Below are 72089 nucleotides of genomic sequence, written 5' to 3' on the forward strand. Positions count from 1 at the left end.
CTGACCAGGCGCCAGATGTGGAAGTGAAACAAGGCGGCTTGAAAGCCGGCAGTTCTGAGGGAGGAGTCAAAGTGACCCCTTCCCATTTTACAGTTGACAATTCTACATTCTCTCCTGCTCCTTTTAAAGGAGAGGAGGCGGGCCCCTCCGGGAGAGGGGAAGAGTCGTCCTCTTCGGACTCGTCAGAGGACGATTCCGAGTCTAGCTCTTCTGGCCATGCTTCCCTGGACACAGAAGAGAAAAACATTCGCCTACAAGAGGCGAGGCTTTCTCACGCAGTTGAGAAGGGGGACGATTGGGCGGAGCCATCCGCCTCTCACCGAGAGCAAAATACCCCTTACTACTGCACGGTACCTCGGGGCCGGATCACGGCCATGCAAGAGAAAGTGGAGAGCTTTATCGCAAACCACACAATGGGCCCCGGCTTTTTAGTGTTCGTGTCGGATCCAGAAGACACAGTCGTATGGCCGGCTGGTACCAGTTATGATGGCGCCTGCTTTGGCTGCTACGAGGCGGCCATCAAGGCTGGGCTGCGCTTCCCACTACATCCGGTTGTTCAGCGGATCTTGGATGGGTATGAGTTGGGGTTATGGCAGTTAGCCCCGAACTCCTGGGTCAACGTACTCGGCTATGTGGCCGGGTGCGAACTGCACGGGGTGGAGCCGAGCTTCGAGGCTTTCGCCCACATGAACTATCTCAGCCGGACCCCTAAGGCAGGCAGTACCGGCTGGTATCAATTGACGAGCCACAGGGGCTACCTCATGACGAGAGGTAAAGCAAACAAATGGAAGGACTGGCGGAGCACCTTCCTCATCATTGAGAGTTCAGACACAGAGCTGAACAAGCGCTTCAACAGGTGGAACAGGAATCCGCCCCTTCTTGCAGGCGGCCGCAGCATGCCGCCTGTTCCCCCCAAGGCTAAGAAAGAGATCCTAGATAAAGGACTCTTCAAAGTAGAGTCGAAGGTGAACTCTACTTCAGGGGTACGAGAGCAAGTACCCCTGCACTGCGTCCCGAGCTTCAAATGGCTCTACGACGAGTACTTTTTGGCCGCCTGTGGCCTCAGCAGTCGGTGCTCAAGAGGTAGCCGGCCTGTCGAATACTCTGTTGTTCCATGCATTTCTTGTTATGACTTTTATTAACTTTGCTATTTGTTTTTGTAGCGGACGCCATGAGCAAAATTACCGCCTCCAAGACTGCGGCGGCCATGTTGCGGGCCTCCATCATGCAACAGTCTTCAACCGACTCCCCCAACAAGGGGGCACCCTTGGTGGGCTTCGAACCTTTCACCCTCTTTTTGGAGTTGTGTTTATGCATATACTAACTCTTTTCTTCTTTTTTAGACGGGCGCTCCAAGAGCTTTTTCTTCCCAACAGCCGGACCCCAAGGCCCGGAGGACGACTGTTGCGAGCTCTCCTGGTTCTACTAGGAAACATGTGGCGGCTGAGAAACAGCCGGCCACTTCTTCTAAAACTCCAGCTAGGCTACCTAGAAGTATGAAATTGTCCTTGTAAATTTTAGACTTGCTCCCTTCTTTACTAGGTCTAATCCGTTTGTTTATGCTTGATGCAGCCGGCCCTCAGGAGCCTGACTTGGTCGAAGTGGCCAAGTCTATGATCAAGGCCGTTCCTCCAGCTGAAAGGGAGGTGGTCAGGGGTGTCGGCACCCTTGACCTAGACGGGATTGAAGGGGTCCTTGCTGAGGTATACTTAGCATATTTTTGAGTATTTGAATTCCAGGACGTCTATTTTCTTTTTGTTTGGAAACTGACGCCTGTTCCCCCTTTTTACTTAGGCCCTGCTCCGAGTGAACGGCCTTCGCAAGCCGCTTGACCGGAAGAACAAAAAGGTAAAGGCTGCAAAAGCTATGGCCGCCTCTGACTGTGATAAGGCAATGTTTCAAATTGCCCAAAATGAAGTTCTGACCATTGATATTCTTTATTATCAGGTGCAGGCTACCGCCGCTATCCGAGCTCAGTTAGAGGCGGCCTAGAAGAGGAATAGCGAGCTGGAGGCGACCATCAACAACCTCAAGGCCGAGCTGAGACCTCTTCGCCAAAAGATGTCCTCATACGAAACCTTGGAGAAATCCTTGGCGAGCGTAAAGGTACGCCTGGTGACCCAGGAGAAGAGTCTTACTCAGGAGCTCTCGGAAAAGGCCGAGCAAGAAAAGAAAGAGCTGGTCCGGGAGATGATGGAAGACTCTGCTCAAATCCAGCGCATGACTTGGGGCCGCCTCTTCCCCAATGCTGACTTTGCCTCATGGGAAAAAACGTACCGCCAGTGTTCTGATAGATATAATCAGGAGATCCTGGCGGCTGCTGAGGAAGAGGCGTTGGAGGAGGAGGAGCCGGTAGTGGCGCTTGTGCCGCTTGGGGGTAATGCATCAAAGAAGGATGCAGCTGAAGCCGATTCCAGCAAGAAGAGTGCTGACCAGGCGGCAGCTGCTAATATTGAAGATCTGCCCCCTTCTTAAGCTTTATGTCTTCTTTCCACGGCCTGCGTGCCGTTTGTTTGTATTTACCCGGCCAAGGGGCCGGGGCTCTGAATATTTTGCCGGTCTTTAATGACCGGTTCTTTTTAATGAATTTTTTGTTTTGCTTCAAATTTGTTTAAGTATTGAATATTCTGATATCCAATTGTACACTATACCGACTGTTTTACATGGCCGATAGTTGCAGACAGGTACGGATAGTTAGTCACGCCGCCTATGCCCCTGGACGACTGGTCGTCTGTTTCCAGGCTAGACGATCAGTCGGCCATTTATCCAATCGGTATTCGAACCATTTTAAAGACTGTATCCCCTTTAGGCAGGCGGTCCTGTCATTTGTAAATTTAACCAAGTAGGAAAGTTGTTTCCTACTTGTCATGCTTTTAGGCTATAGACTTTAGGCCGTCTAGGCCGACTGTTTCCCGCCATATTTAATCTAGTGTGAACAGGTGCTGTATGAACACCTTTTTAGTTTCATACTAAAATTTTTAAGGAGTGACCAAGTAAACATGATTGTTACCTAGTCACCAAGTAACTGAGTAGTAGAGGTATCAAGCGGTGGATACCGGTTGTTCCCCTTTATTCGCCAATGTTTGTTGGCTTTTAACTCATAAGTTGTTAACCTAGCAGGAGTAGTGGTTGAGAGCCCCTGTTTGCTAAAAATTGGCGGACGACTCATACCTTTTAGGCTCCATACTAAGTTTGAGAGAGTGACTATGAGTTAACTTTGGAGTTACTCAGTCGCCGTCACTCCTACTTGAGTAGTAAAGGTACCAGGCGGCGGAGGCCGGCTGAACCTTTTGATTCGCCAATGTTTGTTGGCTATTAACTCAAGAGGTACCCCCTGCATTTATCCCAAGTAATACAGGCGGTCATCTGACTCAGATGCCAACTGCTACCACTGGTTTGGTTAGTGATAGAGTTATCCTTGTCTCAAAAACGGCTACGTGGTTGCCCTTGGGGGCAGTCGTATAGGTGTCGTGTAAGTAGTTTATAGAGCAATGTTCCACCCAAAAGGGAGCTGCTCTCTGCGACGAATTTCATCCGGAGGGATGCCGCCGGACGCCTGCTATGATGTTGGGACAGGTCGTATTAGTTTTGAAGATTGGATCAGTTGCCTTGGCGCCTGGTCTGATCATTCGGCCTGTGGCCTTGGTTAGTTCTTGGTGAACGTAGGTGCTAAGTAAAAGGAGGGTAGCCGCCTGTTTAGGCACAGGGTCGGCCAGGCCCTGATCATTTTTAGTTAAGTATAAGGGGGGTGGCTGTGTGTTTGGAACCAGTCGGCCCTCTTCTATGGAGAGTAGCCGACTATATGTCCAGACGGCATGCCCCTATGGTGATAGAGTAAAATATTCAATGGAGAGTAGCCGACTGTAAAGGTACAGGCGGCATGCCCCTCTGAAGATAGAGTAAAATACTCAATGGAGAGTAGCCGACTGTAAAGGTACAGACGACATGCCCCTCTGAAGATAGAGTAAAATACTCAATGGAGAGTAGCCGACTGTAAAGGTACAGACGGCATGCCCCTCTTAAGTAAAAAACTGAGTATGGAGAGTAGCCGACTGTTTGTTAGTAGGCGTGCCCCTCTTAGTACAAAATTGAATATTATGCAAACTTTTATTAAGTAGCCCTTGACTATTTACATCATTCAAAAGAAATATTTCTTAACATTATCTACATTCCAAGTTCGAGGCAACGGTTGTCCGTCTGGTGTTCCCAGACGGTAGGTACCGTCCCTGACCTCTTCACAGATTCGGTAGGGTCCTTCCCTGTTGGGAGTTAGTTTGCCAGACTCATTAGCCCTACCAACTGCTTCCATTTTTCTAAGTACAAAGTCCCCCACTTTGAGTGGACGCCTGTGTACTTTTTTGTTGTATGATCTAGTCATTGTCAGGCGGTAAATTTCATGGCGCAAGACAGCATTGCCCCTCCTTTCAGGAAGTGAGTCTAATGCCAGGCGCATGGCTTCCCAGTTTGCCTCTTCGTCATATAACATTACTCGAAGAGTCGGCTCGTAGTGTTCTATTGGAAGAACAGCTTCCGCACCATAAGTTAGGAGGAATGGAGTTTCTCCAGTCGCCCCTTTTTCAGTCGTCCTAATGGCCCAGAGAACATGTGGTAATTCATCCGCCCATAGGCCGCCTGCTCGTTCAATCTTTTTCTTGAGACCGTCTGAGATGATTTTATTAAAGGCTTCTACCTGGCCGTTTGCTTGTGGACGGCCGACAGATGCAAAGTAGTGTGCAATTCCTTGGTCACCCAACCAGCTTTTGAGAACAGGCGTCTCAAATTGGGGACCATTATCAAAAACCATAGACATGGGAACCCCGAACCGAGTGATGACATTTTTCCAAATGAATGAAATTACATCCTTCGTCTTAATTCCCTTTACAGCCTCCGCCTCTACCCATTTAGTGAAGTAGTCGACGGCAACAAGTATGTACCTCCTTCCGCCTGTAGCAGGCGTATATGGACCCAGAATATCCATGCCCCACTTAGCAAACGGTAGTGGGCTATGGATTGTAGTGAGGTCAGTAGCCGGACGGTGAATTAGTTTGCCAAACCTTTGGCACTTGTCACATTTTTTCACCATCACCATCGCATCTGCTTCTAAAGTAGGCCAAAAGTAGCCCTGCCGCCTTGCCCGTTGAGCAAGCGTCCTACCGCCTATATGGGAAGCACAGTAACCAGAGTGAAGATCGTCTAGAATCTCTCGTCCCTTTTCTGGAGTAACACACTTTAAGAAGGGTTGAAGGTACCCCCTTTTGTGAAGTTCTCCCTTTATTATTTCAAAACTGGTTGCTCGTTTTTTCAGTGCTGCCGCCTGTTGATGATCATCCGGCAGGGTACCGTTTGTCAGATATGCCCTGATTGGATCCATCCAGGTTGAGCTTTGGTCTAAGATTCCAATAGGTTCTTCCTCAATGCTTCTCCTCTCCATTACTTCCCAAAAAACAGTTCGAGGAGTATCACAGGAGGCGGATGATGCTAATTTTGAAAGTGCATCCGCCTGGTTGTTTTCTGATCTCGGCACTTGGATCAGATGGAAATCCTCAAGGGAGCCGACTGCTTGTCGGACCGCCTGTAAATACTTGATCATGGCCGGATGGGTTGCTTCGTATTCGCCATTGTACTGACTCACTATCAATTGTGAATCGGAACAGGCGTCTATTTTTCTTGCTCCTGCCGCCTTGCACATGCGGATTCCGGCTAGTAAAGCTTCATATTCTGCCTCATTGTTTGAGGCCTGAAAACTGAAGCGTAGAGCATACTCGTACATGTCGCCCTCTGGCGACTGACATATGACGCCTGCTCCACAACCATTTGAAGTAGAACTTCCGTCCACATATACCTTCCAGACTTGGTCTGTAACTTGAGAGTCAGGAGGACGAGTCATCTCAACAATAAAGTCAACAAAGGCTTGCCCCTTCACTGCTTTTCTAGGCTCGAAAGTAACTTCGAGGCTCTGTATTTCTATGGCCCATTTGATCATTCGTCCTGACGACTCCATGATGGTTAGTGGCCGCTTGATAGGTTGGTCTGTATACACGACGACTGCATGTGCCAAAAAGTAGGGCTTCAATTTTTTAACAGCCATGAAGAGTGCAAGACCAAATTTCTCCACTAAGGGATACCTCAACTTGGCATTTTTCAGTACATGACTGACAAAGTAGACCGGGAGCTGACAGCCGTCTCTTTCAGCAAGGAGAACAGCGCTTAACGCATGATCAGAGACGGCTAGGTACATGTAGAGTACTTCTTTGGGCAAAGGGCTGACCAGCCTCGGCAAGGAATGCAAGTGAACTTTCAATTTCTGGAAGGCCGCCTCAGCATCCGGCCCCCATTCAAACCTTGCCTTTTTCTTAATTGCCTGGAAAAAGTATAGGCATTTGTCGCCTAATCGGCTTAGAAATCTTCCCAAGGCCGCCAGACAACCTGTTAACTTCTTAACCTCTCGGATGGTACGAGGCGACTGCATGTCAATGACCGCCTGCACCTTCTCAGGGTTCGCCTCTATTCCTCTCTGATTGATAAGGAATCCGAGAAATTTCCCAGACTCAACTCCAAAGACACATTTATTGGGATTGAGCATGACATGATGCCGCCTGAGTGTGGCGAAAGTTTCTCGGAGGTCCGACAGATGATCTTTCTGAAGTTTAGACTTGACAATCATATCATCAATATATGCCTCGACATTTCTCCCAATTTGATCAAAGAACATAGTGTTTATCATTCGCTGGAAAGTGGCCGGGGCATTCTTAAGACCAAACGGCATGACCGTGTAACAGTATAACCCCTGATCAGTGACGAAGGCTCTTCTCCTGATCTTTCTTCCATAAAGGAATTTGATGGAAACCAGAGTAGGCGTCTATAAAGCTCATCAAAGCATGGTCGGCTGTTGAGTCGACCAGGTTATCAATTTTAGGCAGAGGGTAACTGTCTTTGGGGCACGCCTTGTTTAAGTCTGTGTAGTCTACACACATTCGCCAGGTGCCATTCGGCTTTTTAACAAGCACCACATTTGCAACCCAGTCTGGGAAGTAACATTGCCGAATGAACCCTGCATCAAGTAATTTTTTAACTTCGGCGGCTGCCGCCTGACTTCTTTCTTCGCCATGGTTCCTCTTTTTCTGCCTTACCGGCTTCTTTTTCGGATCCACAGCCAGTTTATGTACCGCCAGGTCAGGACTAATGCCTGGCATTTCGTGGACTTCGAATGCAAAGATGTCCTTGTATTCTTTCAATAGTTTGTAAAAGTCGTCACCCAGGACTCTCAGAGCAGTCGTCCCAACTTTGACTGTTCGGTCAGGACGCGAGTCGTCTAAGATCAGGTCCGTATGCTCACCAGCCGGCTGAGGGCGGAATTCATCCGACCGCTCCTCTGCCAATGATTGCTATTTTCTGTCTTTTCTTGCGGCCCCTGTCTGGGATGCCTTTCTCTTCTTGCCGCCTGCTTCTTGAACAGGCGCACTCTCCTTGACATTGTCAAGGTCTGTTTTTCCACCACCTGACCCAGTGGCCAAAACAGTGGGCTTGACATCCGAGAGATAGCACTCTCGGGCCATCTTCTGATCTCCCCTTAGGGACCCGACTGTTCCATTATCCCTCTCAAACTTGAGCAACATAAGAGATGGGATTATAACAGCCTTGGAATTATTTAGGGTTGGTCGTCCCAGAATCATGTTGTAGGCCGAGAGTTCTTCTACTACCAGGAACCGGACTACCATGTGTCGTCCTTCCCCTTTTTCGCCCAGGCGGATGGGTAAATCCACTCGTCCCACTGGGTGGACGACTCCTCCTCCAAACCCTACTAAAGGGTGGGATGCCAGATGTATGCAATCAGTCTGATATTTTAGTTTCGACAGACATTTGCTACTGATGAGATCTGAGGAGATTCCGGTATCTATGAGGATTCGGCCAACTCTCTGGTTGGCCACTTTACATTCAATAACGATAGGGTCGTCATGCGGCCCTCTTACCCCTCCTAGATCTTCTTCAGTGATGACAATCTCAGGAAATGAATATTTGGAGGGCCGTTCTTGGTGAACGGAATTTACATCTAACCGTCTGATATTGTCTTTGTTGCCCCTAATAGTGGGGCCGCCTCCTGAGAAGCCGCCTGCAATGGTGTAGACGACTGCATCATCTGTATCGGAGCTGTCGGCCTGTTGATTCTTTTTGGTCAACTGCTTTTTTGAGGAAGTGTTCCCCGTAGATTTCTTGACATAAGTGTCAAGATCACCTTGCTCAGCCAGGCGGTCCAGATACCGCATGAGACTGATGCAGTCATTGGTGTGATGACCAACATCTTCATGATAATCACATAATTTTTCTTGGTTCCGATTGTTTGCAGAACCCTTCATGGGGACCGGCTTCTCAATTGAGATCCGTCCCTTGATTTCCTTTAGGATAAATTGGCTATCCTTGTTAAACACATACTTTGGGGAGTATGGTTTGAATTCTTTTTTCTTTTTCTGGGCCGGCTGTTAAGAGGAATCAGCCGCCCAGACCTCTTTTCTCTTCTCGTCTTTGTTTGACGATTGTTTCTGTCGTCCTTCTCTTTTGTCGGACCTTCTCCCGTCTGACTGTTTTACCGTACTACAAAGATCAGTCGCCTGTATATAGGCTTCCGCTTCAATCAAGGCCTCTTGAAGAGTCGCCACCCTCTTTCGGACCAAATCAAATTTGAAGGTCGACCCGTCTTTGAGACCTCTGAAAAAGTCAGTATAGGCTACTTCATCCGGTAACCCTTGAATCTGTATTCTCATCAGGTTAAACCGCCTGATGTAAGAACGAAGCCCCTCCTTCTCGCCCTGCTGAATTGTTCCTAAATCAAGGGTCGTCTTCTTCGCAGGGATGTTCATGGCGAAGTTGGAGGTGAATAAGTAAGCAAGCGTCTTGAAGCTATTTACACAACCAGTCGGCAGGTTGCCGAACCATTGTTGTGCGATTCCTTTGAGAGTCGCTGGGAAACACTTGCACCAAGTGGGATCATCCAACCCTTGAAGGTACATTAGGTTGGTGAATGCCATCAGATGGTCTTCTGGGTTAGTAGTGCCGTCATAGGCGCCTACTAATACATTTTTCACTTTGGCCGGCTGAGCGACTTCAGTAATTTCCTTGGAGAAGGCCGACGGCTGTTCACCAAGTCTAAGCAACCGTAGCTGCCAGTCCATAGGTTGGACATTTTTTGCTGCATGTCCACCAAACGGAGGTGGCTGAAAAAAATACTGTTGTTACGGTACAAACGGTAAGTTTGGTACCGCCTGGTCGCTATGAAAGCCGGACTGACGGGAGGTGCCGCCTGACTGACTCTCATGATACGACTGAGTATGCCTCATCGAGGTATTTCGCAGACTGTCTTGGAGGTTTGAAGTAGAGGCCGACTCTGACAATCGGTCACTCTTCTTCTGCTCTAGCAGTAGCCGAGCGTCTGTGTATGTTTTCCTCGACCCGTCCGCCTGAATATGACGAACATGTTTCCTATTTCCTGGAGTAGGAAAACGGTATTTTGTGAAATCAAGGGCAGGTGGCTCCCGCTTCCTAGATTTAGGATGAGGAGTCGCCTCTCGCCCTTGAACTGGCTTCCTCTTCTGTGAAGTGGAGGGTTTCTTAGCCGACTGCTCCTTGTCCAGAGCAGGCGGCTTCTTGTTGATCAACTCTTGAATTTCTCCCTTGAAGTCCCTCATGAAGGTCATGAGTTCACTCCTTGTGATGGGAGCAGACCCATCAGTCGGCTGTTGCCGAACAGGCGGTGCGCCTGCTGGCTCGCTTCCAGTTTGAAGATGATCCCGTTCCCTCCTTTCGGTATGACGGGTACGTCGGGCCCTTAGGGTCCCGTCTGAAGCTGTGTGAGCTTCAACTTCAAATTCATTCTCAGTATCGTGGTCCGACTGAACTAGAGGGTCGTCCAGGGGACGTCTCTCTTCAGGAGCCGGTACAAACGTGGATGCCATCTCCCCACAGACGGCGCCAAGATGTTTCGGGGTTTTCTGATGTCCTGCGGGAGAGTTACAATTCCGAGACTGGAACCGGACGCCTGTACCTGCAAAACAAACGGATGCTCCGGATGATTGGAGATCCGCCTCCGACGGTCAAGTTAGTACTTGATTAAGGAGTAATTAATGCGGAAATTAAAGTGATTGGGTCTCTCTAGGTGAGAGTGTTTAATGTGTGTAATCTGCGTTTTTAGCGTGTTTTTTCCCTTAATGAGGATTAAGGGAGGTATTTATAACCTCGGGAAACGTGCCAATCTAGGTTTAAGTTAACCTTGGGCTGATTGGGCTTCCCTCGGAAGTTGGGCCTAGGTGACCGGTTATCCCAGGTGTCATGGGAAGGACACGTGTCGTGTCGTAATTGGTCCATAGTGGACGGATCATTGCTTGACACGTGGCAGACTCCTATTGGCCCATGTGACGGACACATGGCGGAACCTGATTGGTCCACTTGCCAGATGGTGATTGGTGGGGAAAAATCCCCTAATCAAGGCCAATCATTAAAAAATCATTAAACATATGACATAAGAAAAAAAAATATATGTACTTAAATTTGGGACAAATTAAAGAATATTAGTAGAAGAATTTGATGTTCTTCATAAATATGATATTGTTGATAGAGAGCTTCGATGTCTTGATGAACTTTTTTTATCATCCACTGGCATAAGAACAGGTATTTGGCCATGATCAACTAAGTCAATCTTGTTTAATCGTAAACAACAAAGCATTTGCTCTGGTAGCTCCTCTGGTTTTTGTGCCTGGTCAAAAGATATATTTGTTAATCAAAATTTGTTATAGATGTAAATTAGCAATTGCATATCTTTAACACAAATTCTTATATGTGGTCATTCATTATAGGGGTTACTTCGTTAGCGTAATAAGGGCTATTTCGTCATTGTTATAGGGGTTACTCGGTAAGTGTTATAGGAGTAGTCAGTTTTATAGGAGTTATTTAATCAATTTGATAGAAGTTACTTTGTTCTTTTTTAAGTGGCCACACACAAGATGGGCTGTATTTTTAATTCTTGTTATATTTTTTTAAACTAAGCTACTTGAAGAATGACTCGGCTAAGAGGTTAAGTTTTTTTTTTTTTTTTTTTTCCGCAAATATGATATGATAAGATTAAATAAAAGGTATAAGCATTATATGAAAGTACCTGAATGGTCAAACCAAGATCAATTATGCCATTTTTCAATCTATCTCGAAAAGCTTCAAGCCCTTTCCTTGATATGTAACTGAAGCGATGAACATCCAAGTCTATCTCAAAGTAATTCTTACCCTGAAAGACAATGGATCAATACTCAATAGAACTGTTATTTTACGATGGTCTACAATCATTAAAAACTTTTATTCACTTTATTTATATGAACTCTTCTTTTAACTTTCGAACTTTTAGCATGATTTTGTCATATGTTTTGACATGCGTATATTAAAAATGCGGAGATACAAATTTTGGCAAATGTTGAACATAAAAATAGAATATTTTTTCACTTTTTTTTATATGTTTGTTTGTGGAAGAGTAACATGATTTATTTTAAAATCTCATAAATAATAATAATAAAAAAATTGTAGCTAGGTTGAGACTTATCCTAATTTAAATCCGTCTTAGAAGATATTTCCTTCATCCCTTAATATAAAGCCTCTTTCGAGTATTTATTACTCATATAATAAAGAGATAGAGATTTATGTAGGGACGAAAGAAGTAATAATTTTACATACCTTGTAAAAATTATGTTGGGGGCGTGAAAGAACAGGCTTTTCATTGTAAGATTGTACAAGCTTCTTTTCAGTAGAGCTCAAATTGAGATCTTCAGGATTAACCAAGCCTGCTATGATTTTGAGCCTTTCTCTATAAGGAAGTAAAGTTTCTTTAGAAAACCCTTTTACTTTCTCCATTTCATCATCAACCATTCTCTGTCAGAAAACAAGTTTAGATATATATATTCAATTACTCACACAACATGTAGTGTTAAGTTTTCATTTCATAGTTTCGTATATAAATTGATCCAATCCATGTATATATATATATATATATATATATATATATATATATATATATATATATATGTATATATATATATATATATATGTATATATATATATATATATATATATATATATATATATATATATTTATATATAGTAGAAAGGAAAGCAATATGTATAACTTATTAAACCTACTAAACCTATCTATGCAATTACTTTTATTCCCCCTAATTTCTATTTGTGTTCATAAATTACAATTACCATTCATCAAAAATGATAATGGACAATAATGATAACAAGTGCAAAAAATTGTTCAACCGGGATGAGCTAGCACTAACTTGGGAGAGGACATTGTTTTTTATTTTTTTTATAAGTAGATTAATAAATTTTAGATGAACTATTTAAAAAAGAAATGGCCGTGAACAATCACTTGTGTAATTAATTAATTATGAGAAATTAATAGTTTTGTGAATCTAAATTTATTTGTTGGTTTATCATTATAAATGGTTTTTCTCTTTAAAGGTAAAAGTAATAAAAATATTATTTGTACCTTGACACAATCTTGGAAGTGAGGGGAGACATTCTTCTCAAAGCTTTCAGATAGTTTGAAATACAAAACAAGGCTCATTCCTTCCCCATCACTATCACCGCCAAACATGGTTGTTGGATAAGTTGGGACCTATTACAAGAAAACACAAGTGCATAAAATTTTTTGCATGAGTATTAAGAATTAGCTATATAAAACTTCCAAATCATATAACTAATATATAATGCTAAACTTTTAGCCAGGCGACGAGACAGCAACACTTGGCGTTTCAACTTTTCGCCAAGTGTGACGCCACGTAGGATAGAGTTATATAAAATTTAATTTGTAGGATAAAAAAATTAGTTTATAATTCTATTTTCAATCAAATTTCGATAGAATTTTAGGATAAAATTGTTAATTTAGAGTTTTATTTTCGATAAAGTACCAATATTTCATATGTACAAATTGAATTATTATTTTATTCAAAAAGTAATTAGATTATAACTCTCATAAATTATCATATAAATTTATTTTTTGTATCATAATATTTTTTTAGAGAGAAGGAATTAGTTCAAAATGCACCGCATCAATTATTTATAATATATTCTAATCAATTTAAATAATATATACTTCATAATTTAATATAATTTTATATTTCAGGTTACGGGTCAAGAAATATTTTTCACCAATATTATTATTATTATTAATCATTACATGTCTACTACATAGTTTAAATTGTCACAAAAACACATCAATTTCTAACTAATTTTGTATCAACGATATATTTTAAAATTTGACATATAGATTAAAAATTTATCTTAAAATTCAATAAACAACCGGGGTATCGCACGGACACAAAACTAGTATATTCTTTAACGAAATTTAAAGTTATATCAAATGGAAACAAGCTAGGCATATGCATACCCTATTAAAATCACTTACCTTCATTTCAAGATGTTAATAGATTTTGAAATGTGTGGATTTTCATAAACTACACTTAGGGCCTATTCTTATACGATTATTTTTAGTTCAGTTCACTTCAGCTCTAATAAGTTCAGTTCAGTTCAACTCCTAATTTCCTTCTCTTATAAAATATTCATTTCAGTTCAGTTCGGTTTAGTTCAGTTCGGTTCAGTTCAATTCAATTCAGTTCCAATAAGTCCAGTCCAGTTCAGTTCAGCTCATTTCAGAACAGTCAATGAGAACATACCCTTAAACCATGCTTTGTGATTTATATGTAAGAGAAAATGTATGCAGTTTTATGTGGGGTATTAGTAGATTTAGTTTATTTCTCTCGATAGGTATTTATATATTGACAACAATTTATAGTTTTTATTTTTAGAGACATTAATGCTTACAGTTCTACATTCTATAGACAAATATTTGGTAAAGCGTTATTATTTTATTTTTTTGATGAGATGGCAAAGCATTATCGAAATGTGAAACAGAGGTAGTAAAATTACCTGAATATTTACAATGAGAATTGGAGGAACCTTCTCATCCATCCCGGTACAGGGAAGTTCAAGGTGTTGAGCAATGTGATTAACCTTTCTTTGACAAATAAACAAATCTACACCAAATGGCTCATAAGGGCAAATATCTGGCGCAGGATACTTCTTCTTGTCTCTACATAATAATAGGAATAAAATTATTAACTTGTAACATTAATTAGCATTGTAATTTTTGATCGACTATCTTTAATTTGCATATTATGTTTGACATGCTTTGACTTACATGTTCAAATAAGTTAAGGTTTTTTTTTGACAAGAAAATAAGTTAAGTTATGATAATATGAGTTTACATTTCGTTCCGTCAAAAAAAAAAAAAAATTTACATTTCGTCAAAAAAAAAAAAAAAAAAAAAGAAAAAAAAGTTTACATAAATTATGATGTAACATACTTATAAGATAGGGAATCTTTAACTATAAGTTCCACCAGAATAAGTTTTCAAAAAATAAACACACATTTAAGATAATTTTAGATTGATTGTGTCATTGTAATACCCTACTTGTTGAAAACATGAATGTATTAAACAATCATGAGATCAGATTGGTTTTTAAAATATGTAAGTGTTTAAAAAAAATAATTTGTAATAAATGAAAATCCATCCGTCGAAAAGTAGATATTTTCCGACGGATTTATATTTTGACGGAAATTCCGTCAAAAATATCCGACAGAATTAAAATCCGTTGAAAATTTCAATTTGATTCTGATTCTAGTAGTGGAAGTAACTAATATGGGATAGAAAGATTACATACTTAAAGAATGTCTTGCCACGCAAATTGAATTTCGAAGGTGAAACTTCCTGCCAACGTCCTGATATTGATTTTTGTCTATCTAAAAATGGAATTAAACGCCCTGCTCTTGGACGATATAAATAGTGCTTCAATCCACCTATATATAAATTTCAAATAGGTGATTAATACTAATAATGAACTGATTATACACGTTGATGCTATATATAAATTTCAGATCGATAGATATATGTTTATGTTTCACTATATATATTAAGAATGAGAATAGTTGTCCTTCCATTAAAAATTTAAGTTATGGATCCATTGAACCTAGGCATAATAAATCAATATAAACACTCAATTTGAATTACAAGGTTTATATATTGCAACATGCATGATTACATGATAATAATCTAGTTAGATATAGGATGCACTAAAGTTGACACAACTCTAACTCAATGTGTTATTATATAAGACGAGTTGGTCGAATATGCCTCAAGATGACTCAATAAGCTATATCAAGTTTAGACTTTGAGTAAAGATATAAAATTTAAAACTTGACACATAATAAAACCGAATTTGAGTTAAATAAAAAAAATATAAAAAAAAAATGCAATTGAAGGTAGCAAGACTTAACTCATGACGGACTCACTATATATATATATATATATATATAGGGGAGGGATCCGGTGAGAATAGGTCCATATGTGAGAATTCATACTTATATGAGAACTGATTTAAAATTTAGAACATGTGAGTAAAAATTTAGAACATGTGAATTAAAATTTAGAACATGCGAGTTAAAATTTAGAACATGTGACTCAAATTAAAATTTTGAACATATGAGTAATAATTTAGAACATTTGTGTGAGTAATATGTTTAGAACATCTGATTTAAGAATTAGAACAAGTGATTAAAAATTTATAAAATTTGCTTTATGAAATTTTAAACATATGAGTAAAATTTAGACATATGATTTAAGATTATGAACATGTGAATAAAAATTTAGAACAAACTGATATAGAATATAGAAAGTGTGAGTAAATAATTTAGAACATACGAGTAAAAAAATAGAACATACAATTTAAAATCTGGAACATATAATTAAAAATCTTAAAACACACGTTTTAAAATTTAGAACATACAAGTTCAAATTTTGGAACAAGTTATTTAAAATTTATGACATCGAACTTAACTAATTTATGGTTTAGAACATGTGAGTACTAAATTAGAACATTTGATTTAATTTAGAATACCTAAGGAAAAGTTTAGAACATCGGATTTAAAATTTAGAAACATGCGAGTAAAAATTTAGAACATAAAGAGTGTTCTCACATAAGAAAAATTCTCACATAACAAAATTTCTCATGAGAGCCTTCCCCTATACATAATATATATATATATATATATATATATATATATATATATATATATATATATATATATATATATATATATATATATATATATATATATATATATAAGTAAAATTAAGCATGTAACAATACTTAAAGATGCATGCATGGATATGAAATTAAAATACTTACTACTCTCTATATTTTCAGAAGATTTTCGTCTGAAGGAAATGCTAAATATTGACGATTTTTTCTGGTGAGACGGACGTCCGGAATTTTGTATGTAGCTCATGTCATTGAAGCTTAATGAAGCAAGCAATTGTGGTAGACCAGCCTTCAATATTGCCCATTTGTCTGGAGTAGTCTTCTCTAAAGAGTCACACTTCTCCTTTATATAAGTGAAATTTTCATTAGATTGATCTAATAGCTTCTTCTTAGTAGCACTAATAAATTGATCAGCTTTTCCTGAACACAAAAAAGTACATAAATTATTATATGTTTTCTCTACTTGTGCATTAGATGTATGTATGTGTAATATTTTATCAGTAACTATAACTACTACCTCTGTTTTATGTTATTTGTAACGATTTGATATAAAGTAGAGAGGAAAAATGTCTAATGGTTACAAATAATATGAAACGGAAGTAGTGTATTAAAAGTTTAAAACCACTTAGGGCCTGTTCCGATTGACTGAACTCATCTGAACTGAACTGAACTAAACTGAACTGAACTGAGCTGAACTGAACTGAACTTATTAATTAGTGATTTCTAACTACGGATTAGTGATCTTTGATTATTTATTACTATACATATGTGTATATACAAATGTACATATTATTATTATTATTATTATTATTATTATTATTATTATTATTAATTTTGATTATTATTATTATTATTATTTATTGATTATTATTATTAATATTATAGTTATTATTATTATTATTATTATTATTTATTGATGATTATTATTATTATTTATTGATTATTATTGTTAGTATTACTATTTCAATTATTATTGTTATTATTATTATTATTATTATTATTTATTGATGATGATTATTATTATTATTTATTACTTATTGATTATTATTATTATTGTTAATATTATTATTATTATTATTGTTGTTGTTGTTGTTGTTGTTGTTGTTGTTGTTGTTGTTGTTGTTGTCGTTGTCGTTGTAATAAGAGCTTAAAAGAATGAAATTTAGATTTATATCATTAGCAATATCATCAGACGTAAATTAAGAGCTGAACTGAACTGAGCTGAACTGAACTGAACTGAACTGAATTTCAACGGAAGAGAACATGCCCTTAATTACAACATCTCCACGTGTTAATTCTTTAAAATAAAAAAATTATGAGTGTTAACTATCTAAGAGCAAATAATTAATTAATGATTTTTCTTTCCTCCTAGACTATGTAAATTGGAGGAATTCCCAATTTATATGTGATAAACAAAAAACGTTTATCTAGTAAAATTTTTGTAAATAAATAAACATAAAATCTCATTTAGCATGATATTTCCGTAAATAAATCAGCTGTAGTGGACCCCACATTTTAAAAAAAAGTTGTTGATTATTTAAAAAAATGCCACTAGATAAAAGTTATTTTCATTTTTGTTTATCATGAAAATAAACTTGTATTTTCTCATGTAAGTTGTACAATTTGTTGTAATATTAGTTAGATAATATAATATGATAGAGAATATCCATATAATATTCTCATCCTAGGTTTAGGTAATAGAGAATATTCTCATCCTAGGTTTAGGATATATTTTGTACTCTATCATAATATTTATTGAAAAATTTTGATATTTTTTTAAATTCTAAATCATATATATTGCATAGGTACTTGATTAAAAAAAAATAGACTTGTTTTGGGTGTTTTTGTCCCTCGGGAGAGTTACAACACGAAGACTGATCCGGCGTGAGCTGTACCTGCAAAACAAACGGAGACACCGGTTGGGAGGTGCTCCGCCTCCGACGCACAAGTTAGTAACTTGTAGGGAGAGAAAAAGATGCGAAAATCTAGGTGGGTATCTGCTCGGATTCCAAGCTCACATGTCTCTGTCATAGGGACTGTTTGTAATAAATGGTAAAAATGTGCCCTCAAAAAGAGGGAAATCTCCCTATTTTTAGGGTCCTTGGGATTTGTGTCCCTGATTAGGTCACTGAACCCTAATCATTGGTGGGCTGCGCCGCTTTGCGGCTTTCTCGGGATTTGGGCCTGAAGGCCACCTTTTTTCCCCCTAATTTTTGGAGTGACACGTGTCAGGCAGGGATTGGTCCACTTTGGGCCAACCTGAGGCTAACATGTGTCATCCTCTGATTGGACCACGTAGCGGGGTAAAATTACCCTAAACATTTGCCCCTCACAGATGTGACGTGGCACGCCACGTGGCATCTGTGACACGTGTCACGCTCCGATTGGTGGTAATTTTACCATCAAGGAGTAACCGTTCGCCTTCCGAGTAAATTACGGGAATGCCCCTGTATTTACCCTCTATATATAGCCGTTCACCCTCGTCATTTTGTACGTTTACAAAAAATTTCAAGAGAGTCAACTTTGAGAGAGCAGAAGTCATTCGTTTGAGTCAGGCGCAAGCAAGAAAGCTCGTTCTTCATCAACCCAGCCGGACCCGTCTATCTTCAGATATCACATCTAAAGGTACCGTCTTTGCCTCTCTCAGCTCTTTTTCTTGTTTCACCGCTTGTACATTTTTCTTGCAATAAATGGATGCATCACCAACACACACGGCACAACCTAGGTTAGAGTCCAGGCGGTCACCAGGGACGGTTGAGTCTAGGACTGGGAGTGCCATCTCGGGGTGTTGGGACCACCCTTTGCCTTGGATTCCGACCATTTATGTGTCTGTGCAGGACACAATGGCTCGGACTATGCAGACGACCACAGATCCAAACTACAGAAGCGAGGGCTCGGGCGGCCAAACGCCTGAGGAAGAAACGTCTGGTCAGAGAAACCAGACGGCTCTGGAGAGATCCCCTCCGCGTGCCCCATCAACTCCCGCAGATTCCTTTTTGGAAGAGTGCGACCAAGGCGGCGATGAGGCCGCCTCAGCTCCTTTGACCCAAAATGAGGAGGAGACGGAGAGCGACAGCTCCGCCTCCACCTCTGAGACAGCGACGACCTGCCCCCGCTTAAGGATAGCGAGGAGGAAGAGAGAAAGAAATGGAGGGAAAAGGACGATCCCTTCAAAATTCACGTCTCCTCCAAGGACAAGATTCAAATGGAGGAGAACCTGAAGAACTTTACACAAATGCACCCATTAGGAGACGGGTACAGAATCAGAGTGTCGCCTGAGGACGGCACCATCGCCTGGGAAGACGATCAACAGAACGCCAACAACTACCTTGGCTGTTATGAGGCGGCGTTCAAGGCCGGTCTTCGCTTTCCCCTTCACTAGGCGGTGAAGGCAATCTTGAGAGGCTAAGGCCTCGGAGTCTGGAAACTTACCCCCAACTCTTGGGCAAACATTTTGGGGTATGTTGCCGCCTGCGAGTTCCAGGGGATTCAACCCGGCTGGGAAGCTTTTGCTAGGATGCATTATCTTAGCCGAAGCCCAGGCGGTTGGAGGGCGTGGTACACTCTAACCACACATCCCCAATACATGATGACCTTGGACAAGGTCTCAAAATTCGACGGAACAGGTTCTACTTGATGTCAGCCCCCAGCAAGCGGGAAAACTATGAAGTCCGCCAGTACAATAAGAAGCCCGACCTGATGGGCATGAAATGCGCTCTTCCTCGGATCCCGGATGAGGATTTTGACAAAATCATAGAGGCAGACTTTTTCGGCCTCACAGGCGCGACCTTGTCAACCGGGGAAACAATAAAAGTTCCCAAGAACTGGATCCCCAAGAGCGCCTGGTTCAGGGACGAGTGCTTCTTAGCCGCCTGCGGGCTAGGACACATGTTTACCAAACGTATGCGCCTGAGTTTACATCCGCCTGTAGTGCTTTTGTGTCAGAATTGATTTATGATATTGACTAATCTCTTTCTTTTTTTACAGAAGAAGCTTTAAACATGTTGCAGACAGAGAAGACTCCCAAGCGGTCCTCTGCAGTCATCCGCAAGGAGCTTGCAGAAAAAGCTGCGGCCGCAGTCAAGGCCAAGGTAAAAAACGCCTGACCCCTTCTTAGATTGGTCTCAAAGGTTATTTTCTCCTGATGCTAACTTTACCTTGGTTATTTTCGCAGGGGGGAGAGGTTGGAAAGACGTTTGAGAAAAATCTCAAACGGGCTAGGGAGGAAACCCCCTCCGTTCTCAATAAAACCAAAAAATCCACCTTCGCCTCAACTCCTGGCGCCTCAGCCGGGAACCAACAGATGCGGATAGGGGGGCGAAACGAGAGGATAGGTGGCAGTCTGTGCCTCGACCTCGTCAACCCCTTATCAGCAGTCGGGGGGTTCACCACGCCTGCAAGCGGCTCCCGCTTGGCCGGCTCTGAAGGTAAGAACCCTTTTGAATCCCCGCCTAAGCTGGGGTGGCCTTTGCGAGTGAAATCCCACTCCCAGCAGACGTCATCCTCAAACGGTCGGCAACAGATTGGTGCTGCCTTAATTTTGCTCTCATCACCTATTAATTATGGTGCAGATCAATCTTCCCGTTGGCCAGACGTCCAGAAGCACGCCAAGGCCATGCTTGACGCCGTCCGGAAGAGGGATAAAGACAACATCCCTAGGATAGAGACGTTCAATATGGAACGCATTCTATCCCTTATGGCTGAGGTAAGAGGCTTGTCAATTTTATTTTTTCAAGTGCTTTACCCCGCCTACAATACTAATACCACTTGCTTTTTTGCAAGCTATGCTGCGAGTAGTCGGGCTCAAACGTCCTTATTCCCGCAAACGGGAAGAGGTAAAAAGGGCCAAGAAGTCCGCCATAGACGCTGATAATGTTGCTTTATACTCAACTATTGTAAATGATCTTGAAACTAAAGCAATCATAATGACACAGGCGTCAAAAATCCAGCAGCTGGAGGCGGATCTGAAAACGGCCAACCAGAAGGTGAGCGACGCTGAGACGACCCAGAAGAAGGCGGAGGAGGCCCAGAAAAAGGCGGATGAGAGCGCTAAGAAGGCTGACGAGGCGCTCAAGAAAGCCCAGGCGGACCTTGGCACACTTCAGGGTGTTTCTTAAGAGAACACCAACCTGAAGACCAAGGTTGAGAGGTTGAAGAAGGAGGCTGCTCAGGCTCAGACAAACTTTGCAGCAACTCTGGAGGCGGAGCAAAACCGCCTGGTTGCTGAAAGTGATGCTGATAATGACGCCCGCATGAAGATCGCCTGGGCCGCCTTGTACTCGGACGCGGATTATAGCGTCTGGGCACTGGCTCACAGTTACGCCGAGTATGTGGTGTACTTGAGAGATAGAGGTGAGCTAGAGCCTGAGTCCTTTGACGCCTGGGTCAACTCCAACAATGAGCCCCTCGCGCCTGAGCTACTTGGTCCGGGTGTAGTAGAAGAGATTCCCTCAGATGATGAGGAAGAGGACCAGGAGGCACCGTCTGCAAGCCAGAAGTGATTTTTCAGCGGCAGTATGCCAATAGCTGTTTTTATTTTTTCTTTATTTTTGCGGCAGTATGCCAAAACTTACTTTTCCGGCCTGCGTACCGAGTATCTTTGTATTTACCGGCTGTGGAGCCGGGTTAATTAACAATTTCTCTTTTCTCCCGGACGGGGTCCGGTTAACATTTGATCCACTACAACCGTTTGGTTGGGTGGACTTTTATGGAATGCACCGACTGAGTCGGTTTTGATCATTCTGCGTTTGCGTTTGAATTTCAATTTTTGCAAATTTCAATATTTGCATTTTTTGCCTAACTTATCAAAAGTGTGCGGCGATTCTTTGCCGAACTTATCAAAATCTTGGCTGTCCTTGCCCCTGGACGGCTGTGTGGTTGGTTACAAAAGGAGTTGGTTAATTGACTTAGGAACGTCTGATGCTGCAAAGAGCATGATACGTTCGTAAGTCAATCAATCACAGTAGTGATTGCCCCAAACCAAGTGCACAGCCGTACACCAACAGGCGTTCCAGTCACTATCCAGATGGAATTTGTCCGTCTTGGTAGAGATTGCATAACCATTGCACAATTCTTTCGCCTAATTGGGATAGAAAGTGCAACTTTGGAATAAATAACCTAAGTGAGAACTTCAGCCGGTGACCGACAAATGCCCCAGGGCAAAAGGTATTCGGTAACTTGATCGTTCTTCACAGATCATTCTGGTCAACGGCTATGAGACCAATTCGGTCATGCAATTTTTGTCGTCTGCATAGATACGTAGAACCGACAAATAGCCTGCTCTCTGAGACGATTGCACCCGGAGAGGTGTCGCCGGACGCTTTTGTCCATGTTGGGACAGGCGATTTTATAAAATGAGCAACCATCCGGCCATTTTAGCCTTTGGTCTTGTTTGAGACCGGTTGTATAGCCACTAAGCGTTTTTGTGCTTAATTTTTAATCGGAGCATTGGCGGAATGTTATTGAATTACGCTAAGTGTCAAACTTAGTTAGTTAAACAGTAAGTCCTTCTGGATCATTACCCAGGCGAACAGGCAATTATTAAGTCAAGACTTAGTAAAATAAATAAAGAATACATCTGAGTACTACCCAGACGGTTAAGCAGCTATAACCCTTACTAAGTGTCAAACTTAGTTAGTTATATAAGAATCCGTCTGGATATTACCCATGAGGAAAAAAGAAAACAATTTTGCAAACAAAGTCTGAATTCTCATTAATTGACTCACTGTTTACAAAAAACTGACATTCTCAGAAGTATTATTTTTTCAAATTGTCTACATTCCAAGTTCTAGGCAGGCGTCTGCCGTCTGGAGTTTCTAGGCGATAGGTGCCGTCCCTTACTTCTTCATAGATCCGGTAGGGGCCTTCCCAATTTGGAGTTAGCTTTCCCAGCTCATTGGCCCTACCGGTTGCCTCTATTTTTCGTAACACTAAGTCTTCGACTTTCAAGGGATGCTTGTGTACTTTCTTGTTGTAGGCTCTGGTCATTCCCAGACGGTAAATCTCATGACGCAAGGCGGCATTGCCCCTGCGTTCTGGGAGTGAATCAAATGCCAGGCGCATTGCTTCCCAGTTTTCCTCTTCATCATATAGCATGACTCTGAGAGTCGGCTCGTAATGTTCGATTGGCAAGACGGCTTCAGCACCGTAAACCATGAGAAATGGGGTTTCACCGGTTGCCCCCTTTGCTGTTTTCCGGATGGCCCATAGGACATGGATTAACTCTTCTGCCCACAAGCCACCGGCTCTTTCTATTTTCTTCTTAATGCCGTCTGAGATGAGTTTGTTGAAGGCTTCAACTTGGCCGTTTGCTTAGCGCCGGCCGAATGATGTAAAATAGCTTGAGATCCCTTGATCTCCCCACCAAGTTTTTAGCTGAGGCGTCTCAAATTGAGGGCCGTTATCAAACACCATAGACATAGGTACCCCATACCGAGTGATAATGTTCTTCCAGATGAAGGAAATTACGTCTGAGGTCTTGATGTTCTTTACCGCCTCAGCCTCCACCCACTTGGTGAAATAATCCACAGCCACCAAGATGTAGCGCTTTCCGCCTGGAGCAGGCGTGTAAGGACCTAGGATGTCCAAGCCCCATTTTGCAAACAGGATTGGGCTGTGGATGGCCGTCTGATCAGTAGCCGGACGGTGAATAAGTTTGCCAAATTTTTGGCACTTGTCACATTTCTTCACCAAATCCTTGGCGTCTGCCTCAAGAGTAGGCCAAAAATAATGTCGTCTGGCTCAGACGGCTAGGGACCTGCCGCCTATGTGGGAGGCGCAGAATCCCGAGTGCAAGTCTTCGAGAACTTCTTTCCCCTTTTCTGGGGTGACACACTTCAACAGGGGCTTAAGAAACCCCGCCTTGAAGAGTTCTCCGTTTCTCAACTCGAAGCTTGCAGCTCGCTTCTTCAGGACGGCTGCCTTCTGTGGCGAATCAGGAAGTGTACCGTCTGATAGATAGGCCCGGATGCCATCCATCCAGGTAGAGCTTCGGTCTAGAATTCCAATGGGATCTTCATAGATGCTTCTCTTTTCAAGAACTTCCCAAAAGACTAACCGAGGCGTATCATGGCAAGCGGAAGATGCCAGTTTTGACAATGCATCCGCCTGGTTATTTGCCGACCTAGGCACTTGATTCAGCCGGAATTCCTCAAGTGCCCCGACCTCTTCTTTGACTGCCTGAAGATATTTGATCATAGCCGGATGAGTTGCCTCATAGCTTCCTTCATACTGGCTAACGACCAATTGGGAATCAGAGTAGGCGTCAATTTTCATGGCCCCTGCCGCCTTACACATACGGATGTCAGCTAACAGGGCTTCATATTCCGCCTCATTATTAGAGGCCTGAAACTTGAAGCGTAGTGCATATTCAAATCTGTCCCCTTCAGGAGACTCGTAGATTACGCCTGCACCACAGCCGTTCTTTGTAGAGCTCCCGTCTACATACACTTTCCAAACCTGATCAAGATTATCCGGAGCCACCGGACAGGTCATTTCAACAATGAAGTCGGCAAACGCCTGACCTTTCACTGCCTTTCTTGGTTCGTAAGTGATTTCAAGGCTTTGCATTTCAATAGCCCATTTCAACATTCTCCCGGATGACTCCAAGATAGACATTGGCCGCTTGAGTGGCTGGTCGGTGTAAATCACCACCGGATGTGCCAAAAAGTAAGGCTTTAGTTTTTTGAATGCCATATACAAAGCAAGGCTAAATTTTTCAACCATGGGGTACCGAAGTTCATCATTTTTGAGAACATGGCTAATGAAGTAAACCGGGAGCTGCACGCCGTCTCGCTTAGCAAGGAGAACGACACTGAGAGCATGACCTGAGATGACTAAATACATGTACAACGTCTCCCTAGGCAAAGGACTGACCAACCTAGGTAGAGAATGCAAATGTTCTTTCAACTTCTGGAATGCCGCCTCAGCATCATCCCCCCATTCAAACCTGGTCTTCTTCCTGATTGCTTGGAAGAAATAAAGGCATTTGTCTCCTGACCGGCTGAGGAACCTCCCCAAGGCGGCCAGGCAACCGGTGAGTCTCTGAAATTCCTTGACAGAACGGGGGGACTTCATGTCAATCACCGCCTGTATCTTTTCGGGGTTAGCCTCTATCCTCCTTTGATCAATCAGGAATCCAAGAAACTTCCCAGACTCAACACCAAAGACGCATTTCTTTGGATTCAACATGACCTTATGCCGCCTGAGGGTGGTGAATGTTTCTCGGAGATCAGCAAGGTGATCCGTCTGTAGCTTGGATTTGACTATCATGTCATCAATGTACGCCTCCACATTCCTCCCAATTTGATTAATGAAGGTCGTATTAATCATCCGTTGGAAAGTGGCAGTCGCGTTTTTCAAGCCAAACAGCATCACAGTATAACAGAACAACCCCTGATCAGTGACGAAGGCCGTCTTCTCTTGATCCTTTTTCCACAGGGGTATCTGATGGAAGCCGGAGTAGGCATCCATAAAGCTCATCAAGGCGTGGCCGGCTGTAGAGTCGACCAGACTGTCGATCTTTGGAAGCGGGTAACTGTCCTTTGGACACGCCTTGTTGAGGTTTGTGTAATCAACACACATGCGCCAGGTCCCATTCGGTTTCTTAACAAGGACCACATTGGCCACCCAGTCGGGAAAATTACAAGGCCGAATGAACCTGGCGTCTAGCAGCTTTTTGATTTTGGCAGCTGCCGCCTGACTTCTTTCCTCGCCATGGTTTCTTTTCTTTTGCCGGATGGGCTTCTTTTTGGGGTCCATGACGAGTTTTTGGACAGCGAGATCCGGGCTGACGCTTGGCATCTCTTCCACTTTCAAAGGCAAAAATGTCTTTGAATTCTTTCAGCAGGAGGTGCAAGCTTGCACCCAAGGTAGCATGAGCAACCGTCCCAACCTTTACAGTATGCTCTGGACGGCTGTCATCCAGAACGAGATCAATGTTTTCACCAGCCGGTTGGGGACGGAGCTCATCTAACCGTTTACCGGTCAGTGATTGCTATTTTTTCTCTTTCTTCACCTCCACCAGCAGAGGTGCCTTTCTTTTCTTCCCGGCTGCTAGTTGGGCAGGTGCTGGGTCGGCATCCTTGACATTGTCAAGGTCTATTGGTTCCTGGCCACGTGGGGCCACAGTATCTTTGACGGCTAAAAGATAGCACTCCCGGGCCGTCTTCTAATCCCCATTCAAAGAACCAACAGAGCCATCATCCCTCTCATACTTGATGAGCATGAGAGACGGGATGATTACCGCCTTGGCTTCGTTGAGAGTTGGCCGACCAAGGATAATGTTGTAGGCAGTCAACTCCTCAACGACCAAGAATCTGACGACAATATGTCGTCCCTGGCCTTTCTCTCCCAGCCAGATGGGTAAGTTAATTCTCCCGGCTGGGTAGACCATCCCGCCCCCAAAACCAACCAGGGGGTGGGTGACCGGATGCATGCTGCTGACATTGTATTTCAGCTTTTGCAGGCACCGGAGGCTGATGATGTCTGATGAGCTGCCGGTGTCAATAAGGATTCTTCCAACCAGCTGGTTGGCAACCTTACATTCAATGACAATCGGGTCATCATGCGAACGGCGGACGCTGCCCCTGTCCTTCTCATTGATCAAGACGTCTGGGAAGGAGGTTCTTGCAGACGCGTGCTCATCATCATCCTTGTCCATCTTTTGAAGATGGCTCTTGGTGCCCCGGATGATAGGGCCACCACAGGAGAACCCGCCTGCTATTATGTAGACCGGCTCCTTGTCGGTATCCGAGCTACTAGCAGGCTGGGGGGTAGTCTTGGATGACTGACCCTTGTTCTTCTTCTTTGCCCCGGCTGGGGACTCAGAAATGTAGGAATTCAACATCCCCTTGTTAGCCAGACAGTCCAACGCCCGTTGTAGGCTGAAGCAGTCGTTGGTGTCATGGCCAACCTCCTCATGGTATTGGCAGAATTTGCTCTTGTTCCTTGATTGATTGGAACTTTTCATTGGATTCGGCTTCTCTAGGGACAGCCGTTCCTTGATTTCCATGAGGATGGAGTTGCAGTCCTTGTTAAACTCGTACTTAGGAACGTACATTTTAAACTCTTTCTTTTTCTTCTAGGACGGCTAATCAGAGTCATTAACCGCCCATATTTCTTTTCTTTTCTTGCTCTCTTCTTTATTTTTGGCCGGCTGAGCAGGCCGGCTGTCTTTTTGCTTGTCGGACTTTTTGGAGTCCGACTGGTTACCAGGCGAGCAGATGTCGGTAGCTTGAATGTAGCTTTCCGCCTCCCTCAAGGCCGCCTGTAAGGTGAAAGCCTCTTTTCTGACTAGGTTGAACTTAAAGGTCGACCCGTCTCTCAGACCCTTGAAGAAGTCTGTAAAAGCTACCTCATTAGACAATCCTTGAATATGAATTCTGATCAGCTTGAACCGCCTGACATATGAGCGCAGCCCTTCTCTCTCTCCCTGCTTAACAGTGCTCAAGTCAAGGCTTGTTTTCTTAGCAGGGATGTTCATTGAGAAGTTGGAAGCAAACAGGAAGGCGAGCTTCCTGAAATTGTCAATGGACCCGGCTGGCAATTTTCCAAACCATTGTTGGGCAATGCCCTTCAATGTAGCCGGGAAGCACCAACACCAGGTGGCATCATCCAACCCCTGTAGGTACATGAGGTCGGTGTATGCCATAAGGTGATCTTCCGGGTTGGTGGTACCATCATAGGTACCCACCAATACATTCTTAACCTTGGCCGGCTGTGCCGCCTCGGTTATCTCCCGGGTGAACGCAAAAGGTTGTTCACCCAGGCGTAGCGGACGGAGCTGCCAGTCTAGAGGCTGGACATTTTGATATGCCGCCTGACCTCCGAAGAGGGCCTGCTGCATGAAGTGAGGGGGATACTGACCGTAAACCTGAGTAGGTACATACAGCACAATTCCAATCATCTGAGGGCCAGAATGGATGGTATTACCACCCGTCTGGCTCTCATGCAGGGAGAGAGCATTCCCTGCAGAAGTATTGTTGAAGCCGTCAGGAAAGTTCGACATTGAAGCCGACTCAGACAGTTGTTGATTTCTCTTCCGGTTGATTATTTCTCGGGCATCAAGAGATGACTTTTTACTTCCCACCGTTGTTGAGTCCGGCGGGTATTATTGTTATTCCTCCTAGGAAGAAGAATCTTGGACCAATCAATGGTCCCGGCTGCCTTCTCCTTTGGATGGGGAGTTGGCTGCCGATCTTTGATTGACTTCCCCTTTTCTAGAGGAGCCTTCTTGGCCGACTGACCTCTTCTTGGGCCAGCCCGGCTCTGGGTGATCAGCTCTTTAATCTCACCCTTGAAACTTGTCATGAACCTCATGAGTTCGTCTCGGGTGACTGGTGCTGATCCTGCGGCCGTATGGGTTTCCCTTTCCGGCTGCCCAGGGGGTCGACTTGTACCCGCCTGGGTGGCACCCCACTCTAGAGTATCTCTGGGCCGGATGCGCTTGATTCTGAGAGAGCCATCATCGGCTGTAAAGGTTTCGACCTGAGGATCTTCATCCTCATGGTTTATAAAGACTTCTGGGTCATCGCCCAGACGGTTAGGGGGTACAGACTCTTGAACCATCTTCGAGGTACTCTCCCCACAGACAGCGCCAAATGTTTTGGGTGTTTTTGTCCCTCGGGAGAGTTACAACACGAAGACTGATCCGGCGTGAGCTGTACCTGCAAAACAAACAGAGACACCGGTTGGGAGGTGCTCCGCCTCCGACGCACAAGTTAGTAACTTGTAGGGAGAAAAAAAGATGCGAAAATCTAGGTGGGTACCTGCTCGGATTCCAAGCTCAGATGTCTCTATCACAGGAACTGTTTGTAATAAATGGTAAAAACGTGCCCTCAAAAAGAGGGAAATCTCCCTATTTATAAGGTCCTTGGGATTTGTGTCCCTGATTAGGTCACTGAACCCTAATCATTGGTGGGCTGCGCCGCTTTGTGGCTTTCTCGGGATTTGGGCCTGAAGGCCGCCTCTTTCCCCCCCTAATTTCTGGAGTGACACGTGTCAGGCAGGGATTGGTCCACTTTGGGCCAACCTGAGGCTGACACGTGTCATCCTCTGATTGGACCACGTGGCGGGGTAAAATTACCCTAAACAAGACTTGATGTGCATTTTGTATGATTTACCTTCATTATCCATCTTGAAAAAACTTCCACAATAATCTTCAAGCATATTTTCATAGTCTACGGAGTATGATGTGGAATGAGAAATTTGGCCTCCATTTGCATTATTATTACCTACAACTGCAGAATTATCTGGAAAAAAAAATCGGATCGATCTGAATTCAATAAGATAACATTAGAAATTTGTTATACTTTTAATTAAGCTATAACAATAAAATTTAGGAGATGTAATTACCTCCATGAACACTAGTAAATTCATCTTCCGAGTCCGAGTCCGAGTCTGACTCCACTACACTAACTGGATCAAACCATGCTTCCTCCTTAGAGCTACCTACACATAGTTTATTATAAACTAATAATGAATATCTATCTAATATGTTTGTAAAGTTGTGCATAGGAAGAACAAGTCGTGCTAGAGACAAGATACAAGGAACTCAAGCAATTCAATGACAAAGCATATATTATAAGGAACATGAGCAATATATGATAAGAAATATATGACAAAAAAATAAGGATGAGATATGATTGGTAAGCTTGATGAGGCTAATTTAAGGAACACATGAAGATAATTGTGTAAATAGATGTTTATCTAAGCTATCTTCATGAATTGAAGTAAGTATCCTAGCTATGCATACATGACTTGTGTATGTTTGGGAAACTTAATGTATATATGCTTAGGAGTCTTTTAGTCTAGGCTTTTTAGGAGTTTCTATCTTGTAATGTTAAGTGTTGCAATGTTAAGGAACTTTAAGCTCTTTGTTGTAAAGCTCTACTTTAATTTAGCTTAATTAGTTTTAGTTTCACTTTCTTGTTTTAAAGTTCCAATTCCAGCTAGTTTCAGACAGCTCTCGAATGTCCAACATATTGGTTATAGCTCTTTATTCATGTATATGTATTGAGAGTTATTCATTAAGATCTTGCAATTAAAAAAGGTCAAGGTGTTAGTGTATTCTTGTATATTAGGGTGTGAGAGTTTGTGAGGATTATCTTTATTGTAATTGATATATTGCAAAGTGTAGCCTTCTAGAATGAGGCCGAGTGAGTAGTGCTACAGGAGTACCATTGGGAATACATTGAGGAACAATTAGGTTACCATTGAGTTCCAGGTAGGAACTGGGTTCATAGCAAGTTCGATGTAGGAACTTGTGTGAAAAATCTGGTTATAATAGATAGGTCTACTTCTAGAGCAAGCAAGTGATCTCAATTAAGTAGGATTTTTTTTTCTCATCATTATTTATTGCCAACTAATGGTAAAGTTGGGAATTCCACCAACTAATGTCTATAAGTAATGATCTTCAATTTATACAAAAATTTGTACATATATAAGATATTAAGAGGAAGGAGTTCATGTTACCATTAGGGTTATTTTGATTACGATGCAACTGCATTTGCTTGAGAAGGAATGATGAATTCAATACCTCCGATCTTCGAAAATCACTTGTTTCACCCTCCCCAACATTCGTATGAAGAAATTGGCTAACAGTTATGAAGCTTGCCCCATCACCTAATGGCTTATTTTTATCTTCACCAACAAAATTTGAAATTCTTCGACGATGTTTGGTGGAATGATAACGGAATTTTCTTCGCGTCCTAACGGGTTTTGTGTGTTTTGAGTAACAGCCACCCATTATGATCACTTATTCACTTATATCATCAAAGAGTACAAATTATATCTCAAACACACTTCACCAAAATTATTTGTACATGCACTAGGATTTATATCTGAAAATAAAAGCAATTAACAAAATTAGCTTAACTTAGATTTCTATTCCTTTTCAAACCAATTTAATGACTAAAAAAATAAGAAAATGTGCATGTATAATGAAGAAGAAGAGCAATCAAAAGGATTCATATCAAAATGATTTTATCTCTAAATTTACAAAGCAATCAAAACAACTCAGTATAAATGGAGAAATAATAAAATTAGTTGACTCTATTTTGTGTGCAACGTTGTGAAATGAATGCATGTAAAGGTTTTGTGAAAATTAAATGTAAAAATATTACTCTTGTTAACACAACATTTTTTATATACACCCGTGTTTATGATAGAAGTAGGTGCACCCAAAAATTGTTGTATGAACCAATGTGTGTGTTTTTTTTTTTTTTTTTTTTTTTTTTTTTTTTTTTTTTGTTGACAACAGCGTATGAACCAATGTCAAGACAACAAGCATTCATATAATAAATCTCAAAATGTGATTTATTTATATATAATTCATTTTATTTTTAAAAGTTGTTTGGTTATTATGAGAATTTAGTTATGCATGTTGAACAAAACAATACATAACAATGAAAGGAACAAAGGTAATTGATCTTCCACCAATTTATCTTTACACAAATTATATATAAGGTATTTATTAAAATGTATGAATGATAAATAACACTATTTAACGTGTGAACAAATACAGGCATCAAAATCCAATTCTAGAAACACATATAAAATTGAACAATTTAACATGTGTATCGTACCTTTCAACCTACATTGAAAACCATTTTTCCATCATATTGTAAAAAGCATGAATACATTACTAATGAGAGCATGTCAAATTGATTTATTAAGCACCCACAATTTAATACTCCCTAATGATATAATTAAAGCAAGATATAATCAACGATATTTAGATTTTAAAATTTCAAAAACAATGGCACAATCAATTGTCAAAAATGAAGAAAAATATATAATTTATACCATAAAAAAAATAAACATTCAAAATTCTTCTGAAAAATTCAATATCAAAAAGTTTATGATACCTCAAAAAGTGAAAATGATAACAAAAATCATGGGATGATGAAGATGAAATGTTGGTTTTCCCTTATCCTTGTCAAAATTACATACCAAAGAGAAATAATATAAGACTTAATAGCTAGATGTAAGATAAATTTTGAAAAGAATGACTAAGAAATTTTTGCAACTGAAAATTTGCCCCTTTTTCCTCAAAAAAAGATATTTATTTGATGTTACCCCCTGAAAAGGGAGTTTATCCATTCCAACTTCCAAGTTTTACGTTGTTGCACACTTTTAAATTTGGTGTCTTAATTAACTGCAACTAGCTAGCATGGAGCCACCACATGCACAAGAGGAGAGAGAAAGAGAGGATTGGATTTCAAAACAATGTAATCGTTGCTTCTTAGGTCCCTCTATTTCAATAACATTATTAACATACACGTCAATCCCTCCATTCCTAAATAAATAATATGTTGTATTTTATTTTGTCTTTCAGTATTCATATACTAATTTTGACCATTGTTTTTATTATGTATATATATATATAAGATACTTTATTTATAACATATGGAGTATATTAATTCTCTTGCATATCTTTCTCTCTCTAAACACTATTTGACTTTGGCATCGGAGGGGCATTCCTGGGCACAACCCCCGAGGCCAGTTTACGTGTGTTTGCTGTGCAGGAAACCCTCGGCCCAGCATCATTTGGACCGGGTCAGTCTTCATCCACATCTTCGGACCTTCGGCAAGGTCCCATTGTTTTCATCCGAAACAATTTGGCGCCGTCTGTGGGGAAGACTTCCAAAAAATCTTTAAGCCAATCTAAATCGTTCTACTAAAATCTTAGTATCAATATCTAAGAATCGCAAGAACAAGAATAGCGGTGCTTCCCCCTTGCGGAAGCGCCAAGCAATTCAAGGAGTGGGTGACCCTCCTACTTCTACGCCATCGCCTTCTCCGGAGCGAAACTCTTCTAAGGGTGCCAGCTCAGGAGGAGCATATTGGGAGGATTCTCTTTCTCCCGTAATTCAATCTCATCATAGGCCGAGTCCTCCTCGGTCTAACAATGATAACCAGTCCGACCACAGGACTCAATCAATACCTCGAAGCAGACCTTTGAGCATCCACTCTCACTCTCATACTCAACCGAGGACCCCTTTAACGGGGCCCAGCTCGGAGGAGTTAGCGAGGGCATTGGCGGTGCTCATGGAAGCCGTGAAGGCTTAGAACGTGCCACCTTCACGTGACCGAAATCCTCCGCAAACCAGGCATCAGCGGAGAAGGCTCGGCCAGGAGGGGGAAAACCTCCCTCCTTCAGGGAGTTGGCAGAATGGGAAGAGGACACTTGGAGAACCGAGAGAGAAAAAAGAAAGAACCCTCACTTCTTCAAGGAACCCTCTACCCAATTCACCCCGAGCAAGACTCATAAAAGCAGCAGCTCTGCCTCTCGGCTAGAGACTGTTCGCCGAAGCGCTCTCGACCGATTAGGCGACAGGGAGCGGAGTGTTCACAGCCGCCTGTCATTCCCTGTAGCCGAGACCCGACCTTCCCAGCCGGGGACGAAAACCACTCTTACCTCTCTGAGAGGGCAGAGCGCGGTCCCTTCGTCTAGGAACAAGGGTAAGGTCGTGATGCTTCCCACCAGTTCTCCATTTGAACAATGGATTCTGGAAGAGCATGTGCCGACGGTTAAAATCCCATCGCACATTACTTACGAGGGGCACATGCACCTGTACCTTAGGTCCGAAGCGACTTGGTGCAAATATTTTCCCACCACTCTCAAGGGGGTCGCCAAGCGTGGATCTCCAAGGGGGTGAAGGAAGGCTTTATAACGGGGTGGGATGACTTGTCCGCCAAGTTCAAGAGCAAATTTTCCACGGCGAATCGCCGAGAAAAAACTACTGCAGAGCTGATGGGCTTGCAGCAAGGGGAGACCGAAAGTCTTCGGGATTACCTGACTCGTTTCAGCAACGAGTCATGCAGCGTTTCCCAGCTAGATCAAGGGCTGGCCGTCTTTGCAATGCAAAACGACCTTCAGCCAGGAAAGTTCCTTGACTTCATGGTCAAGCATCCCCCGCAGACCTTGGAGGAAGCTCTGAACGCTTCGGATAAGTTCATCCGAGCTGAAGAGTGGAACAAAACAAAAACCCAACCTCAATCAGGGGGCGGGAAGCAAAAACAACAGCCGTCTGAAGGCCAAGGCCAGAAGGCGAAAGGCAAGGCGAAAGCCTCGGAACAGCCTTCGGCCAACGAGCCGAAGAAGAAAAAATATGCTCCCTTCACGGGCAGGTACGAATCCTATACTCCGCTCGCCCTTCCACGTGCCAAAATCAACATCGTGACGAAGAAGGAGCAGAGTTACAGAAAGTCGAGGCCACTCCTAGAGTGGTATCAGCGAAAAAATAAAAACCAGTGGTGCGAGTTATATGAATCACCGGGACACAACACTGAAGAATGTATCCAGCTAAAGGATTAAATCAAGGATATGGTCCTGAAGGGGTATTTGAAAAAATATATCGCGGATCACCGCGAGAAAAAAGAGGCTGAGAAGTCCGAAAAGGACCCTCAGCAAGAACTCGATTTCCCCTGAAAGAACAGCAAGAATGTGGAGGGAAAATTTCCTCCAATCCATGTCATTTCGGGAGGAACATGCTCTCGGAGGGAGCACAAGCGTCACCTCAGAGCTCTAACTCACTAGGTGAACAACGCAAGCATCCAGCCGCCCCAGTCACCGGTGTCGTACATGACGTTCACATCCGCTGACTGTCGGGGGGTGACGTACCCTCACGAGGACCCGTTGGTGATCATCGCCACGGTGGCCAACCACGACGTTAGCAAGGTTCTTGTTGATGGTGGCAGCGGAGCAAACATTTTGTTCATAAAGGCCTACAACCAAATTAAGCTGAAGCCCAAGCACTTCACGCCGGTACCCTACCCGGTATCCGGATTTAATGGGGCCTCAACTTATCCGGATGGGAAGGTAACTCTTCCCGTCACCATCGTCTGTGACGAAGCAGCTAGGAACGTCATGACTGAATTCTTGGTCATCGATGCTCCTTACGTGTACAACGTGATCATGGGGAGGCCTATAATTCACGAGATTCAAGGGGTAGTCTCGACATACCACCAGCTCATGATCTATGTTTCGGATGCTGGCTATCCCGAAAGAATCGAGGGCAGCCAAAAGGAAGCCCGAAGATGCAACTACCTCAAGCCATCCACCAGTCGTGCAGAAGATGACGACGAGGATGAGTTGGAGAAAGAAAGAGAGCCAAGTGTGAAGAAGCCAAAAGGCCTAAGCGCTTCGGCTCAAGGAGACCTGGCCAAAGAAAAAGGGCCAGGAAAAGAAAAGGCTAGCTCTTCATCTGAGCCGAGAGACTTAGAGAGCCAGCCAAAGAAGAAAAAGTCTGGGACTCCTGCTGATATAGACAACAGGCCAGAAAGTGAAGAGTCCGGCCCCACAGCTATGGAGATGGACCAGTAGACCGAAACGGTCGAGTGGACCGAGGGAGACGCTGAAAAATGTGTTACAATCGGGCTGGATCTTGATCCGAGAGTCCGCGTTGAGCTCATCCAACTCCTTCGGGACAACCGAGATGTGTTTACTTTCTCTGTAGCTGATATGCCTGGGATAAATCCAGACCACATCTCTCATAAGCTTAACGTCGACCCGACTTGTCGTCCAGTTAAGAAAAAGAAGCGGAATTACTCTGCAAATAAGAACCAAGACATCGCAGCCGAAGTCAAAAAGTTACTGGATGTAGGCTTGATCAAACCCTGTCAGTATCCAGAATGGCTGGGTAATGTGGTGATGGTTCAGAAGACAAATGGCACCTGGAGAATGTGCGTTGACTTCACGGACCTAAATAAGGCCTGTCCGAAGGATTTCTATCCCTTGCCGAGGATCGATCAGCTAGTCGACTCGACAAGTGGCCATGCCTTGCTTAGTTTTATGGACACATTTTTTGGGTACCATCAGATCTTCATGCACCCCGACGACCGAGCAAAGACGACATTTGTCACAAACGCCGAGGTGTACAATAACAAAATGATGCCCTTCGGATTGAAAAATACGGGGGCAACATATCAAAGGCTGGTGGACCAAGTTTTCGCCGATCAAAAAGGCCGAAACATGGAAGTCTATGTTGACGATTCTATCGTCAAAAGCAAAAAAAGATGAAGACCATGTTAAGGACCTGGCGGAAACTTTCGCCACCCTAAGAAAGCACCAGATGAAGCTGAATCCGAAGAAGTGTGTCTTCGGCGTGAATTCAGGGAAATTCCTTGGGTTCATGGTCAGCAAAAGAGGGATTCCCGCTAAGGTGCAGGTAACGCTCGATCTTCTCGAGCCGAAAACAAAGAGGGATGTTCAGCGACTCACTGGAAGAATGGAAACCCTCTCGAGGTTCATCTCCAGAGCCTCGGATAAGGGGTTACCTTTCTTAGAGCCCTGAAACTCCCGAAAACAAAAGAGCTCGTTTGGGAGGACGAGCAAAGAAAAGCCTTCAAGAAGCTTCGGGAGCATTTAACTCAACTTCCAACACTGGCTAGCCCAGTAGAGGGAGAATCTCTGTACTTATACGTAGCTGTCAGCCCAGCCACCATCAGCACAGTGCTGCTGAGGGAAGAAAACAAAATTCAGCAACCGATCTACTTCGTCAGCCACACACTGACGGATGCCGAGACCCGCTACCGCTTACTCGAGAAAGTTGCTTATGCAGTGGTGGTAGCTTCTCGAAAGTTAAGACCCTATTTCGATTGTCATCAGATAGTTGTCCTATCTGATCAGCCGCTGGAAAAAGTTCTTTGCAAAGTTGAAAAATCGGGTAGGCTGGCCAAGTGGGCTTTTGAGCTGACAGAGTTCAGCATCAGCTACCAGCCGAGAGCAGCCATAAAGGCTCAAGCTCTAGCGGACTTCCTGGTCGAATGCTCATACCAGGAGACGCTAGACGATGAGAAGGAAATCTGGACCGTTTTCACGGATGGATCCTCCACCGTAAATGGTTTGGGGGCAGGGGTAGTTATAACCTCTCCCGAAGGCAAGTCTTTAGAGTATGCAGTAAAATTTTCTTTCAAAGCTTTGAACAACGAGGCCGAGTACGAGGCAGCAATTGATGGCCTAGAATTGTGCATCTCGTTGGAAGCCGAACATGTTTGTCTGAAGACAGACTCTTAGCTAGTTCCAAACTCGCTAGCTTAACTCTTACTAAGCTAAACCAATCTGTTTATGTGGAGGTGCGCCGGGAGAGAAGTGTCGACGAAGCACCTGAGGTGTGTTGCGTTGACCAAGAACCAAGCTGGATGGATCCCATCCTAGCTTTCAAGCTTCGGGGAGAAATTCCCGAAGATAAAATTTTGGCCTCCAAATTGAAGCAAACCAGTGCAAGGTTCATCGTCTTCAAGGGAGAGCTTCTGAAAAAATCCTTCTCGGCCCCATTGCTGGAGTGCGTGGGCCCGACAGATGCAGATTATATCCTTCGGGAAATTCACCTCGGCATCTGCGAGAACCACATTGGGGGAAGGACCCTAGCCCACAAAGCATTAAGGGAAAGGTATTATTGGCCCACCATGATCTCAGACGCTAAGGAGCTGGTCAGAAAGTGCGAAAAATGTCAAAAATTTGCACCAGTTATCCATCAGCCAGCCCAGGAGCTTCAGCCAGGCCTAAGCCCACTTCCGTTTGCCCAATGGGGGTTGGACATCCTGGGCCCGTTTCCGGATGCCTCGTACCAGAAAAAATGGCTGATAGTCGGTGTCGACTATTTTAGTAAATGGATCGAGGTTGAGGCAGCGTCGAACATCACAGAGCAAACTGTCAGGAAATTTATCTGGCAGAATATCATCACTCGTTTCGGCATCCCGAAAGTATTTGTTTTGATCATGGAAGGCAATTTGACAATCTGCCGCTGAAGCGTTACACTGATCAGTTCGGCATTAAACTGACATATTCAACGGTATGTCACCCGCAGAGTAATGGACAGGCCGAAGCTGCAAATAAGCAGATCCTTAACGCTCTCAAGAAGAGGGTGGAGGATCAAAAGTCCAAATGGATAGAGGAACTTCCAGGAACTCTCTAGTCTCTTCGGACAACCGAAAAAGAAGCAACGGGCCACTCACCCTTTGAATTGGTGTATGGCGATGAAGCCGTTCTCCCGGTAGAAATCGGTTCCAAAAGCCTACGAGTGCATCACTTCTCGGCTGAGAATGAGTAGGTTATGAAGGAATCCCTTGATTTCCTTGATGAAATAAGAGACTCAGCCCGAGATAGAATGGCCGCATACAAGCAAAGAATCAGCAAATTTTACAATCAGAGAGTTAAGGCGAGGCCTCTCAGAATTGGAGACCTCGTCCTTCGTAATGCTGCTGCGGTCCAGAAGAGCTAAATCCATGGGAAACTCTCAGCTGCCTGGGAGGGACCCTATGAAATTCATGATGAGCTTCAGCCGGGAACATACCGACTTCGGCAGTTGGATGGAACTGAGCTGAAAATCACTGGAATGCAGATGTACTTAAGAAATACCATGTGTAAACCCTTTGGGGTAGAACAATCTTTGTAAGTACGTTATGAATTATTAATGAAAGGCCTCCGAGCCACAATTTCTACAAATATTTGCAATTTTTACTCTTTCACTTTTTCTTTATTCTATATACTCTTTAGAGGGTTTTCTTCAGCCTCGTCCGAAACCTTAGCCTAAAAGGATCCAGGTTTCGGATTGCTGATAAACCCGCCTTTTTAAAGAACACTAGCCCTTCAGCTGAGGTGAAAACTTCAGCAAAGCCTGTTCTTCAAGGCAATGAGTCCATGGACAAATCTGAGATATTGCCTTAATTTGGCCTTGTATCCCAGAGAGCCATTGTCTGAAACATTGCCTTCAGTTGGCCTTGTGTTTCAAATATCCATTCTTTTAGATAGACAGAAAATCAAGAGCAATAGCATAAAATTTAGAAGTTTACTTTGTTTTAACCGAAAGTAAAAAAAAAAAATGTAAAAAGAAACCATCTCAGAAATCCGAAGACCAAGTCCTCAAATTTCTGGGGGGGGGGGCAAGGGGCACTACAAGTGCAGATAGCCTCAACCGAAGCTTCTTACTTGCAAATTATGCGAAAAATTTGAAAATTCGGAAAAGCAAGCATGCAAGTTCAAAGCAAGGTAATAAGAGGAAAACATCAAATTCATAGATAAAAGTTATGCTCGGAATACGAGCTACAAACATAATTGTTTGAATACTTAGAAAGAAAATATTGGCAGCCGCCCACAAGCGGAAAATAACAGCTGCCGAATTGCGTACAAGGCAAAAATAAGGGGTTTGTACACTAAGGCAAGCTGAAGCAAAAACGGAGGCAAAAAACATTCAGAAGCGGCATTTGTCATTTCAAGAGCATGTTGATCCGCAAGATTCTGAAGACGACTGCCCGAGTCCCTAGGCTTTAGCTGGGGGGTCAGCGTTGATCAGCGTTGGGGTCCGGGGCAACATCAGCTCTAGCCGCTGAAGAGGCGGGCTGAACTTGAGTTTGGGCCTCGCTCGCCTTTCTCTCAGCTTCCTCAGCCGCGGCATCCTCGGCTTGGAGGCGGGCCACCAGATCTACTTCAGCATGGCTGGCATGCTTCATATGAGGGTCCTCAGGGTCTTCAGCCAAGATTTCGCATTGATACCAATCCAGATCAGGAGCGGCATGGAGATCCAATCTTCGAGCCACCCCATAACCGTTCAGGTAGGCGGTCGAATACTGCTTCTCGGAGTAAACCTTAACGACTAGCTGAGCCTCAGCATCGGCTAGCCTCTTTTGAAACTCCTCCAAGGTCTTCTGGGAAGACTCCTGCTGCTCCTTCAGCTTGGCTTCGGCATCAGCGAGCTGCCGCTCTGTTTGTTCAGCCTTACCCTAGGCCTGAGACAACTCGGCCTCCTTATCATTCAGCTGAGTCTCCAAGCTAGTGATCCTCTGCCTCTGAGCCTCAAGCTAGACTCCAGCCTCAACTAGCTCGTTCTCTCTGCCTTCATAGGCTTGGCGGTGGCGATTGGCATCAGATTCCAAGATCTTGATCTTCTGCCGAAATACTTCTTTCCGAGCCAACACTCGAGATTGAACCTCAGCGTCAATTTTCTGCTGGATCTTGGCTTTGAAGCTTTTGACATCGATCGCGCCGAGCATGATTGTAGACAACCTGTAGAGTATGATTGTAGACAACCTATAGAGTTGAGGTTCAATTCGAAGTAAATAAAATAATAAACAAGTAAAGCGAGTTGGATCGCTGAAATAAGATGCAAAATACTTTCACATACCTGCATCAGCAGCCTCTAGTTGTCTTGTGCGGGATCTGGGATCGAAGGACCAGGTGCGGCTATTCCAGCGGTTGCCCGAACATACCACTCTCGGACCTGCTCCATTTCAGACAATTCGGAGCAGCTGCCGAAATAAGCCTCAACACTCTTTCTGTACTTCCTCCAGATCTCAGCCCTAACGCCGTCTGGGATGGAGGATTTCTTTGCTGAGAATCCCATGTCCCCAGACTCAAAAGTTTTTGAAAGAGGGGAACGAAGTCGATGGAGCTACTTCGGCTTTGTTGGGCTCAGTCGTTGCCCCTCCTTCCTCAGTGCGGTCCCCATCAATGCGGACCCCTTCAGCCTCTTCAGCGGGTTTACTTGTCAAGGCGTCAACCTCTTGCTGGATTTCGGCAGTAAAGCCCTTAGGGGCCACATCTTCAGTAGCAGCCGCCTCTTCGGCTGCTTTGGCAGCTTCACCATCAGGGAGCTCAACAGCGCTCCCCTTGTTGGATACCACCTCGGGAACCCCCTCCTTTGGGTCAGGGGTTCGCTGATCCACCTCCATTTCGTCAGTAGGGGGAGGTGATGGAGGGGTCCTCGGCGGTGAAGGAATTGGTGGTGGTGGCTGAGTTGGGGGCGGAGGACCTCCCGTACCTCTGGGAACCCTGCCTCTGCCAGCGGCAGGCTCCCTTATTACAACGCTAGACATCGGCTTCAGCGTGAAGTCACCCGGACCCACTACAACTGGGCCCGTCCTTCTTCTCTTCCTCTGCTCCATGGGTTGATCGTCCATATCCTCAGAATCCGAGGACTCAGATTCCGAAAGATCTTCTGATTGAACAGGGGCTTTCCCCTTTCTCTTTCTGCTCCCTTCCTCAGACTGCAGAAATGGGGGGCAGGAAGGGTTTAGTAAAAAAAAAAAAAAAAGAAAAATAGAAAAAAAAAAAGAAAAAGATCAGCAAAGTGCTGGAGGCTTTACCAAAGTCCTCGGCTCGGCAGCACCAGAGGTCCCTTCACCTCCTTCTAAGGCTTCAATCGCCTTAGTAACGTCCTCGGCTGTCCGAGCAGCCTGTTCCTCTTCAGGTAGCAAAGGCCTCAAAGGATCCCACTTCGCCCACCAAGGTTTCTGTTTCAGATAATCTACAACAGCCTCAATCTGAAGGCCCGTCGAATGCAGATGCAGCGGACGATCCTTCGGGTCAGTGATAGCGGGAGCCCGTTCTAGGATGACCCTTTCAGCGTTCACTCCCAACCGATCGTAGTCGATCCCGGAGGTAGCCTCGCTCAGCTCTGAAAGGGCAAAGCGAAAGAGTTAGCCCGATGAAATAGACATAAAAAATAAAGCGAAAAGAAAACAAATAAAGCAAGTCCTCGGCCCCAGCCAAAGGTACTTATTGCCTCTGTGCTTTCGGCTGAGGCCGACAACCGCCAACATCTTCTCTTAGAAGACGTAATGGTTATCCGGAAGCCATCTCGTTGGGATGAACTTCATTCGGCCAGTTCCCCCAAGATTTTCCTGCTTCACGAAGAAGCTCATCTGCTCATAGCTGGGGGGACGAACAGCATCAGGGTCTTCAGGACCCAAATCGTGCATGTTCCGATCAGGTCTGGAAAGGTAGCGGGGAGCCCCAAAGAAGTGAGGGTGCTTCGGATCTGCTGGAGCCCTTACCCAGATCCATTGGCCTCTCCAATCCTTATCCGAAGAGTCGTTCGGCCACATAGTCAAGTATTACGGATGGCTCTCAATTCGCCAGCAGCCAGGGCCGTGCTGACCATATTGACTCTAGGTATTCGGCACTAGCTTGTGCACCTTTGGAAGCAGTGCAAGTTCGGCTCAACAGCAAAAAACCAGCATACCCAGAGATATGTCATCACCCGCCGAATGCTGACAGGCGTCAATTGGCACAAGGAGATCCTGTACTTTATCAGAATGTCCCTGACGAAGGGATCTAGAGGAAACCGAAGCTCGTACTGTAATTGCCGAGTGTACACCCCCACATATCCAGGGGTGGACGATGAATTCTATTGGTAGGCGCAGGCATTCGGCACCTGTACCCATCCTCTTCAAAAATACCGTAGTGCAGCTCTATCTGTTTGGAAAACCGATAGGCTTCGGTATGCCTGACTCACCAAGAGTAAGGCGCGTTTCTCCTCATAGCCCTTAGGGAATCGGCATTTTTCCATTCAACGTGCCCAGGAAGCAAGTTCCAAAGCACAGCGGGAAGAACTTCCTCCTGCTCAGCTCCGCCGGCCTCAGCACCTTGCTGGGGTGCCGCAGCGTTCAAAGGAGTGGCCGGAATGCCCTCCTCTGGGTCTTCCCTCACTATTTCTCCATTCAAGACGTCGGCGCAGCCTCTTGGGTCCCTAGCCTGACCTCGTCGTCCAGTCTGGCGTCATCTTCCTCAAGCCGTTGTTGGATTCGCGAGAAAAAAGTCGAGAAAAGAGGAACTCTTTCAAAAATTTAAGAAAATCAAGGGAAATTCTAAGAAATTTACCTTTATATGTAGCGGAATTCGCCGATTAAACTAGTCGGAACAATGAATACGAACTTCAGGATTTGATTTCGGGGTGTCGAGTGAAGTTTTTGAAGCGGAACAGGGTGTTTTTATGGGAGTTCGAGTGTGAATTGGTGAAGAAATAAGGGGAGAGAGAACAAATCCGACCTTATATTTCCAGAAACAGGAATTTCGAGGGTCGAAATGTTTAATTCCTCTTAAATAACTCCTTAAGTAACCGTTAAACACACTCCCTTCCAATTAACCGCCCATTATTTGTTCACCTTCCCACTAATTATCCTAATTACATTTATTTCGTTAATGACCGTTTAAAATTTAAATCTTTTTTATTTAATTAAATCATTTACTTCCCTCCATTTTTGTTAAATTCAAACCCGACCTGTCATCCTTCCAAATCGGGTCTAGGGGGCAAGTTGTTTGGGTCCAATTATGCCCAATTGGGCCTGGTCATTAAATGATCCAATCCAAGTCAAGGTCAAGGCCCAAGCCTCCAATTTGCCAAGTCAATCTCATGTCAACGACCCAAGTCATCATGGTCAGCCCATATGACCTTAAGCCCATCTCTCCTCCTTGTCATGCTAAGGTATAAAAGCCTTCAATTACACCATTTATCATTCATTCACATTCAAGCCTCAAGAAATTAATTCTCTTGCATAGCTTTCTCTCTCTAAACACTATTTGACTTTGGCATCGGAGGGGCCTTCCTCGGCACAACCCCCGAGGTCAGTTTACGTGTGTTTGTTGTGCAGGAAATCCTCGGCCCAGCATCATTTGGACCGGGTCAGTTTTCATCCACATCTTCGGACCTTTGGCAAGGTCCCATTGTTTTCATCCGAAACAGGTACTAATATAAAATTTCATGATATCAACTTTTTAATAGATTTTTGTTCAGATATTTAATCATATATCTAAGGTTAATCTTATGCATTGATATGTATACAAAGTAGCAAAGATTCACAACTGAAACCAGGAAAATTAGAGATGGAAGAGAAGGAGATAAAAGGAAGAAGAGTGAAGGAAAACTTCACAAAAACAGAAGAAACCTAGAGGGAAAGGATTAAAGGATGATTCTCCCAAGGAAGAAACACTAGAGGGATCAACAAATTTTAAAAAGCTTACACATTTGTTTCAAGGGAAGGTGGCTCTTCCATTAGTACTGTACGAAGTCTATACTAGTATATAAATGAGAGAGTTAGAAATATTATTAGTGGTTCAAATTTTATTACCAAGGCCTACTTATTAAAGTTTGAAATACTAATTTTATTGAAACATTAGATTACGGAAAATTTGTAAAATACCACCAACTATTGTGCCCATTTTTTACAATACCACCAACAATTTTTTTATTTTTTATTTTACCACCATATTTTCTTCAAATCCTTAAAAATTACCACCAACTGTTTTTGAAAATCTTTATAACTACCACCATGACGTCACTATGGTCCCCACCAACTAACATATTCTTATTGAACATACCTTCTTGATAACCCTAATTGAACATACCTTCTAGATAACATGATTATGTTGGAATTTCAAGTAATGCATCCGGACTATGAGTGAGTTGTGAAGCTCCATTTTGGTTGGTCATAGGCACGAGCCGTGGTCGCAGGCGCAGGCCGTGGGTTTTCCTACGGGCGGGCAGTTTCGGTGAGCTGCCGTAAGAGGCCGCGGGACAGACCCGCGGGGTTTCCTGCGGGCGTGGATTTGGGCTGCGGGCGCGGGTTTTGACGAGTGGTGTGAGGCGGTTTTTTTGTGTTTTATTTCCTTTGATAATTACTTTTTATCACGTGCATATATATATATATATATATATATATATATATATATATATATACTTGCTACAAAAAATAAAAAATAGTGATGATGGTTTTTTCATTCATTGAAACCCTAAACCCTAAACACAAACCTACCCTTTGAGATGTGAACAGTTCTTGAGCAATTCCAACCTTTGATTCGGGTACACGAATTGCAAAGGTTGTTGTGTAAAACTTGGGGGGCGTGCGTCATCGGAAAATCTGTACCGATGGTGGCGTATTTCACTTCTAAGTCAGTGGGTTCCAAACCACGGCACAACTGAAGGAGAATAGGTTTATGATTTGAGTATGGCGGTCGAATTTTCTCCAAGGGAAGTTCTTGATTTATCTATTATCATGAATGGAATCAACAGGTATTTTTTCCAACAATTTAGAAGCGAAATATTATCATTTACACTCTGTTGATTTTCATGATTTGGAATCGTTTTTGTTTCAAATATGGGATTTTGTTTGCCGCAAGAAATTATATTTTGTACGTTGGAGCTTTATTTGGGTTCTGTATGTTTGATCAAATGTTGAATAAATCGATCAATAATCTTTTTCGGAAATCAAGATCGGTCATGTTGTGATCCCTTTATTTTTAATTTGAGGATTTGATTGTCAGAGCCTTTGTGAGCTTCTTGCACGATCGAATTCCATTTGTCCATATGTGTTGGACTTTATTAATTTGATTTAAGTCGGTGGCTTTAATTTGGTTTTTGGGATTATTCCACTTGCTGGAAACTAATATTGCAAGCTTTCAACTCCTATGATCACATCTAGTGGAATTTTATAGTGAAATCTTGCATCAATATTGGGGAACTTTATTGTATATAAAGGCTTGCTGCAAAATTTTGAGTAATGCAATTATATTAACTGTCATGGAGTGCGATCAACTGGTTTCTTGTTGTTTGACAATGGGCGTCAAAATTGTACTCCAAGATTGGCGATAATTCATATTATGTACTGGAAATTCCTTCGTCAAGTCGGATATTCTACAATTTGGTGTAAAATATATTATTATTATTGCTATCAACCAATGCAACGCGAAGGAAGTTATTTAATGGACACCAATCGTGCATTGGAGCTCAAAGTCAGTAAAAGGTAATTTGGAAGAAGTGATGATCAAGTCGAGGGAAATCTCATTGATTATTGATATGATGTCAATCTTGACCAAAATATTTGCACAATACCAGATAAGTCCCTTCTCAATTTATTTAAGTTATTTCTAACTCTACTTAATATAATATGTTTATTATATGTGCCCCAAGTATGCATAATATGTGGGGGTAATTTGAGTTAGATGTTTGTGACTAACTAGTAAGTTGGTCTTACTCTTATTAGTGAGTGGTATTGACTATTAAAGAGGAAGTTTTCCATGAGTGATCATTTTATCTATGGCTTTTTACTGGTTTTATGAGTTGTACGTACCTTACTTCTACCTTTTGATGTGTGCTTTGTTTAATCATGTATGATTATGAACTTTGCTATTTTCCTAGTTGATTAGGGATGTTATTTTTCCTATCTTTTGATAGTCATTATGTTGAGTTATATACCTAATTTTGGAAAAATTATTTTGTTGAGCATGGAGTATGTGATAAGCTTGTAATGTTCCCTTTTAAATTGAAAATGGGATTTAGAATTATTGTTATTAATTCTTGTGTTTTTGTTTAGCTTATTTTTAAACTTGAATTGTGCATAATTGCTAGAGGACTAGCATTTAACCTTTCTTGTTGAAGGTCTAGGTATGACCGATCTTTCCTCCATGCATGAGAGCAGAAGTGAAAGGTATGATTTGACAAGGACTAGTAAAGTTATACTAGTTTAAATGTTATGGACTCCACATGAGGCAAGAATAGAAAGTAAATTTTCTATGTCTCAATTGTAGATTATTTATTCTGTGAATATTTGCTATGTGGGGGTAGCCTTATAGTTGATGTTGTTATGCTTTTAAAGTGTTGTTCACCCAAGTTGTTAGTTTTCTTTCCCTGAAATTTTGACAGGAGTCATGTTTTATTATCACAAGGTGTGTGATCTGATATGGGGGTTTCTGACTTTGAAGTATATTCTGTAAAGTACATTTCATATGGCATGAGTGACCAGTATGTAAATGTGTGGGTGATATATATGTTGAACTATGAGCTATGTATATGTAAGTTTGGTATTGACCCAATTTTTTTTTTTACTCACTAGTGTTATGAGCTTGTCTGTTTTGCAGTAAGGTTGTGTAAGCTTCCTAGCATGATTGACTAATGATCATGGGATTTGTTAGTGATACAATCATATGAGACAACTCAAGGTATGATGTATAACCTTCATAAGGTATAACCTTCATATATTAAATTAACTTTTGCAGTTAATATGGTGAGTGGACTAGACAAGTCATGTGGGGGACAAGTGTAAGTACCCAAACTATGTTAAATGTTTCATTCTTGGCATGCTAATGTATTGATGTAATGCGTGCGTGTGTTTATTATGATAAACATTGGTGTTAGTCGGATGCTAGATTAATCATATGTTGTTGATTACACATGTATTGATTGTTTGATTGAGATTGAAGGTCTTAATTGTTATCTTTGCCAAGATGAAGGTACAAAATGATGAGATGAGTGGTGTGATTCTAGATGGTAAGATCATTGAATCGACCAAGGTATGTATTGAACTCAATCTCGCTATGTAGAAAATTTAATATGGTGAATATGTTGATCATGTTAAAAACCAGAGTTGTTGGATGTGGATTAGCTTTGATGTTTGATTCAATTTGCTAATGATTTGCAAGTTAATTCATTTAACATTTTATTCTTGACATGATGTAGCTTTGCAGAAAGGAATTTGTTGATTCACTTAATTTGTCTAGATAGCATTGTCCAATCGTTGTTGGAGTTGGAGTGATGCATGTAGAGGACAAAGGTTAAGTAAACAACAAACATTATTATTACTCTGCCAGTGTATGTTTTTTCAGGTTGATGGGTTGTACTCTGTTTGAGTTAATTGTAAAGCAAGTGTGACACACTATCCGATAGGAAGCAAAGATCGTTGCTATCTAAAGATGATAAGTGTCAAGAATATGAGTTATTGCAAAGTGAACTCTGGAAGTTTGTCCATTGTGGGGGTAAGTTGATCCTCATGTTCATTACATTATTTTCACAAGTGTCTTTGCGTGTGTTGTCAGGAACTACGAAGGTAGTGACAAAGTAAGACAGGGCCTGTGGGAATGGTACTCCGGTGAGAGTATGTAAAAGCAAGAAGAGTCAAGCCGTTCCTTATAAAGGATGGAGCACAAGTAAGTGCTTGATCGTCTAAGGGAATGTGCTTAAAAATCCCATGTGGTGTTTCATTCCAGTGACGAAATGTAAGATAATGAGTCTACGCAATTGAGGTATCTGGTTTGGTAACCCTCTAATTTTTATGGTTATGAAAAATACCTTGCTAAACATGCTGCTTTATATTAACAGGTTGAGTTTTTAGTGCTCTTAATGTGTCAATGGCTCAGGTTGGGTGGTCAGGTGAGACAGCTTACATGGATGCACTGATGTGATTTTAACTTGAACTTTTGTTATGATTGAGTTTGGAGCCTAGTGTGGTTGACTCATTGTTGTTATACACTATTGGTGTATGTTGAATGCAACTCTTTTGAGTGGTTTTTTACCAGATGATTCAGAGATAGGCTGAGTGTGGCTCTTAATGTCATCTGTCTAGATATTCTTTGAATAGGACTGATAATGACGCCGACGTAGAGGTTGAGCATACTCTTAATACCTCTATCCCGGTAATCAAGAGTGAGGAGTGATGGTGGTCTTAAGTGACCTGGACTGTCAGCTCTAAGACTGCTTGAAGGGAATTGGGGAGGTACCTAAGAGATGAGGTTAGGTTTAGCCCTTAATACTACGCCTAATCCATGTCCCGCTGAGCAGGATAGGTGCACCGAAATGTTGAAAGAGGATGAACTTAATTGTTCTTAATGTCTAAAATCCGATGCATGAATAGTCCTTGAATTTGCAAAGTATTGTGAGATGCACATATTTACATGAATAGTTCTTGGATTTGCAGGTGTGTGTGGTGAAGATCACACAGAGACACCTGCGTGAGTATGAAGAGTGGCGCTCTTCTAGGGAGGATTGGGCGTGATCCTTCTGAAGTACTCATTAGTTCCCAAGAGAAGCCAAATTCTGCGGAATTGCTTAAGCTCTAAAGTCAAGGTATGTGTTTACAAGGTCCCTTCCTCGCTCGTAGGAATTCAAATCTTAGGATATTCACTAGGGAAGTGTTGAAAACCTTGTGCACTAATGTGTTAGTTCAAATCTTTGGATACTAACATTTAAGTACTAAGACTTTCATTTACTGTTCAGATCTCATGCTATTTGGTCCGTATGCATTAGTGGGGGATTGTTGGAATTTCTAGTAATGCATCCGGACTATGAGTGAGTTGTAAAGCTCCATCTTGGTTGGTCATAAGCACGAGCCGTGGTCGCAGGCGCATGCCACGGGTTTTCCTGCGGGCGGGCAGTTTCGGTGAGCTGCCGTAAGAGGCTGCGGGACAGACCCGCGGGGTTTCCTGCGGGCGTGGGTTCGGGCTGCGGGCGCGGGTTTTGACGAGTGGTGTGAGGCGGTTTTGTTTGTTTTATTTCCTTTGATAATTACCTTTAATCACGTGCATATATGAACGTATGTATATATATATATATATATATATATATATATATATATATATATATATATACTTGCTACAAAAAAAATAAAAAATAGTGATGATGGTTTTTTCGTTCATTGAAACCCTAAACACATAACATAAACCTACTCTTTGAGATCTGAAAAGTTCTTGAGCAATTCCAACCTTTGATTCGGGTACACGAATTGCAAAGGTTGTTGTGTAAAACTTGGGGGGTCTGTACCGATGGTGGTGTATTTCACTTCTAAGTCAGTGGGTTCCAAACCACGGCACAACTGAAGGAGAACAGGTTTATGATTTGAGTATGGCGGTCGAATTTGCTCCAAGGGATGTTCTTGATTTATCTATTATCATTAATGGAATCAACAGGTATTTTTTCCAACAGATTACACACTCGGTTTTGCATTTTTGATGAAATTAGAGAGGGAGAATGAGGGAAAAGAGGAGAGAAGGGAGTAATGGGGGGAACATGGAAGAGAATCATGAAATTAGAGAGGAAGAATGAGGGAAAAAAAGAAGGTAGTTACATGGGTCCACAATTACGTCATGGTGATAATTTTTAAGGATTTGAAAAAAAATGGTGGTAGAATAAAATAAAATAAATTGTTGGTGGTATTGTAAAAAATGGTTACAATAGTAGGTGGTATTTAACAAATTTTAGTTTACGTATGTAAAGTGAAAAATGATATTTTTATGTAACTAGGTATAATTGATCCTAATTGCTTCAAGCTCCAATGGCTCTGCCCTGCTCTTCTATCTTTCTCTCTTACTGAATTTTAGAGGAGTCGAGGTTGCATAAACGAAATCAAAGTTAGTCTCAATAATACCCTATTACCCGAGATGACACGATATCACTAATAATCAACTCTAATTGTGGTACTAATTAAATTTAACTAGCCTTCTGGCCCGTGCAATGAATGGTTTATTTATAGGTATACTATATAAATAATTATTTTTTAATATATCTATATTGGCAAATGAATAGTTTATAGAGGAGAAGAAGAGGTAAAAAAAATGAATGCAATTGTAGTAGAAATTAAACTGGGGGAAAGTGAACCAAACAACATTCAATAATTTATACATGTATTGAATTAAAGTTTTTTTTTTTCATATGAGAAAAGGGATTATAAAAAGAAAGATTAAATGAAGTGACGTGACATTGGAGAAAAAAAATAATGAAATGTACATGTGACATTATAGGGATGATGGTTTTTGTTTTTAAATACTAAGTATAGATACATTTGGCTCAAGTTGAACAGTTTATTTAAAACTCTAGTAACTTGAATTTATTTATAACCCGTGATTAAGACACTTAATAGTACGCTATTGAGTAAGAAAAGAGAGTATTGATTGATTTGTTAAAAAAAGAATTTCTTTAAAGGAAAGAAAAACAAATTGCAGTCTCAAATTTCATTACAATCTTATTATATAACTAACACACCAATGTTCATATATCTCAATCAAACAATTACAAATGACAATCAACATTTGGACCTAAAACAGAGAAAACATACTTATTGACACACTAAAGTATTACTAACATACCAAACATCACAAAGAAAGTTTTTTTATTATGACATAAACGAAACTATGAAAGTCTAATTTTGTACTAAAACAATCAAACTGTTAACTAAGCCTAGAAATGACAGCATTCGAAAGCAACTATATGGTGTCTTTCCCTCATTGTAATTACTCTGATCAGCCGTTTCACCTTAATAGACTTTCCTGATTTCCCAGACCCATTTCATCAGCTACCTGTCGAGCATTTTCAGTTGATGCAGACGAGTTTCTGTCGTTGATATCACCCTCAGCATCTGCAATACTTGTGTCATCAGCGATATCACCCTCAGGGTTTACAATACCTGTGTTATCCTCGATTTCACCATCAGCATTTGCTGTGTTATCCTCGATTTCACCATCAGCATTTGCTGTGTTATCGTTGATTTCACCCCCAGCATTTGCTGTGTTATCGTTGATTTCACCCCCAGCATTTGCTGTGTTATCGGCGATTTCACCCTCAGGATTTTCAATACCTGTGTTATCAGCAATATCACCTTCAGGATTTTCAATACCTGTGTTATCGTCAATATCATCACCCTCAGGATTTTCACTACCTGTGCTATAGTCGAAATCAACTTCTTCATCCACAATAGGTGGGTGATATAATTCCAGTATTGCCAGTCTCACACCAATTAATGCAGCTTCTTCGTCTGACAGGCCAGATTCTTCTCTGATTTCATTCATCATTTCCTGAAGTGTATCAATTTCGAGACAGAACACAAAATCATCAATCTTAACTTCAGTAGTCCTAACTGTCACAGACATCAGTTCACTGTCCAACTTTTCTCCTACTAATGCAAATTTCGTATACTCTTCGTTGAGCTCTGCAATAAAAGGCGGTCGTTCTTGTTCTCTAAACCCCTGATCACTCGTGTCAGCAGGCGGTACACTCACAGATGGTACTGATGCTGCTGCAGAACCTGCAGTACTCAGTTCAAGAAACGGATCATTCAGAAGATCAGTAACTGTAGGCCTAATTCCTACATCGGCCAAACACCTCTGAATGAACCTCTGAAGCTCTCCGTCTGTTACACTGTTCAACTCTCGTAACGGCCTCTCAACAGTTTCATCATACAGCATCTGCAGCACACACACCCCAAAACAGTGCACCTCAGACGACAGTGCAAGTTCAGCAGCTCCATCAGTATCATTAGTCCCCGGTAAAAGAAACGCCGCGAAATTCACATCCCCTATCTTAACAGTTCCTGAGTCCCCAACAACACATATGTCTTCCAAATTCAGACTACTGTGAATAACAATCTGATAGCATTGATTGTGAAGCAAATCAAGCCCTGTTAGAATCTGTTTACACCAATTCTTGATCAATGGATCACCTTCTATAATATCATGTTTCTTGGTATAATCCCTCAAATTACAAGAATAAAGTTCAGTAATTATGTTGAATATCTCTTTATTTTGTGGACAAACCCAAGAATTGTAGCATTTGAGTACATTTTCATGGTCTACATCCTTCAACAACGAAGCTTCTTGAAGCAAACCAAGAATACAATCATCACTAATAAATTTCTTTTTCCAAGCAATTTCTATGCCATTAATTTCATCATATCCTAAGAAAACTACTTTATTATGTTGGCCTTTATCAATGAAAATGTTGTACCTTGAGTATTGCCCTGTAGGATCTTTCTCCATAATCGTGTAATCGTCTCCTTCTCGTGAACTCGAAGCCGCCATTACTAGTTAATAACAGCAGCAAAACAGAACTAATGAAAGATTTGTAATAGAATCAAGTGAATTTTTGTAATAACAGTGTTTTAAGATGGAATTTTTGTTGGGTTTGTAGAAAAAACAGAATATTTTTTGAAATGGGTTGATGATGAAATGAATTATAACAATGAAATGATAGTGTAGGTGGTTATTTATAATGGTTGTGTTTGGTTGTTACTTGAAAGCCAGGCCAAAATATATTTAAGCCGGTTAATCTACATTTTATCTACTTAAAGTTAGTTAAGTTGGTTAATCGGTTATCAAGATCAAGAAAATGTGCTTTTTTTTTTTTTTTTTTTTTTTCTTGGATATTATTGTATTTTTTAGTGTATGCAAATATAATTTTTTTAAGGAAAATTTGATAATTACCACCAACTATTGTTGTCAAAATTGAAAATACCACCTCAAATTTTTTTTTTTTAAATTTTACCACCTAGTTTTTTCCAAAAGTTTTCAAATTCCCACCTTTTGTGCGACATGACGTCATCATGCCGATTTCCCTCTTTCTTCCCACGATTTCCTTCCAATTTCATCTTTAAATTTGATTTCAAATACAAAAATTTCGCAAATTAGGTTATAATTGCTACAATCTAACCTACAACGAACTGAATTAAGTAGTTTAATTAGGGTTTGGGTAATCAATTTGGGGTTTTTAGCTCAATTAAAAAAATTAGGGTTTATGAATTGATTAATTGGACAATTAAACATGTAATTGGGGGAAAACATAATTTAAACTTGTAATTGGGGCGAAAACACTAACATTGTAGTGGTAATTAATGAATTCATAAACCCTAATTTTACATGTAGTTGGGGCGAAAACACTAACATTTTATGAATTACATGTTTAATTGCCCATTTAAATTATGTTTTTACCCTAATTACATGTTTAATTGTCAAGTTATTCATCCAATTAATGAATTCCTAAACCCTAATTTTTCGAATTTAGCAAAGCCCCCAAATTAATTACCCAAACCCTAATTAAACTACTCTATTCAGTTCGTTGTAGGTTAGATTGTAGAAATTATAACCTAATTTGCAAAATTTTTGTATTTGAAATCAAATTTGAGAGATGAAATTGAAAGAAGGGAGTAGATGAACAGGGGAAACCGAGGGAAGAAAGAGGGAAAACAAAAGTGTGGGTCCTATGATGACGTCATGCAGCAATAAGGTGGGAATTTGAAAACTTTTGGAAAAAACTAGGTGGTAAAATTAAAAAAAAAATTGAGGTGATATTTTCAATTTTGGCAACAATAGTTGGTGGTAATTATCAAATTTTCCTTTTTTTAAATTTGTCTTTTATTTGAAAAATGATTTCTGTTACAGGACCAATTATGTGATTTGTTAGTAATAAAAAAAAAAGTTTTTTGAAAATATTGAAAAATGGAAGTACTTGTGAGTACTTGTATAGTTGTACATCAATATTGAAAAAGATTATTGTTAGGCGATGAACGTACCACTATTTATTTAATTTCATCAACATGTTTGTTAAGGATTTCGTTTATTTTTACAGATTTTAAATGATAGTCATATACTCATATTAAATCCCATATCCCCTCAAAAAAAAAAAGAAAAAAGAAAAATATTAAATCCCACATTTAACACTTGAACTCTTCGTTAAAAATCATTTAGTTAATGGATTTTTTGGCCTTGCCAATGTGATTAAAGGAATAACCTTGGTAACATGACTAAGTCTTACATTTAACACTTGAACTCTTCGTTAAAAATCATTGTAGTATTGCCGCACATTAAAGAGTATAAGAAGTAAAGAATGTTGAAACATGATATATATGTTCCCATTATTGTCATATTGATTTGAGATGGAATTCCTTTGTCTTATCAAATGGGCTGGTACAGCTCAGGCCCATTTAACATAATATTAGAGCCTAGGTTGGGTTGAATTGTGATGGCTTAATATTATGAACAACAAGAAGTCTTAGCTGCACTCTTATGTAACTAAGATAGCTGTACCAGCACTATAAAATGAACATTTAGTAAATAAATATGGACATGTAAAAAATAATGAGCATTAAGTAAAAAATAGGAAAAATTGCTCCTATTAATCTGAATTTTGCCTCGTCCGCCAAAAATAATCCCTACTTTCGATTATTATCTATCACTCCCAACTTTAGGGGGTATTAATTTCTATTGCACCCAACATGTCATCCAACCTGATGTAATAGGTTACCTAGACACGTATCAGCGTATGATTGGTTTAATTTTTTTTTTAAAAAAAGGAAAAATACACTTTAATAATCCTAACTTTGGTCAATTTACTTTGAATAATCCCAACTTTTGATTATTATGCAATAATCCCAACTTTCAACTCTGTTTTCTTCCAACACTCCTAAACCGGCAACAAAAGTCAACAACCTACTATTGTAGGTTACTTGACACGTGTCAGTGGTTCAAAAAATATATTTTTTTTAAAAAAAAGAAAAGAAAAATTAAACTCAGCCAAAACAGCCACCCCATTACCCTACCTTAGCCTTTCCGACCACCAGTCCTCCTCTTACCCCACCGCTGAAACCACCCTCCTCTCACAACCATTTGACCGGAGTACCCCCTTAACCAGCCCCGCCCTCGAAACCACTCCAAAGTTGAACCCCCACCCTAAACCCACTCGATTTCAACCTAAAATCGAAACCCACGTCACCCTAAACCAATCAAAAACCACTCCAAACCAAACATCACATCGTCGTTGAAGGTTATCATCGATTATCGTTTCTCGGCTTTCTCTTCATCTGAGGATTAAGCGATTTTTGATGAATTTTCTGAGTGTTGCAGCGGATATAATAAGAAGGTTAGGGTTGCAGCGGGTCGGGGTTCGGGTTAAGGGAGGGGAAGGTTGCAGCGGGGGTTGGCCGGTGGTGGAGGCGGGTCGCCGGGGGTGGTTGGTTCAAGGCGGCGGCTCATTTGGTGGAGGTGCCGGAATCCTTAGCAGGGAAGGAGGGAGGTTCACGAGGTTCACATTGGGGGCTGGTAATTTAAAGGGATTCAGGGAGGGGGCTTGTTGGTTTTTTTTTGGTTTATTTATTTTTAGTTTATTTTCATTTTTAGACCACTTAATGCTTGACACGTGGCATATTAAAAAAATAAAAAAAAACAACTAACCTTTTCAGCAGGTTGCTGATTTTTTGGATTGAAGAAAAAAAAACACAAGTGAAACTTGGGATTAGTGCAGAATAATCAAAAGTTGAGATTATTCAAAATAAATGGACCAAAGTTGGGATTATTAAAGTGTATTTTTCCAAAAAAAAACCCCACAAACCACCCATGCCCAGTAGCTGCCACCACATCCCACCCCACCCCGCCGAAAATCAGCCCCATCCCCGAAAACCCCTCCCCTGCTGCTGCAAACCGCCGCCCAGCCTTCCCCCTCCCTCGAAAACCACCCCTCCCCTTCCCCCACCCCCGAAAACCCCTCCCTCGCTCCCGAAAACCCCTCCCCCGGTGTCGGAAAATGACGCCCACCACTCCCCCGCCTTGAAAATCCAAATTCGCATCTCCCTCACTCAAACACCACGCACACCAGCCCACAACCCCTGCCCCCGCAGCCAACACATTCTGACGGCCACCGCACCACCTCTGGTCCCAGCCACCGTCACCAAAATCACTACAAATCGCGCGCAGTAGCCGCAATTAGCAAATCATAGCTTCACCATGACCCGCAGCCGCCCTCAAAAAGCGTTCGCCTGCCGTTTTCGCCCCCTTTCCATTCCCCAATTTTTCCGGTTTGGTGCGCAGAGAGGAGAGACGATGGGATAATTGTGGATTTGTGGTTGTGGTTGTGGTCGTGGAGAGTGAAGGAGCAGGGGTGAATTAATAAGAATTGTAAATTTTGACCGACTATCTTAAGTCTACCTATTCTGTATGACATGCTTTGGCTAACATATTCAAATAAGTTTAGTTATGATAGTATAAGTTTACATAAATTATTATCAAACATACTTATAAGGTTAGATAATTTTAGCTATAAGCTCAGATAAATTCCAACTAAATAAAAAAAAATCCAACTAAATAAGTTTTCAAAAAATGAACATAGATAATTTCATATTGATTGTGTGACTTGTGTCATTGTAATACCCTGACTTTTTAGTTGTCGAAGAGATATGTATTAAACAATTATGAGACCTATTTTTAAAATATGTAAGTGTTTTAAAAACTACTATGGGATAATTTGTAACAAATGACAACGTAAATCTGTAATACGAAGTAACTAATATGGGATAGAAAGGTTACACACTTGAAGTATGTCTTGCCTCGCAAATTGAATTTCTAAGGTGAAACTTCAAGCCAATGTCCTGATATGGATTTCTGTCTATCTAAAAATGGAATTAAATGGGCTGCTCTTGGACGATATAAATAGTGCTTCAATGCACCTATATATAAATTTCAAATTGGTCATTAATAATAATTATGAACTCATCATAAATTCCATATATAAATATCAATAATGTTGACCGACTATCTTAAGTTATGGAATTAAACCTAGGCATAATAACTCAATACATATTAAAGATTCGATTTATATTACGAGGTACTCGTATATTGCAACATGATTACGTGGTAATAATCCACTCCCTCCGTCTCCAAATGATAGTCTCTTATGACCTATTTTTAGTCTCAAATTGATAGTCCCATTTGCTTTTTTCAAGTAGCATTAATATCAATTTTTCTTTTTAATCCAAATTCCCTACAATTGAAACAATACTAGATGAAGCCCGTGCGATGCACGGTTTGTTTGTTTTGTTTTGTTTTTTTTTTTTGTTTTTTTTTGTTTTTTTTTTTTTTGTTTTTTGTATTTATGAGCTAAAATTTGTTATATATTTAGATAAAATTCCTAATATTAAAAGATAATATTTAATATTTAATTAATTTAAACTTAAAAAATCTCATTCGCCAATTTTGCTTACGTGGCATTTGAATTATTTAATTCTAAAAGAAATTAATAATCTCTTATTTAATTGGCTACTACTAAGATTTATAATCCTACATGGCGCGCTGAGAAAATTACTATGTGGCTCTCTAAAAACTCGGGAAAAAACTCCCCTTTAAATATATATATTGGATTAGATTAGATTTATGCAAATTTAGCCCCATATAAATTTTGTTTTTCAATGTACTTTTATTACTTTCTCCCTACTATTTTACATACCTAATGTAAATTTAAATTTTCAATGAAATTTTACCACTTTTATTTAAGTTTCTTAATTCCCGTGATTTTTGCCCATAAGAAAATATCATTTGGGGACGGAAGGAGTAGTTAGATACAGGATGCACTCAAGTTGACACAACACGTACAACTCAATGTCGAATATGCCTCAGACTCAATAAGATCAAGTTTAGACTTTGAGTAAAGCTAGAGAATTTAAAGCTTGTCGAGTAATAAAAGGTAGCAAGACTACACTCATGACGGACTCACTTGATTACCAACCCTAATCTCATATATATACGACATAAATTTAACACGATAAAAAAATTAAATTTAAGTGAAAAAAAGTAAAATTAAGCATGTAACAATACTTAAGGATGCATGGATATAAAATACTTACTACTCTATATTTTCAGAAGATTTTTGTTTGAAGGAAATACTAAATATTGATGATTTTTTCCGATGAGACGGTCATCCTGAATTTTGTATGTAGCTCATGTCATTGAAACTTAATGAAGCAAGCAATTGTGGTAGACCAGCCTTCAATATTGCCCATTTGTCTTGAGTAGTCTTCTCTAAAGAATCACACTTCTCCTTTAGATAAGTGAAGTTTTCATTAGATTGATCTAATATCTTCTTCCTAGTAGCACTAAATTGATCAGCTTTTCCTGAACACAAAAAAGTCATAAATTATTTTATGTTTTCTCTACTTGTGCATTAGATGCATGTATGTATGTGTAACAATCTGTCACTAATTGTAACTAAACTAAAACCATTTACATCATCTCTATACCTACACGTGTTGTTTTCTCATAGGAAAATTTACCGGCAAAATTATTGTTCATGACATAATAATTTTTTTTCTTTTCTGTTTTTTGTCCTTCCAAATTCAAATGTTGAAAAAATATATAATTCTTTATGAGTGTTGACTATCCAAAAGAACAACTTAATTAATGATTTTTCTTCCCTCCTAGAGTATGTAAGTTGGAGGAAGTCTCCATCATTTTATATATGATAAACAAAAAACGTTTATCTAGTGGAATTTTTATAAATAAATTGGTATAAAATATCATTTAGAATGACATTTCTGTAAATAAATCAACATCAGTAGGCCCACATGTAATAAAAACTTGTTGATTTATCTACAAAAAAAGGCACTATTTTTTTTTTTTTTTATCACCAAGATAAACTTTTATTTTCTCATGTAAGTTGTACAATTTGTTGTAATATCAACTAGATTATATAATATTTTATTTAAAAAAAATTTGATTTTTTAAAATTTTAAATCATATACTTTGCATGGTATAGTACTTAATAAAAAATAAAAAGGTTGATGTGCATTTTGTATGAATTACCTTCATTATCCATCTTGAAAAAACTTCCGCAATAATCTTCAAACATATTTTATAGTCTGCAGAGTATGATGTGGAATGAGGAATTTGGCCTCCATTTGCATCATTATTACCTACAATTGTAGAATTATTTGGAAAAAAAATCGGATTGATCTGAATTCAATAAGATAACATTAGAAAATGTTAGGAAAAATTGCGGAAAGTAATACATCCTTTAGGCGGTTCTTTTTTTTAATAATACAACCTTTCGATTAAGTCTTAATAATATAACCTTTGGGGGGTGTTGATTTTAAATAAGACATAACCGGATGCAACCGGATAAACAAGTTACCACTGCCACATGTCATTATATGATTGGCTTAAATAATTTTTTAATTTTTATTTTCTTTCCCCTTCCCTATACACTAATAAACCACCATTGCTCCACCCTCTCTTTCCATCCCCACCACCACTGTACCACTGCCAACTCCGCTGCCAATCCCCACAACCAGAATCGACCCTTCCCCTTCTCGACCACCCCACTGCCAACCCCCACAACAAGGCCAAAACTCCAACGTAACCCACCATTACACAGTTCCCGACCATCGCAGCCACCATTCCTACTTTCCCAACCACCACAACCAACCACTCCACCTTTCCTGACCACCACAGCCCCCATTCCACCTTTCCTGACCACCACAACCAACCAAGATCACCAAAAACTCCCACACAACACACCGACCTCACGAACCCAGCAGCCACTGCTACTCCACCTCTCTCCTCGCACCCGCATCACCAAGTCCCCAATTACGCACCAAATCACAACCAACGCCACCAATTACCCCCAATTATCGCCAATTCGCTATCCCCATTCAGCAATTTGCCACCAATTTTCAACATTTTCACCTTCCGTCATTGATTTGTTGAGATTTGTGATTGATGGTGATGTCGGGGCGCGAGCATGATGTGTGAAGAAGAGAGTAGGGTCGGGGATGGTACCGATGGTCGGAGATTAAGGATGGGCGAGCAGGTAGCTAGGCTCGAGGTGGGGGAGGTGGGCTTGTCACCGGCGGCTAGCGGGGGAGGGGGCTGGAAAGGCAGGGGGGTTTTATTATATTTTTTTTGTAAATCAATTTTTTTTTAAAAAAAAAATTAAATTTTAATGTTTAGACAAATTACATAACGACGCGTGTTAAAGGTGACTTGTTTACCAGGTTACAAGTTTTTTGTCTTGTTTAAAATCAACACCCCCAAAGGTTATATTATTAAGACTTAACCGAAAGGTTGTATTATTAAAAAAGAACCGCCTAAAGGTTGTATTATTTTCCGCAATTTTTCCAAAATGTTTTACTTTTAATTATTATATAACAATAAAATTTAGGAGATGTAATTACCTCCATGAACACTAGTAAATTCATCTTCCGAGTCCGAGTCCGACTCCACTACACTAATTGAATCAAACCATGCTTCCTCCTTAGAGATACATACACATGGTTTATTATAAACTAATAATGATTATCTATCTAAATGTTTGTGAACTTGTGCATAGGAAGAACAAGTAATGCCGAAGATAATATACAAGGAACTCAAGCAATGAAAAAGCATATATTATATGAAACATGAGAAATATATGATAAGCAACACAAGAAACAAAAACAATGATAAGCTATGATTGATAAGCTTGATGATGGCCCCTCGAGGGGAATAAGACAAGGTGACCCTCTATCTCCCTATATATTTGTCCTTTGTCTTGACCGTCTCTTCTGTATATTCAAGATAAGGTTGACAACGGCTCTTGGAAACCAATGAAAATTGCTAAAAATATTAATATTTTGCACTTATTCTATGCCGATGATGTTTTCTTATTTGGGAAAGCTACTAATAATAATATTAAAACTATGATGGAAGTTCTTGATCATTTCAAGTCTATTTCAGGCCTTTCTATAAATATTCTCAAGTCCTCGGCTATTTTCCCTAAGAAAATGAACCACAATGTTAGGAAGTCTATTTGTGATGTTTGTAATATTACTATAGGGAATATTTCAAGCATTACCCCTAACTTGAACCCCACTGTGATCATACACTAAAGTACGGTGGCGTCCAAAGGGAAAGAAGATAGAGCAAAAGAGTCGCCAACAAGGTTTAGGAACTTGTAAACCGTTCACAGGGTGAAGGTTACACCCCTTAACGATCCAGGAGATCGTCAACTCCAATAGGTCTGGAACCATGACTAGTAGTTCGGGGATGAAGGTACAAATCCAACCTAAAAGAGATTGAACATGCCCTAATAATAGGCCTCTACTTTATTCTGATCGTATTCATGTGCGCTTTCTGACTAACATGCAAACATTAGGTTTAACCCTAAACCTGTTTATCTATGTTGGTTGAATATTAATGCACAAATAAATCTATTATTGGCGATCACTTGAATTATAATCAAATTAACCCTAAACAAGATTATTAATTATCATATTAAGCGTGATTACTAGTACAAATTCCCTTTAAACATGCATAAAAGGCGTGATCAAGCAATAACAATAAATATCAAGCAACATAATAATAATCAAATTATATATAATCATAACTAAAATAATCATATTTATCATAGTCTTGTTAAAACATAATAATAGAAAGATCCTAGGCATGATACTATCAAGATTAATAACAAACCCTAGCATGTCACTAAACAATAAAAATTAAAGCTTTAACCCTAACATGATACTAACATGAATATTAGGAAGAGAAATAGAAAGCATCATAACAATCATACTTGATTTAAGGAACTTATTCTTTACCCTAAATATGATACTAGGAAGCAATAAAACATCCTAACATGATACTAGGTTTCAAAATAACAACCTAGACATGATTTCTATATCATAATAACAATAAAATCAATTAAAGTACTTACTTGGATGCCTCGTACCTCTTTCTAATAACAAAATACACACGTTAGTAACTTAAGGAAAATAATAAAACAAACAATTAAATTAAAGAATTGAAAGAGAGATTTGGGACCAAACCATCAGAAATTAAAACCTTTCACGTCTAAGGCAAAGGCAATTTCGAATTATGCTAGGTGTTTCTTGGTCTTGTGAATGCGGAATTTTGTTTGCAAAAGGGCTAGTTTAGAAAAGAGATAGAGAGAATAAGCTTTAGCTTAGAGCGAGAAGAGAATTAGAGAGTTGTTGATGAAAAACGGAGGTTTTAGGAGGCTATTTATAGAGAAAATCAGCCAAACGGATAGAAAAATAAATCAGAGTTTCGACGAGGATAAAATAGATTAGCGCCAGGCGCTAAGGCGCCAAGCATTAGCGCCAGGCGCTAAGGCGCCAAGCATTAGCGCCAGGCGCTAAGGCGCCAAGCATTAGCGCCAGGCGCTAATTATTATTTTCACGCGTTTTCTTAATTCAGATAAAATTTAGCCGTACAGAAGGGCATAATCTTATTTTCCTTAAAAACACTCTTTTATTCTGATTAAAACTCTAAAAAGTCAACCAAAGTCAGTTTATCAAAGCCAATTGAATTAGGAATGAAAAGAACCTTCTAGAAGAATCTAAAAGACTAAAATCAGTTATAATTGCATTAAGAATGATAAATCCATATTAGGCCCTCCTCTAGATCATTGGGCCGCAAATAAGTATTAAACCGGGCCCATTTTAGTAATTTGTCCATAATTTCCTCATTATTCATCGGAATTGGTCTTATAATATATCGTTGGAAAACTCTTTTCAAGTCCCATCCAACTACATCATTATTGGACCTTTGCTATGGACCAACCCGACTGGATTGACTGTTTTCTTAAAATAGGTTTTTAAAAACAAAGAGAAGAGAAAAGAAATTAAAACTATCCGCAACACTAGACTTCCCACACTTTCACTTCATTCGATTATGATTCGACGCTAAAGGTACTCATCACCGAGTTTGGTTTTGGGGAGACACAAATAGGTGTCTATAGAAGCCTCCACTCTGTCTGAGTTTGGAGAAACACAAGTTTCGAAAACAAAAGTCAAAGTGGCGATAGGGACAAAGAATGATTATGAACGTTCACCGATCCTAAATAATTCTTGTAACGCCGATACCTGCAAACAAGCGTTAGTTAAACAGATAAAAGAGTTAAGAAACGCGTATTTTGCACTGTCGAGCACACGTCTCTGAAGGTAACCGATTTGCTGTTGCATTGTTGTATTTCTGTATTTTTTACGACCTCCTGCAAGATAGAGAATGCCGCTTGAAGACTGCTACGCTTGTAACTGCCTCCAATTCCTCCATGATAGACTTCTGCAAGCTAGAGAACCCCATCGAAGATTGCTTTGCTTGAAACGACCTTCTAGCACTTTGTGACCATCTTCCGCAAGCCAGGAAACACGATCGAAGACAACTTCGCTTGAAATCACCTCCAGTTGTTTGTGACAACTATCCGCAAGCTAGGGAACGTTGCCGAAGATATCCTTGCCTGAAGGTATCCTCACTTGTTGCGATAATATTACGAGGAAAATTACCGAAGACCCACGCTTGTCGATCTTTAAAAGCTCGCTTGAACTTTGCTTCCGCTATGCTAGTACGTCAGTGCTTTTGCTGTTTTTGAACCTGTATGTCGGTGCCTTCTGTTGAATTTTGAACCAATATGTCGGTGCCTTTTGCTGTATTTTGAACCAGTATGTCGGTGCCTTTTGCTGCATGAACCATTATGTCGGTGCTTTGCGATGAGCCAATGCTTAGGCGCTTTAAGCTAAGTGAGACGATCATTCATCAGGTTAATCACTTTATGTAATTTTAATCAAGCCGATTACTAAATCATGTCAAATTGCTTAGAGGGGCTAACTAGCGCACCAAGGAACCCAAAATTGCTGTAAGAGGTCGAAATAACCGCACTGAGTGGCTGAACAATCTGTCGCCGCTGAATATTGTTGGCGCCACATATTTGGCTCTAGCGCCAGGCGCTGGCACTAGCGCTAGGCGCTAAACCTTATTTTTTGGCGCCAAGGCCTGTCGCTTGGCGCTAGAGTCGGGATTTCATATATACCCATTTCTTCGTCATTTTCGCTGCTGTTGCTCATTTTTGCTTGAGAAATCTCTGCGAACTTCAATTCACTCGTGCTCGTTCGTTTCTCAACCGAATTCGCTCAAATTTGTTGCAAATCAAAGCTTATTCCATCCATTTTCCCGATCTATGTAAGTTTTCTCCAAACTCACTCCGGTTTTAACGAATTTCGCGCATGTTTGTTCATGAATTTCTTGAAAATTCGAACCTTGAATTGCTTAATTCACTTTGTTTGTCAATTTTTATTCCATGAAATTGCTTGATTATGCTTATATATTACCTTGGGAGTAATTTGAGACTTGTTCGACTCAATTTGGTGAAAAAATGAACAAATCACCATTGTTGGACCTCTTAAGGTCGGGAATACAATGTGGCTCGTTCTTGATGTTTTTGCTAGCAATTCTTGTCCAATTTGTCACAATAATTACCATAGTATTGCAAGAAATTGTTTGGATGCATAAAAAATGCCGTGTATGCTCACTTTGAAATTTTGCTCTATTTTAGTACTACGTACTCTGTTTTTTTTTTTTGCGAACATAGTATCATGCGGTTAGGCGAACCATAGATACTATAGAACCTTAATTTATGATGATTTTTCACAATGTAGCATGGCTAGACAACGAGGTTCGGGTTTACGGTCCCGAGACGTACGACGGGAGCATGAGCCCGTAGAGGAGGACGCCGACCCGTCCACTTCTCTTGGTCCCCTCCCTGAGTGGGATGAGCGGACTTTATACTTCTCCCCCGTCCACCATATTTTTGAGAGGGTGCGACGTGGGATTACGGTTGGTAGGACGCGCTAACACGGCTCAGGTTGCGACACCTTGGGCGATCTGTATAAGATGTACATCGGCATTGATGGAGAGGTGAGACTTCTCTGGGAGTCTTGCGGGTTGACTGCGCTTTTTAAGACCTCGGAGGCTATGATTGCCTCTAGCGGGGGTCAACACATGGCTCGTGCCCTGGTGGAGTTCTTTTGGGATACCACCAACACTTTCCACTTTCCTTGGGGTGAGATGATGATCACCCCGACCGACTTTAGTCTTATTACGGGACTGGAGTTTAGTTCTGTTGCGCTGCCGTTCGACAACGAGATCAGCGTCTTTTCTCTTGAGGTTGAGGAGCTGTTGGGTCCGATTGCTGTTCAGGCTCGTGCTGAGGTAGAGTCGACTCAGTTTAGCGCCAAGGGCATTCGTCGCTCGACTCTAGTGGCGGCTTTTGAGGATGACGCGACCACCCGAGAGCAGCGGGTGCGCATCTTTGTGCTTATCTTGTTGTCAGGGACGTTCTCCCCTGACAAGGGTAGTAGAGTGCTGCTTTACTACCTACTTGAGGTCCGCGATCTACACTTGATTGGGACTTATGACTAGGCCAGCTTGGCCTATGCTGAATTTGTTCGAGCGTTGCGAGACTCGTGTCGACACCGGTCCTTCACGGGGAACGTCACTCTGTCCGGCTTCTGGAGAGTCGTAGAGGTATGCTTTATCTCCCATAATGTTTAGCTCTAAGATCTGGTTAGCACTTGCTGATACTTTTTTCCTTTTGTAGATCTGGTTCTACGAGTACTTTCCCTCGGTTGCGCCGACGAGACCCTCGCCGCGCATAGTTCCAGTGAGCGCCTGTTTGGGCGGCCGTCGCGCTGGGATGTCTATGGCTTATATCCGAGATCAGTTCATCTTGGTATGGTTTTTTGCATAGTTGAACATTTTCGTATTACCTTCGGTAGATTCTCATCTAATAAGTGTTCTTTGCAGGATCCTGTCGTGCAGTACCGGCCATGGACCGGCTTAGTTGTCCCTGCGTTAGCCGCGTAGTATACTGCTGAGCGTCGCTATTTCTTAGGGACATATGGAGCAGTTGCATATCTCGGATAGAGGGTTGCTATTCAGCATTCCTTAGACACTTTCGTCGTTCCTGCTCCTCCGCCGCGTCATATGTTCAACAGCGCGAGGTTAGTGAGCATGTCAGAGAGAGCTGGTACCCCTTGGCAATCTTATACGATCCCTGGGCGGTGCTATGAGGAGGTTCTACTGCCGTTGTTAGCTCCGGTCCCTATACTGGCTGAGGAGGTGGCGGTATGATTTTAATCCTTTACCTTCCGTTAAGTAGCCCCCAAGTAATGTTTTACTGACTTTGATTTGCTTTTGTCAGGCTAGACCTGCTGAATTCATGCCACCTCGAATGTCCATCCATTATCAGGGGACATACGGGCCGATCGAGGAGATGATTCCTCCGGCTCCTAAGGGCGGGCGCTTCGTTGAGCGATCGATTCCTCGTCACCAGACTCGGGTAAGCTTTATTTATTTGCAATTTTTGTTTATGTATGTTATGCATCATTACTGACTTTATTTCCTTGACAGTTCTCGCGCGGGTGGTCACGGCTATGGCACGGTGCATAAATGCCTTCCAGAGACAGCTCGTTCGGATGAGGAATGTGGCTACGTGTCGTCGTGCCGACGCCGTTCAGGAGGTAGTTTCCCTTCTTATTTTTGCATTACTGCTTCCACTTTGATTGTTTCTGACTTAGTTTCTTCTTGCAGGGTCAGCCCATTCCTTCTCGTACCCGGGCGAGATCTGAGGTGCGGAGAGAGCCGGAGAGGTCTAGCTCGAGACGTTGCCGTACTGGTTCTGGCGGTCGGGGTGGTCGTTTTGAGGCTGCTCGGACCGAGGCGGTCGTCACAGCAGCCTCCGCAGCCTCAGCCTCAGGTTGATCTTGGGTGGACGGGTCCTAAGATGAGTTTTCCGCCTCCCGAGGAGACTGGAGCTGGAGCTGGTGGAGAGGTTACTTCTCGTACTGCGCAATTTTATGAGATGATGGGTGTACGTCTTCCGGCGCCGTAGTTTATTCCTGTGCTTTTTTATTGTTTTGACTTTGTATAAAACTTTGCCTTTATTAGACATATTTGTATATATATACTACTATGAGTTTATTTAATTAACCTCTTTTCATTTGTTTCATTTTTAAGTGCATGTTTGTGTGTGCAAAGAATTGTGATAATTAATTTTGCGCAAAAATTCCGTCATTTTTATTATTGATGGAGGGTATCCGACTTTCTCCTCCAAAAAGAAAAATAAAAATAAAAAATATTGGATTTACAAAAACTTAAAAATTAAGTCTAAATAAAATCCAAAAAATAATATAATTAATATGATTGATATATTAATTAAGAAGAAGGAAAAAAAAAGTATAATTAGATAAAGGGTATAAAAAGAATAAAAGATCGTAAAGTCATCGGTCAGACTCGAATTAGGCAAAAAAAAAACGCGGTTTTTCGAAAAGCTCGTATGATAAGACACGTCAGCGCCATCTAGCGCCACGTGTTTGGGTTAGCGCCAGACGCTAAATCTTAGCGTTTGGCGCCAGGCTCTGGGTCAGGCGCCAATGTCTGGCGTCTTGCGCTGATGAGCGCTGACTCTGAATCCTTTTCGGATTGAAACTGTGTCGATTTTGTGTATAAATAGCCCCCTGCTCAGCCGATTTTCTTCATAATTTCAGTAGATTAAATATAACCTTAGCTTTTGAAAAAATAATAATCATGTCTTTAGTCTGTAAAAGTCTTACCAACTTTAGTCATGAATGGTGTCGGTCTTCTGCCAAGGAGAGAAAAGAATTAGACTTTTTTCATATGGGGGGTATTTATGGTGTCAAGGGGGTAGATCTTGATGTAGACTTTATTCATATCGCCCTAGAATATTGGGATGTGGATACTTATTGTTTTAGATTAGGGTGTGATGAAATTAGCCCTTTGCCGGAAGAATTCGGTGCTATCCTAGGCTTCCCTGCATTAGATCTTGCAGTAATCCCTAGAGTAAATGAATATTATTATAAGGATTTTGAGCGCTTCTTTAATTTAAAAGACAAGGATCTAACAAATATAGTAGATGGTAGCATAGTTAATTTTAAAGAATTTGCTCGCCATTATTTTGATAGACCTTATTCTGAGTCATTTCATGTTTATAGAAGAAGGGCTTTTCTTTTTTGCATGCTTAACCAATATCTTCTCACTAGTGGTCGAGCTAATGAGGGTCAAGCAATCATATCAACTGTTGGAGCAGATTGCATCTGGGAGAAATCCAATGCCATTAATTGTTGGAGAGACTATGCTTAGTCTTGATGAATTAAAGAAAAATCCAAAAGCACCTTTTCGGGGTGCCCCAATTTTATTACAGGTAGAAAAATAATATTTTTAATTACAGAAATCAAGAACATATTTTTGTATAGTAATATTAATTTATTTGCATTGAATTTTTTTTACAGACGTGGCTAATGGAAAGACTAGAATTAATAAGTCCTCCATACAATGTTGAAAAATATACTCCAAATTGCTTTGTGAGAAGGAAGAAACGCTTCTCTAAGATGGGGCGCCATGAATGGAAGAAGGTCTTTGGCTCTTACAATTTTACCATCAAGTGGGTCATTCCTTGATGGAAAATAGAAAGGATGATTGGTGTCAACAAGCAACCCTTCTGCCGTCTTCCAAGCTTGTCTAGGATGACTTTTTATTATCCATGCAGGGTAAAAAGACAGTACGACCTACTTCAAATAATTCCTTCCCGGGATCTTCGTCGTCGCTATGAATTCCTGTATTTCAAGAAGTAGACAAATTTGATTCTTATTGGAGCGCTAGACCTTTATGGGAAGTGATTACCCAAAAGGTTCCTCCTTCCTTGCCCAATGATGTGAAGAAGTGGCTTATGAAGAAACCTTCAAAGGACATGAAGAAAAATCAGAGTAAAACTGATGTGAAGAGTCGTCTAGGTGACAAAGTGATTCCCGTTAAGAAATGCTTGGGTGAAAGAGTTGAGTTCAAAACACCTACAATGCCTAGGAAGAAAAGCTCTACGAAGGATAAAGGAAAGAGAAAAGCTGACACTTCAGAGAAGAAGGCATGGGTAGAGAAGAAACTTGGAGTCCTAGCTAAGGGAGAAACTATTTACTCCAAAATAGAATGTAGGTCCTCTAAAGGATGCCTACTAGCTAAAGTTATGGATGAAGAAGAGGATACAGACAAAAATTGGAAGAGAGCAAAGAAAGAGAAAAAAGATTAAAGCATTGCTTAACTTTCAATTATTAGACTTAGTTTTAAATTTAAAGTTAATTTATTTAAGCTTTATTTAAATTCCATCAATAATGTAATTGTTAATTTATTTTATTAATGAAATTGCATCTTTTTTTAATTAAATCATCTCCTTTAAAATTAATTTATTAAAGCAATGAAAACTGAAAATTTAATTTTCCAGATATTTTTTCGAGTACGGAAGTCGAAAATTTTCCGAAAAACACCGAAATATTCCCAGAGACTTTGCAGAAAAATGGCGCCGCGCTTTTACTACTGGCGCCAGCTGCGGTAGTCTGGCGTCAGGCAACAGACATTGTCGTCTGGCGCTAAGGTTAATCGGTTGGCGCCGTAATTTTTTCTGTGACGCCAATGTTTCGTCGATTTTCTCTTGAATTTATTTTTAAGTCTGGGATGCGAGGTTTGAAAAAAATAAAGTGGCTGCACTCGTAAAGGGTTGCCTACGTATCCTTTCTTAAGGAATCAGGCCAAACGTAACTCTCTTGAGTGTCCTACTCAAGTAATTATGGGTAGTTATTTTTAAGTTGGTCAAGGTTTGTCATGTTCGAGAACTCATTGCCATCCATATCAGTTAATTTTGTTGCACCTCCTGATAGGACTGTATTGACAATATAGGGTCCAGACCAATTAGGCCTAAATTTCCCCCTTGGATCTAAAACATTCTTTCTTAATGCTTTTAACACCAAGTCTCCTACTTTGATGTTTCTTGTCTTGACCTTCTTATTAAAATGCCTAGCCATACGAGTTTGGTAGCATTGAGTATGATGTAGAGCTTCAAGTCATTTTTCATCAAGTAGAATTAGCTCCTCATATCTCGCCCTAGTCCATTCAACTTCATCGAGTTTGCTTTCTAATGCAATGCGTAGAGATGGTATCTCTAGCTCTACAGGTTGTACGACATCCATTCCATAAACCAAGGAAAATGGCGTATTTCCTGTTGATGTGCGAATTGACGTGCGATAACCCCACAATGCGAAGTGGAGTTTGTCATGCCAATCCTTGTAATTTTTTGTCATTTTCTCGATGATAGTCTTTAAATTTTTATTAGCCGCTTCGACTGTTCCGTTTGCTTGAGGTCTGTAAGGAGAAGAATGATGGTGTTGAATGCCATATTTTTGTAACAATTCTTCACACTCGGCTTGAAAGTGAGTTCCATTGTCACTTATCATTTCATGTGGGACTCCATATCGACAAAATATTTCTTTCGATAAAGAGTGCTACATGTTTTGTAGTGATTTTAGCGTATGATTGTGCTTCGACCCATTTTGTGAAGTAATCGATTGCTACTAAGATATATTCGTGACCTCCTGTTCCCGGGGGAGTGATTTTACCAATAATGTCAATTCCCAATGTAGAGAATGGCCATGGCGAAGTGTAGGTGTAGAGTAGAGATGGAGGAACATGTTGTAAATTGGCATAAACTTGGCACTTAGGGCATCTTTTTACGTATTGATGACAATCCCTATTCATGGTAGTCCAATAATATCCTTCTCGCATTATCTTTTGGACTAGCATTTTGCCATTTACGTGAGTTCCACAAATGCCTTCATGGACTATCCTCATTTCTCTTTTTGAGCATCCTTTTTTTCCTACACATAAGAGATCTCGACCCTTAGGTACCCTTTTGTGTAACTCGTTGTCTATGAGTACGTATTGGGAAGCCAAGAGTCTTAATGCTCGTTTTGCTCTTTTGTCAGCATGGGGAGGGTATTCTCCTTTGGTGAAATAGTTAAGTATATCCGTACACCACGGTTCTTCTTCTTCTTCTTCTTCATCTTGGATCACTTCATCATCTTCTATAGCTTGAATATAAGTTGGTTTATGCCTTTTTTCTATAGTTAGAGGCATTTTTTTGATTTCCGTAGGAATCCTAACCATTGAGGCTAGTCTTGCTATGGCATCAACAAATTGATTTTCTTCTCTAGGTAGATACGTGTATTCCACCTTCTCTAACTGATTAGTGAGAGTTTCTAGATAAGTTTGGTAAGGGGCTAGACTTTCGCTCCTTACTTTCCATCTCTTAGAGATTTGATTGATGATCAATAAAGAGTCTCAAAATATTCGTAATCTTTTCATTCCCAATGCCAAAGCCGTTTCAAGGCCTACCACGCATGCTTCGTATTCAGCAGCGTTGTTGGTAACGTCGAAATCAAGCGTTATGGAGATTGGAACGTGCTCTTCTTTAGGTGATACTAGTAATACTCCAATGCCACATCCTTTTTGGTTTGAGGCTCCATCGAAGTATAAGGACTAAGTATCGTCCTCCGTGACCATCAAGTCTTCGTCTGGAAATTCGTTGTCGTGTATTGGCGTCGAATCTTCTATTGGAAAGTCCGCTAGGAAATCTGAAACCACAGACCCTTTGATAGCTTTTTGAGGCATGAATCTTACATCAAATTGGGCTAAGTTGACTATCCATTTTGATATACACCCATTGAGTGTAGATTTCTCAAATAATTACTTGAGTGGATCCAATCGGGAAACTACGAAGGCTGTATGCATGAGCATGTAATGTCTTAACTTGGTTGTGGCCCACACCAATACGAGGCACAATTTCTCAAGTGCTGCATAGCGTATTTCATACTCGAGCATCTTTTTGCTTAGATAGTAGATCGTATTTTCTTTGCCTTCTACTTCTTGTGCTAGCATGGCTCCCATTGTTTCTTTGGTGATTGTTAAGTACAACCTAAGAGGTATTCCCGGAAGAGCTGGCGCCAATACGGTGGATTTGCGAGATAGGCTTTGATTTTTTCAAAGGATTTTTGACACTCGTCATCCCATATTACTAGTACATTCTTTTTAAGCTTTTTGAATATTGGTTCACATATTGTTGTCAATTATGATATGAACCTGCTTATGTATTGCAACCGGCCAATAAATCCTTGAATTTGCTTCTCGGTTTTGGGTGGTGGCATTGACATGATTGCCTTGATCTTGGTTGGGTCTATCTCTATTCCTCTAGAGCTTATGACATAACCCAA

At 41.1% G+C, this 72089-nt stretch overlaps 2 protein-coding genes across 2 annotated transcripts; both read right to left on the bottom strand.

The window, feature by feature from the left end:
• Positions 1 to 10582: 10582 nt before the first annotated feature.
• On the bottom strand, positions 10583 to 30879 carry LOC110689056. The gene is made up of 11 exons (XM_021865802.1): positions 30606 to 30879; positions 29487 to 29582; positions 29255 to 29383; positions 27999 to 28100; positions 16281 to 16553; positions 14757 to 14892; positions 13963 to 14125; positions 12524 to 12652; positions 11707 to 11901; positions 11144 to 11266; positions 10583 to 10744 (listed from the first exon to the last, which is right to left on the bottom strand). Exons 1-11 carry the CDS (start codon positions 30877 to 30879, stop codon positions 10583 to 10585), a joined length of 1782 nt encoding a protein of 593 aa, XP_021721494.1.
• A 20046-nt stretch (positions 30880 to 50925) lies between these two features.
• Positions 50926 to 52470, bottom strand: LOC110689057 (probable serine/threonine-protein kinase WNK6). The gene has a single exon (XM_021865803.1). It carries the CDS (start codon positions 52468 to 52470, stop codon positions 50926 to 50928), a length of 1545 nt encoding a protein of 514 aa, XP_021721495.1.
• Between the last annotated feature and the right edge of the window lie 19619 nt (positions 52471 to 72089).

This window comes from Chenopodium quinoa, unplaced genomic scaffold (assembly GCF_001683475.1).
Source record: "Chenopodium quinoa cultivar QQ74 unplaced genomic scaffold, ASM168347v1, whole genome shotgun sequence".
NCBI lineage: Eukaryota > Viridiplantae > Streptophyta > Magnoliopsida > Caryophyllales > Amaranthaceae > Chenopodium > Chenopodium quinoa.

What these genes read in the sequence shown, in the direction of transcription:
- LOC110689056 (XM_021865802.1), bottom strand. Translation starts at nt 30,879, where the DNA reads ATGGGTGGCTGTTACTCAAAACACACAAAACCCGTTAGGACGCGAAGA. An exon ending in CGTGGCAAGACATTCTTTAA is followed by an intron (nt 14,126 to 14,756) that starts GTATGTAATCTT and finishes ATTATTATGTAG; the next exon opens with AGACAAGAAGAAGTATCCTG. An exon ending in TTCTCATTGTAAATATTCAG is followed by an intron (nt 12,653 to 13,962) that starts GTAATTTTACTA and finishes TTCTTGTAATAG; the next exon opens with GTCCCAACTTATCCAACAAC.
- LOC110689057 (XM_021865803.1), bottom strand. Translation starts at nt 52,470, where the DNA reads ATGGCGGCTTCGAGTTCACGAGAAGGAGACGATTACACGATTATGGAG.